The sequence below is a fragment of the Syngnathus scovelli genome, chromosome 3, assembly GCF_024217435.2.
Source record: "Syngnathus scovelli strain Florida chromosome 3, RoL_Ssco_1.2, whole genome shotgun sequence".
Lineage (NCBI taxonomy): Eukaryota > Metazoa > Chordata > Actinopteri > Syngnathiformes > Syngnathidae > Syngnathus > Syngnathus scovelli.
The window spans coordinates 14,560,111-14,621,058 of NC_090849.1; the positions used below are offsets into that span (position 1 = coordinate 14,560,111).

General features: G+C 40.9%; 1 protein-coding gene and 1 long non-coding RNA gene across 6 annotated transcripts; one reads left to right on the plus strand and one right to left on the minus strand.

Moving 5' to 3' along the window:
• Nucleotides 1-4,202: 4,202 nt before the first annotated feature.
• Nucleotides 4,203-59,437, minus strand: pbx3b (pre-B-cell leukemia homeobox 3b). 5 transcript variants are annotated; one of them, XM_049762258.2, is made up of 11 exons: nt 58,082-59,437; nt 57,550-57,623; nt 17,814-18,055; nt 16,331-16,521; nt 14,561-14,696; nt 13,752-13,781; nt 9,988-10,153; nt 9,341-9,418; nt 8,769-8,881; nt 7,579-7,668; nt 4,203-5,748 (listed from the first exon to the last, which is right to left on the minus strand). In XM_049762258.2, exons 1-11 carry the CDS (start codon nt 58,327-58,329, stop codon nt 5,656-5,658), a joined length of 1,461 nt encoding a protein of 486 aa, XP_049618215.1. In that variant the 5' UTR covers nt 58,330-59,437; the 3' UTR covers nt 4,203-5,655. The 5 variants fall into 5 exon arrangements, with proteins under 5 accessions (XP_049618215.1, XP_049618216.1, XP_049618217.1 ...); XM_049762259.2 differs by lacking the exon at nt 13,752-13,781 and having other exon boundaries at nt 58,082-59,436; XM_049762260.2 differs by lacking the exon at nt 8,769-8,881 and having other exon boundaries at nt 58,082-59,436.
• LOC137840156 (uncharacterized) lies at nt 39,305-46,459 on the plus strand. The gene is made up of 3 exons (XR_011086627.1): nt 39,305-39,746; nt 39,807-39,863; nt 45,730-46,459. It is a non-coding gene; the product is annotated as an uncharacterized lncRNA (long non-coding RNA).
• Nucleotides 59,438-60,948: the final 1,511 nt, after the last annotated feature.

Genomic DNA, 60,948 nt, shown 5'->3' on the forward strand with positions numbered 1-60,948 from the left:
AGCTGCAAGATGGACATGGATGACTTGCTCTGTGGTTGGAGGGACAGGACTGGAGAAAGTAGCAGGACTTTATTAGTGTCAGACAAGCAATGATAGTAATGAATTTCAGCAGTTTGGGAGGACTCTGCACCAGTCTTGATATTCATGCAGTCAAGAGCTGTGCGTGCTGATTGCGACATACAGTGCACAACACACTCAGCGTAAGGCATCTTTTAAATGATTCCTAATAAAAAAATCATGTCCCTGTCAATTTTGTAAATGGTTGAAATGCAATCCCTAAGACACCAATTTATTGCCAAGTTATATTTTGTTATAAGGCTGTGAGGAAATAGAGCCTGATCATTTTGTCCATGTACAATAAATGACCTTTTATTGAGAATGTCAATAGAAGGATCTGGTTACCTATGTTGAGTGAGGGGGAGGACCTTAATTGCTCCCAGTGAGTGCAGTCTGAGGACTTGATTAGACCTTGAACCACTTCTCATGTTTTTCATTTGTGTGGTGACGACCTTCCTCCTGACTCAAATCAGCCCGGGCTCATTCCACGTCTAGCGCTCTCTGGAGATTCATGCCCCAGCGAGTCCGACTGCTTCAAGAGCTGACTTCATTCTGGTAACTCTTACTCTTAAAATGCCTGTTAGCTCTATGAATAGCAGATATCCCATTACATTTTCACTGGAGGATTTTTTCAAATTATTATTATGAGTTGCAAGTTGAGGAAACATGAGCATTTAAATGTCAGTCTACTGGTCCATATGAAAATGGAAAACATCAAAATTAATGAGCAAATCATGTAAATGACAATATAAATAATCTAGCTGTATTTGTAAAGTTGTAAGGTATGTGAAGATGCAAAATCATGACGGAGATGCTGGATTTTAATGGGGGTTTGTCTTTTTTTTGTTTATTTGTTTTATTACATCAAGCGGCTGCGACAGAATAAAAAGAGAAGACCATGGAAATCACAATTACAGCACCCCACTGACCCACCTGCCTTTACCAAGATGAATTAGCTCGATCCATGCTCGTGACAACAGCTACAGAAGGGAAAATGATCCTGGTGCCACGAAGACTTGGACTCCCAGACAGCACCAGGAAGCAGACAGGGGCCAATAGACCCCAGGGAAAGGGAGAAAGACATGAATAAGATAAACACCTTCACTAAGGCTGCAATTGTGTAATGATGACATAGCTCGCATGCTATAAAATGAAAAAGAGCAGCAGCGCAACACAGTGCAGTAACCGCACATTCTATTTCTGAGGCACAAATTAATATAGAGAAAAGCGTAATATTTCAGATGAGTTTGGTGAGTGGAAGGACAGTACACACATGCACGCACGCACGCACGCACACACACACACACGTTTATTTATATATATATATATATATATATATATATATATATATATATATATATATATATATATATATATATATATATATATATATATATATATATATATATATATGTCTCTGCAATGGAGGGTGCCAAAAACCACACTCCATTTTCCCTTTTTCAACGAGTGCATTGGCTCCCTGTCTTCCAAAGTTTCCCACCATTTAATTCAGTTCAATAATAAATTACAAAGTTCTGATAGCGTGCTCACACATCCAATGAATATGACTGGAATGCCTGTATTGTAAATACACATGCACATGACTTTCGAATCCTAATGTAATGATCCCTCTGGGTGGCTCGTTTAAGGTGAGACAAAACAATATGAAGGTGCTAGCTAAGGTTGTAGACAAATACTATATGTCCTCCATAGGACTGATCTGTATTTGTTCTGCTCTGAATCATAGGTGGCCCAAAGCTGTCTTGATAAATAGCTTCTCCAAGCAAGTATGGTGTATGCTCTCTGACACTATAGGTCACATAACCTTGTTGTCAGGACTAAGACTAATGCAATGTGAAGTGTCAAGTTATTATACTGAAACTAGACTGTGGAGTGCAACCTGAGCCACTGTGGTGATAGCAAGTGGGAGAACAAGCCAAGGTGAATGTAAAAAGGTCATAAAAGGGGGAGATACAGAGCAAATGAGAGGGTAGCAATGGAAAATCCTCAGTACTAAGTGGCGCTTGTTGGAAGGGGAGAAGCACCATGGGTCTTGGTGGCTGGCGTAAATCATAATTGGCTGCTAGTGCATGCACAGCACAATGCTGACTTTATCGTCACACATCATTCTAGGCAGGCAATGTGTGTGTTTATTTCAGGAAAACTAAATAATGCAGTAATAATCCTCCTCGCCCTGTCTCACGAGCAAATGTCTGTGCACCTGTCAAGAATCTGCAGTGTGCTGTCTATTGAGAGAGTTGCGAGAAGAAAACATGGTATTATTACAGCTCTCTGTACTGTAAATTGTCTGCAGATGGCAAAAACAAGGCGCAGCTGTTAATACAGTGTGAAACACAAAATATGAAATATAAATACGTAGCCAGGGACTGAGAACAAACTGCACTAATCTAATGACTGCTCATTACACTTAGCAAGCGTATACTAACACTACACTAGATGGAAAAGCCGCAAAAGCCTTGTCTAGATTATTTTGTTGTTTCTGGAGAATGTCCAAGTCACCTGAGAGATTACAGATTTGGATCAACATCCACACCTCCACACATCGTATTTCTCACATCTGTTTGAAACCCCTCACAAATGCGACCGAAATATGATGCAATTATATGTTTTGCATTTAAGTATTCACAGCCACTTGAGTGTAATACATTGTAACACAGGGCTCTGAACAATGCACAAGAAGCAATAAATCAAATCATGAAAAATACATATTTTGTCTAATTTAATAACCACTCGAATAGTGTACACTAAATGATATCGTTCTCTAATGTAATCGACACTTGCTTAGTGCATATTGCTAATGTAATTCTACATTTTTATATTTAATGGTGCATGCTTTTCCAAATGCATTTTACTTACTTATATTGTCATCTTTAATGAACCTATGAGACTTCTCTAATAGGTATAATCTTAGAAAATGTATTGTTTTTATCTAAATGGTTGTGGGGCTAATGTTGCTGAGTACAGTGGTTAAAATCCAATGCTTGAAGTTGAGGAAGTAAATCCATCTATTTGAAAAAAAATATTGTGCTAATAGATTCTAATGTAAATGGCCAAGAAGAGCAGTTATGGCCCTTAAACTCCAAATGCTTTCATAATCATTTTTGTATATGAACATGCATATGCACTGTTATTAGAAATCAGCATTCAGCTCGTGCTTAGCAGTTTAGTTTTATGTAGACAAAAAGAAGAGCAGTAGCAAACTACAGTATAAAGACAAAATGTAAAGGGAATGTCCTTATTATATATCAAAATTAATCAATGAAACTTCTTAGTTGGCACCTCCTGAGCTCCGTCCACGTGTAGTGGATGTTATCATATGTCATTCACAAATATGGCAACAGCTCACATGAAATCATGTGAATCACTGTAGAAATTGAACACATTATTTTAATTATTACCATCAGTATTTTTTTTTTAATTCCCCCAACTGGCTGCGGCACATTGAACACATGAGTATGTGCTGAGTCTGATATGCCAGTTGTTCTGAAGTACTTCATTGCAAGCTGTTCTTATTTATGACACAAATGTCATACAGCTGAACAACTCTTTCTTACTATATGGGGGGGGTCCTAGTCACGTAACATCATAAACCAACGACCTACAACAGCAGAGATTTGATTTTCACAGAAAGGTGTTCAACAAAATTCTGTACTGGTTGAATGGACAAATATGCTCTCTTGGGAAACTGTCTGTACATTGCACCTAAATTAGACTCAAACTGTTACATCTCACTTTTCTCCTTCCTGCCCATCGACAATTGGCCTAAGACCAAAGAAAATATTTTATGTGTGAGTGTGAAGTCTGTTGAAAAAAATGATGGTGTTAAGTATCCAAGAGGGTTGAACTGGGCATAATCACAGAGCGAACGAGAGAAAATGAGAATAAATGGACGTCACTTTCAATGTGAAATTGGTACCCGATGATCCATTAACTCTCCGGCGACCATAACTAGACTTCACAAAATTGCACTAATGTCATTACTGACCAGGTTACATCCTGAACTTCAATCCTGCACATTGGATTGCTTCGCAAGATAGGTTCTAGGTCTTTATTTTTTACAGGCCGTTCATGTGTCTTATAATGAGTCATCACACATAAAAAAAAAAAAAAAAAAAAATGCATGCTGTCATCAAAGCAAAAGTTTTATTTGTTTTAAATTACACAACTACCACAAGGAAGACTTTTCAGTCCAGGGCGTCGTTGTTAGAAAGCAACACTAAACATTTTTATTACATTTGAATCACTTCCACAAATCATTTGTCATGACTTCTCAGTTTCAGAATCACATACAATAGAAAAAAGAGAAAAGAAGTTTGAACCCTGTTGAACAGAGCTGGAAATATACAGTTCTGAATACTGAAACTTTCTATGCATTACAGTCTTAAGAGTGATCTTTTTTTATTTGTTTTTTGGGTATGATTTAGTAATAAGATGATCAACATTCAAAATGTTTTTTTTTAAGTATTTACAACAGTTTTACTGTTAACTTAGCGCAATTTTATCGCACTCCCTTCATAAAAGCCACAGACCAACAATGCACTCGCTCTTCTATTTTTCATGGTATTAGTTATCAGATTCACTTTTTTGTCATTTTAAGCTGCAATATAGCAACAGAGTTTTATTAAAAGATTAAAATATACATTACATTACATAGAGAATGAGGAAGTTTAGTGTCGCAAGATGTTATCAAAACAAGTAATAGAATAAAAAATAAGTAGGGCAAAAAATGTGGTCATGATGTTTAGAGGTAGTGTGTGAGCACTCTAAGCTACAGGAATGGTGGACTTTGTTGGTATGAATTGTAATGAGGCAATAAAGCTGTGTATTGATTGTTGGGAAGTTGAAGTACTCTCAAGTTATGTTTTGTACAAGTTTGTGTGTCACTGGGCTTTGCGAGTTATGATCAACTGTGGGGGACTTTCACAAGCAGTACAAAATGTTTACATATGTACATACCAAACGTCATGTGATAAAATATGGGAATGTGTCATGTTGTGGTAACACAATCAATTACACTTCTTTATATTCCAGAGATGAATTATCATTGGCTTGTACTTATGTATACAGTTGTAAATTAAATTTGGGACATAACCACAAAGCTGCCATTGAGCTATCAACAGTAGCATGGTTACTGTCACATTAACGGCCGTTCTAATCACTTTATTAGAAGAAAACAATGAAAAAAAGTATTTTCAAAATAGGATTAAAAGAGTAATCACATACATTTGACATTTTAAATGCCATGTAAATACCCATCCTGTATTTTTAATACAGAGGATAAATTGAACGTTTGACGAATATCAGAGGCTGTTGGATATCTGCGCATGCAGTTTGTGCGCTCACCCTTCAACAAAGTGATTTACAAAGAAAACACTGAGACAATCATGAAAAGTTGACTCTTCATGATAAAGATCCTTACATGTGGCATGTAGTTGTGGGAGATTACACCAATAAAAAAAAAAAAAAAAACATAAAAAAAACTAAATGTGGCATAAAAATGTTTTGGAGGTCCTCTGCAGTTGTGCAGCCAGTTCAGAGTCCTTGCCCATCTTGAGGCTTAAATGCTTGGAGTGTGGATCAATTGGAGGTATCCGAGTGCACACTGCTGGGTCCCTCTGTCGCAGATATTACTGAAGACGGAGTTGTTGCATCTTGCCACCCCCCATTAGTCTGAGACACAAACAGGGGAAGAGTGAAATGACTATCACATTCTCTGCAATATGATTACATGACAGTTTTAATCCTGAAATGGAACCAAACTCTTGCACAAGAAACACTTAACATCCCACGAGTCCTTAACTGGCATCTGATCTGTGTTTTAGGGGAAGATATTGATCAATCTCTCTCTTTCTCACTCTATCTCTCTCTCACTCAGGGCTGGTATCACAAAAGGTAGATTTCAGCCTACACTGTATGTAGACGTGCGTGGAATAAGGTAAAATTCCATGCAAGCATAGAAAGAAGACTTAAATTCCACCCATATATTGCATGTATAATAAAATGAGATTGACTGGTGAGCGGTCCAGGGTGTTTTCTCTTCAACTTGTCCTCATTAGACTTGCAGGAGAAGTAGAGCTTGTCCTAAGCTTGTCCCAAATGACTTTGGGCGATAGGCAGGGTAGACACAGTATACACGTATATGATAAAACTTTAGTAGATCAATAAAATGTACATCAACAGAATTGCTTAGATTGTTTTTCCTTGTCATGTCACCTTTGCATTAGAGATTGCTACCATGGGCTACACTTTAAATGTTCCGTAGGTCAATGATGTAACTGGCAAATTCCAACCTTACTTACTTGAACTACCAAACTCGCTTCCTCTTCTGAGAAAGAGTCATAATGTTTTGCACGAGGTTTTGAGCTGTCAAATCAGCAAAGAGACAAATTTGTGTTGCTTCCCAACCAACAGGAGAGATGCTTCAAATCAGTGTCTAAGCAGAGTTCAGCAGCGTCCGGCAGCTTGTCGCTACATATTCTCCTGCCAGTCAGGAGGAGGGAGGGCTCGGCCTGGCTGAGGTGGGGAGAGCTGAGTGGAAGTGACAAGGCAGGGCCTCGCCAAGAGAGCCAGTCTTAGCCAGCCTGACTTTGCTTCGCTCTAGGCATGACCTAGCCTTTACTGGATCCATCTACGTCACCATCAACAACGCTAAAGGTTAGTCTATGCTAATATGTCCACAAAGCACTTTCTGGATGGAAACAGATGCAGTGCAACAACGACTTATTCAAGAATATTTTTGATTAATTCTCAATTTTTCATTGTATTTCATTTATTTTTTTGTATATCATTTATTTGTGAGGGAGAAGGTGAGGATGACTCAGTAGTGCCCATTGCTATTTTCGTCAGGATTTTGCAAAGCTCCAGTGAGCCACTAGGCACAGGTCTACAGTGCACATGGAAGTGAGAAACCTTGTGAGAAAGTGAAAAACACTTGATCTAGCTGGGGGCTGACATGTCGGAAAAGCTTAGAGTAATAAGGCTTCAGCCGAGACAAAATGACACCGGAAGCTGCCGGTACAGACGATAGTATTTTCTCGCACAGAGACTGTCAACTATTTTCCACGCATGTATATTATGACTCAAATACGTCTTGCGTATTAAATAATATGATGAGGACTGAGCTGATTTCCAGATCACATGTTAATCTAATCACCTTTTTTTAAAAAACAAAACAAAAAATAATACCTCAGGAACTTTTGTAGGCAAATGTTACTTTGATTTTAGGCTAATCACAAGAAGACGCACAAAGTTGCTAAGATATGTAAATAGAGAGATCCATTGATCTTTTTTTCTATCGCACACATCCATTCATTATGGGGTCACGAGTGAGCTGGAAACTATCCGAGCCTATCAAGCGGGGCGAGAGAAGGGGTAGGCCTACACCCTGGGCTATAGTTGCTGACCAATCAGCCAAAATCACGATTCAGTCCATTTTTCGGGGAATGTGAAAGGAAGGAATCAGAAAACCCACAAAGCAGAGGAAAGATAGGAAGCACTCACATTTAAACTGTGTGGACTGTACATCGTGTTTCGGCCGAGAACATCACTGTATCCTGCCGTCTGACTGATAACATGGCGCAGGGTATCCACCTGAAGGAACAGACAAGGTGGACAAGCTGTTCAACTTGGTGTGCGGCAACAAGGCAACACTTACTTTACACATGCTCAGGAACATAGACTAACTTGGCTGAAAGCGTATCACAACTCCAAAGACAGAAAAGCTGCTAAACAGACCCAACAATAAAGCTTTAAGATTTGTTTAAACAAAGAAAGTAAATTACTGGCATGATATTGATATTTGAAATTTAAATTACATTTGAGAACTCACAATAAGTACAAGGAACAAAATCAGTCACTGGTTTAATTGAGCATTTACCATTACACTGTTTTTTTTTGTTTTTAAATCTGAGATGTAAGGAAACCTTTCTAGATTTAATTTTGAATGGAATAATGGAATCCGCCTTTTTTTTCCTCCAGCACATCAGGTTTTTATACCACTACTAAAATTACTACTACTAATAATGACAATAATAATTGTAATATGGTAATATATTTAGTATTATTTATTTATAGCTATAAATTACAAAGTATGGGAAAATTTGTACTGCGCAAGCTTCTATAAGTCATACCTAAAAGCAAAAAATGGAAATATCTCGAAAACCTGATGTGTTAGGAAAAAAGCCAAGGAATTTTTTCTAAAACTTGCTGTAAAAAGACGCTTCGGGACTCACATTCTACATTTACTACAAATTGTATAGCAGAGCTTTATAAGGATAAATCGATATCACAGATGGTTGTTGTAAGCGCACAGTTGTGACCACTGCGCATTGAGATTACAGAATGGTAGACAGCAACAACAAGCAATAACACAATGAGACAAAAGAGGATAGAGGACAGTAACAAAAGAGGAACACATTACCCAAAACCCAATACCAACCCAAGAGGTCAAGTCAAAGCCATATGCATTCACCAAATGTTTACGTAGAAACGATGTCTGAAATCTTAAGTTATATTTTGTCAGCCAAACCTTCCATCCAAAAACATATCAGTAGACCCGTTTGGCGCTATCAGAGAGCCTCACTTTGCTTTAGCGTGCTTCAGACTGCACTGAGGATGGCTCAGTACACAGGCAAGACAAGGACAGCTCTCTGCACCGGCAGTGAGGAACTGTCCCTGATTATTAATCCTACCTGTGACTGTACATTGGCTCCGACTTGTGCCCCTTGGTAAGAATCCCCATTCAGACTCTGCATGCTCAAGTACATGTCCCCAGAGTTTGGGAGGTTAAAAGAACCTGAAGAACCTAGAGAGGGAAAATGTAAGTAGCTGAATAACATGAACGGGCTACTATAATAGGACTGCACATTCACACACAAGTAATGCAGACTCGCACCGCACATACACACACACACAAACACACGCGGGCACACACATACGAACGCACGCAAACATGTCTGAATAAATGAAACCCAACTCAAAGAGACATACAAATATACTTGAGAAAATGCCCATAAAGCAAGCAACTACCAGAGTGATGGAGGAAAGCAACAAAGCAAATAAACAAACGGATGGGGACAATAAGATTTTTACCAACACGATGGACACAAATGGAGTGAGAATCACACAACACAAGGGGCTCTACATGTGGTTGGTCGCTTAAGCTCCCAATTGCTCCACATCATCTACTCCCAATCTAACACTGGCGAAAGGTACCACATGGTAAATGACAAGAACGAGAAGAAGCTTATGAAAAGACCAGTACCAGTAAACATGTTGGTTAAAAGAGTGTTTTTGCTCTCTGCAGAATCCAGCTGAAACTCCTCATCTTTCATCTGGAATCCTGGATGCAAGAAAAAGGGACCACTTCATAAGCTTACCAAATCCCAATGTACGTAGTTCATCCCAGTCCAAACCGATCACATACTACATTTTACTCATTGCACTTCAACGGTCCTTTTGTATTATTTCACAGGAAAATACTGATAATATAAGCATAATCACAATGCTCCTAGCTCCTATGTTTACACTTACATAGCCAAATAATATGCCACATTCCAAGTGACTACATACCATTACATTTAAAATGACAGGAGGCTGACAGAAAAGTCAAGCGAAAACAAATCCCATGGCAGTATTCAGATATGTTTTTTTTTTGTTCTTTTCCAAAAATACATGTATTCTCGGTTCACGAGTCAGGAACGCTCCCTTTATGCATGAGTTTGCTTGGCACCAAGTGTCTTATAGACGGGAGACACTGTGATCCCCAAGCTGGGAGCTGAGCCTGTCACTCTCGCCTGCGTGAATGGTGCATGAGGGAGGGAGGGAGGTAGGCAGCAGGTTAAGGCCTGCGGTGTACGGCAGGTCTTTTTTTCCCCTCATCTTTCTTCTTCATTATGCAGGAGTGCCTACCAGAGTTAGGTGTAGTAGGGGAGTTGGTCTGGCTGTTCTGCACTGCAGCGGCTGCGGCGTGCGCTGCATTGACAGCAGTCTTGGCGGCGTACAGGTTGGCCTCCTCTTGAAACTTGCCAATATTTTTCTTGTAGCGGATGCGTTTGTTGCCGAACCAGTTGGATACCTGCGTGGAAGAGCACAGAGGGGAGGAGCAGAGGAGTCAGACATCAAGCAGCCACAGCAGCGTGCACTGAGCAGTGTGACTGTTTCAAGATGTCATGTTTGGGTCCATCAAGTACCCAATTCCCAGCCCCTGCAGCAATGTCCACTGGGTACACAAGCTAATTAAGCCATAATAAGGAGCCACTTGTGTCTTCTCATGGATGGGAGCCTGACATGCTCTCAGCTCTGTCTCCTGACAAAACCCAAACACGAGGGGCCCCTGCTGCTTCGACATGTCCGTTACTGCGTGGCTGGCTTTTAAGGATACACCCCACCCCTCAATGATATACACAGATGAGTGAGCGATGGGAAAAAAAACTGATGAAATAAAAATGAATATGAATATATGAATGAAAAAAACATAGGCATATGGTTACCCATTTTTGTCTTTTCAAAAGTTATTTTACATGACACTTTTCACATTTTTAACACAGCAAAGTACTTTTGGGAAAGAGGTGAACTACTTTTTGTATACTACTCCCAAGGAATCTTTGTCTATGTCAGGGGTCACCAAGATTTTTGAGCTACTTGGTCACTGATTAATATGACCGGTTACCAATTTGATACACATTTCTGACATATTTGCTCAAATTTTCTTCAATTAAATGATTGATCCTAATGATTTAAATCTATGTGACAATATATTATTATATGTATTTGCAATAATTCATACATTAATAATTTAAAATAAATATCAATAATTATTTTATTAACAAGGTATGAATAAGTATTGGAATATATACATCTCTGCAAGTGTTTATACATATTTGATCACTCCAAAAATATGTAAATAAATATAAATGTCACTATCGGAGAGCTTTTTTAAAAACAAACACTGCTGCAAGTGAGTTTGGGCTGCCCCTCAGGCATCATTCTATAATACATACGTACATAATTAATACACTTTATGAGGTCTAATTACAAATCAAGTGAGCACACCAGCCATTCAGTGAATTACTACTTCTACTGTCAGTATTTTAGTCACTCAACTACTTGTAGTAAATAGTGTGCATATTGTGAGTCTACTTGGACAGTCAGTGTTAAAATGTTTTTTGTTGTTAAAAAAAGATCATACTGGAGAAATTAAAGTCTAAAGAAAGGGACACGTGTTAAGGTAAAGGGAGGAGTTGGGTAAGCAGAGTAGTTTGAAATGCAAATTTCACTCAAGTGAAACATCTAACATTAGTGAGACCCTAAAAAGTTGCATGAATCTTCTGAGTAGATGCTGGCTCTGTGATAAGAGCAGAATAATGATGAGATGATGCATGCTTTTAATGGTTCTATAAATTAGAGTGTCTCATTGCTGTGCTGCCGTAGCCCCCACCTCATCCACTCTATCTCACTGGCCTTGCAGCCCGCCGCTGGACCAGCCAAAGAGCAGCTGCCCCTAATGACGTTTTATTTAATTTCCACCCATGTGCTTAAATTTTAATATCCCCAGCAGCCAGCCAATGTTGTGGCATAAAAAGTGACTGGATTTGCAGGACAACAGATCATTTCTATCCTACACGTCTCTGCGCTCTAAATCTTTAATATCTAAGCAATTAAAATTAATGACCATTCAGGCGAGACCCACTGTCGGCAGCAGGGTTTCCTTGACATCAATTGTTTGATGGCTTTACCTAGAGGTTAAACTAACAAGCAAGGTTTAATTGGAAGCAATGAAAGCCCTGGCTATCATCCTTTTTACTTAACCTGCTTATAGTGGATTGGAATGACGTAATCTACACTCTTTTTTAATAGCCCACAAAGAGGATATCACATATTTTACTGATATTAGAATTCTTGTCTCACTTTTTTTGGGGCATAATTTTAATTAGTGAACACCTTAATCATCAAATGTGACCTTGAACTATTACAATTTGTTCACACCTTAATCACCATGGCAGGAAAGGAAGCAAATCCTTCCGTTTACCAGTCAAAAGGGAATATTAAATATTTACAGTTCATGTATTCATTTACATGTTTTCCCTGTCCTTTGTGATAACATGTAATATGAGTCCACTACTATATAGTATAAGCCTGAAAGGGACATAGTCCGGCAAAGCCTTAAATGTCACACATTTTCTTTTCCTGCCCACTGAATAACGGCTTTAGTGGTTCTCCGGGTCAGCTTACTATCGAGCAATGCAAGGTGTGGATCACAACCTAATCTATAGAACTAATTCGCTTCCATCTTGGAGAAGGCCACGCATCCAGTCGACTCCTAAGTAAGGGCAGAGCCGGGGTGTTAACCACTCGAATACCTGACATCAGCAGCCTTGAAGTCAGCGATCGTGTAATGAGCATGTGGACTGTTGGTGAGAAAACAATAGAGTTGCTCCTCATTGTGAGAGACTGAGAAGCTGTTGTACTCTAATTGAATCAATAATCCTCCCCAATCAATGAAAAGAAATGATAAGTTTATGACTACAGTTTGGAGAACTGAACTTTCAATACAAATTGAATTTTTTTTTTTTTTTACATGATGTCATCCCCAGATAACAAATGAGTACAAATCTTTGTTTCTCTAAAAGCAGTGATGTGGCTCAGGAGAAAAAGAAAGAAATTCTTATTAATTTTCAGATTATATACTACAGCATGGCTCTGGAGTTGCCTAAAAAAAATATGAAACAATTTCAATGTCCACCTTTCCAACAATAATGCTTGGTGTTTCATCAGCAGTGATGTATTAGGCAAAGCTTCCGACTGTTATTGGCAGACCACTCACGATGGATGGTTGTTACTTGATGAACTGTTTGAATAATCAACAAAGCCCACAAAAAGAATGTGGGATTTTGACAAATTACTTAACAAAGCCTACAGAGAAGGCACTGCGATTGGATTGTGAGTGTGTAAAGCTCCGGCACTGTGAGGGATAACACACTTAGGGTGCACGTGACATTAGGGTGAGCCTCGCATTTTGCTACTCACTTAAAATGAGCTAAAGCATTAAGAATAAGTCAATAGTAATGTCTGTTGTGGCCTCTGTTTGTCCAGGAGTGCGCCACTAATGGGGCCTGAGATGAGTTCAAGTGAATTTTTAAAGGCACTCTAATTCTTGCAAGGACTGATTTGTTCTCATGGGGACAGGTACAGTGGCCTGCTTAGCGAGGCACTCGAAAAACTGAACTAAGTTCCACTGGTGCCCATTTCTTGAAGTGTTGCAGCATGATTGTGCAATGGCCAGGGGGGGTAAATAGAACAAAAGGTAGATATTCAGAACATCACACATCCTGTCGATGCCAAACAACAGACAAACAATAGTAAATGCAAAGTAGCATGTGACACATACTGTAGTCTGTACACACAAAATATGATGGGAAAATTAGTGTGCTTGGAAAATATGAGCTGACCAAAATAGTCAATGGAACTGTGCAATTTAAAGGTGGGATGTGGATTGTTCTATTTTAAAAATATCAATTATACTCAATCTTGTTCTTTGAATTCATAATAGCATTAGCAATGATCTAGTTGTGTGAGGAGGGAGGGGGTCTGTGCAGTGAAGTGGCTATTACATACATAAACAAAAGAGGTAACAAAGAAATGAAAACAGTGGATCAGGAGAAGTTATGACATACCTGAGATACCGTGATGGTGCTTCCCACCCCCTGAAGGCAAAAAAGAATGGGCTTTTACAGTATCTGACTCTTCATGACTACACTCAATATACCCCTTAACACTCCCCTCCCCACACAGAACAAAACACTGCAGATGAATCGTTATGTTATAGATTGATGTCTCTCTGATATTGTGCCTCACGAGGACGAGCATAGAACAATATAACGTGTTTGTGTTAAGCGTCTAGATAGTGGGAAATAACAGGGGAGTGTACACAATAATAATTTAGATGTGGGGCGGGAAGTTAGGTGTGAGAGATAGTCCCTTCAGGTTTACACCCAACGAGGAGGCGAAGCCGTTACGTCACATTTGGTAATCTTTAAAAAGATAACAGCATTAGGGGAGTCTTTAAACCATCATCTTACAGTGTTTTGAAGCACAACATTAGGAATCTTATTTTTCTCCAAAATTAATGATTTCTTGCCACTTTATGACCTGAGTGAGTGACAAGCAGGAAAGAGAGCGCATGTGGTGGATGGGAATGAGTGTCGAGAGGGAGTTGGGGGAGGTGGATGGCGGGGGAGAAGGCGTTGGGGCAGTTAAGGAAGGACAGCATAGTGCTTTGATTGAGGCCAAGATGATGGTCCTCCTCCCCTCCCTGTGGCCCTGCTCAGACTGCCTTGACTGAAGCATCATTAGGCAGTCACAATGTCAAGGTTAGCTGAGGACGCTGTGTCTTGGTGCTGTAACCCACGGTAAGGGTCCCTCTAGGCTTTTTCCTTCCCCACCCTGATTAGCCACCAGCTACTGTTGGATGTGCGCTACCCACCTGGGAAACTGTGATGCTGCATTTCTTGGCCAGCTCTTCTTTCGCCTCCTCGCTTGGGTAGGGGTTGCTGAGGTGTGAGTAGAAGTACTCGTTCAAAATTTCTGTCGCCTGCTTGCTGAAGTTTCTCCTTTTCCGCCTGAGTGGGGAGTAAAACCAAAGAAAGGCCGGGCGAGCCTATTAGTGGGACCAGCATTAACTCATCCATTTGGATCACACAAATTGCACAATCAATCTCGCACATAAATGGTGAAAATGATGAGGAATGGGCTCTAAGGGCCCTGAGAAGCAGAACGATGTACTGTGTCCTGCCGCAAGTCTCGTCAAGACAAAGGAGACAGGGGGGGGGGTCTGACCAACACACTGACAAGCAGACACACAAACAAATGCACACACAACCACGAAACACATACAATGTTTAATTTGGTCTGTTGGTCTCTGATTTCCAGTCCAAGCGTGTAATGTGCAGAGTTTAGTGCCGTGGATGGGTGGGCTTCGTGATGGAGCGCGAAGCCCAGTCGGAGTGCATCTCGGTACATTATAGAAATCACGGCATGCACAGTTGAGCATTGTTCCTTAAGTGCCACAGCCCCAGGGATCTCCAGCAGAAACAAGCAAACTCTAACTAGATCTGGGTCCGCTTCCCTCCCAAGGGCACTACTTATCACATTCGTGAGCATTTGCTTATTTGTTGCCGTGTTTACTAGGGCCTAGCACAGGCAGTGGGCAGCAAATGTGCTTCCGCTCGGCTTGTTTGGCATAAACTTGTGGTGAGCCTCACAAAATTGCGCATTTCCACACTCAACATTTGCTTTACACATGACCTGACCCTCAATTCACTTTGTTCTTAGGTAGGCAGGGATAATTGTCCAGAAAACTGCACGGAGCAAAGATATTATTAAAACCTTCTATCTCTGCGATAACAGACTGTTTTGACTAGAAAGTACAAACAATGATTTTGGGAAAAAAAAGGTTGCAAAATAATTAGTATAAACCTTTTCAAACATTTAACAAATATTAAATTTACATATTTGTTTGTTTTTATATTTGTATGAGCCTTTGTATACGCTCTAGAAATAAGAGATTTTGTGCAATACTAGATAATCAAACAACAAAACAATTTCAACAATCAAATAATTTAATTTGAAGTTTTACTTTCAGATCTAATGCTAATGCTTTTAACTTTTTTGAAGTGTGCCACTGTGAGCTGTGCATCCGCATAGAACACGATGCAATAATGCATTTTTTTGTACGACAGTAGTTGAGTTTAAGGCGGCTCGGTGCCGCATTGGGTAGCACGTCCGCCTCACAGTGTGGAGGGTGCGGGTTCAATTCCACCTCTGACCCTCCCTGTGTGGAGTTTGCATGTTCTCCCCAGGCCCGCGTGGGTTTTCTCTGGGCACTCTGGTTTCCTCCCACATCCCCAAAACATGTTTGGTAGGCCGATTGAAGACTCCAAATTGTCCCTAAGTGCGAGTGCAAATGGTTGTTTGTCTCTGTGTACCCTGCGATTGGCTGGCAACCGGTTCGGGGTGTCCCACGCCTACTGCCCGATGACGGCTGGGATAGGCTCCAGCACACCCGCGACCCCCGTGGGGACTAAGCAGTTCAGAAAATGGATGGATGGATAGTTGAGTTTAAAACTAATAATACTCTATACTACTCAAACATTTTTGTCAGATGTTCTTCTATTTTTTTTTTTTTTTTAATTTAGAAATATTTGGCTCCATGGTTCAAAGGGAAGCAATAAACTTGTGAATAACATGGACTAACCTGGCATCAAGGAATCTGGAGCGCAGGATCATGACAGCCTCGCAAGTGCTTTGTTTCAGTTGCATTTGGATGGAGCTGAATTTACGGTGGATGATTCCCACCATGCGCTCAATCTCTTTGGGCGAGATGGGCCGCGTACGAGACTGTTCCCGCAGCAGGTTCATCACATGGGTTGTGAATTCGTTACACGCCTGTCGAGTAGAAACACAGACAAAAGAAGTCAGTCTCTTTTGTAAATGGCACACTCACCAAAAATCCCCCAAATCCCAAAAATCCTCAACAATTGTGCAGATTTTCATATAGTGAATGAGTTTATGAGACTTTCAAATCCGTACAATTGTTTATATATTACTTTGACATAATAGCTGAAGTCATGTATGAATATAAATGTCAATTTGTAATTTGGCTTTGGCCTAATGCAGAGTGAATTTAAACAGCTTTCAGTTAAATCGGTAATTCATACATGATTAATTAGAATAACCCATTTATGTAGTGCATGCTTTAGCTCATTACTCTGAGTAAAATTCGTTAAGTATTTACATTTAGATAATTAAAACCTGGAAATATCCCTAAGAAAGATGCATGCACTTCTGGCAAAGTGGTGCATGCCCCTGCAAAGCTACCTCCACTCACTGAGAGTATATTAAGTCTAATTTACCTCTCTGGCTAGATGAAGCATTACTGCTACATTTTTTTTTTTTTTTTTTTTTTACCATAATGTGTCTGTATTTAATGGAAGGATCAGAGCACCAAGTGAGATAATGATCCATTCACTGGACAAATTTCACTTACAGTTACTGGAACACATTTTCTGTTTCTTGAAAGAAAAAAAAAACAGGTCTCATCCTATAACTTGCTAATTAATTTGCAACCTATAACACAGAGGGTTTTACTTTCCTCGAGAGTGCCTTTTTTGCTCAAGAAAATTAAACTGACAGTCATTTCCAATAATATCAATCTGTTTAATCACTAATTGCTAATTACACGGGGAACGGCACTTTTACATCTGTAAAATCAATATGCCGCCATGTCTTGGTGCGGTATCGTCGACAGAATTGGAGACCAATTCGCTCGCACCATCGGCCCGTGTGGACAGAGCAACGCAAAACTATTATTTTGTCAATGTTCACAGTATTAAATAGGAGTTTAAAGATAATACGCTGGGAGTCAACTGTACAGCACCCGAATCCAGATCTTGTCTCAGCAAATAGGTCAAAAGAACTGGTTTGAAATTAACCATTGGGGGTGCTTCAAGCTAGGAGAGAAGCAGAGCCTTCCTGCTTTGAGTCAGGAGGGCTCGTGTTTGATTTAAAGTTCTAGACAGTAGTTCATCCTCACCAATTCCTTAGGCATAACTTCACGAACCTTGCTTTGCCCACTGTGGCACAGTCATGCTTTGACAGAAAAGGGCTTTCTCAAAACAGTTTTGACAAAGTTGGTGCCGGGGAGCTCTTAACCTCGAGACAATGGAAAACGTGCCTACCTGTTCATATTTCTCCAGCTCTGTGTGGTAGATCTGTCTAATCTGGGTGAGCTTGGCTCTGTAGTCGGAATGTTCAATAGAATTGTCAGCTGCCCCGCCCGAGGCAGCGGCTGCAGCTGCGGCGGCTGCAGATCCGCCACCCTTTTCTGGTCCTGCCACGCCCTCCGCCAGCAGCATGTTGTCCAAACGCATGAGCTGAGGGTCCGGCGGGTCCTCCTCTTGGGCGCCCCGGATGCTGAGACCTGCAGCAGCAAACAGACAAGGAGAGAGAGACTCAGATAAAGCAATGCCGTGACATACACATTACACACACTTCTTCATCCACTTCCATATTGAGAAATGCCCTTTAGATGGAGTTAGCGAAATAATATAACCAAAATATGGATGATGCATCTAGTATATTGCATATCTGCAGTGTTGCAACCACTGTATCCATACATATACGGTATGTATAGAGAATTAAAAGTATTACGACTCCATACTGCTGTTTTCCCCGCAGGTATGAAGTCAGCACTTTCTGTGAATGCGCTGTGTGGCTGCCATCTATGTCTAAGCCTGTTCTTTTATTTACACACAGCAGTGCACACTGTGTACGGTGAGGTTGACACGACAGCAACATCCATAAACTGACAAATTTTCAATTGTGAAGTGGCACTCTTACTTTTTGAAGAGATTCTTACTTTGTGAAGTGATCCTAAACACAAAACTATATCTCCAGTGTCTCATTTTTGACACAGTGACTGTCAGGAACTTGGCAACACACCTGCTATTTGCTTTTTTAGATCTGAATGCGCAGCCCTGATTTGATAGCATTATTTTGTAGTACGACAATGAGAGCCCAATAAATTTCATGTGAAGTGTTTGTTCATTAATTCTACTCATGCAATCAGACCCTGCTGTTCTCTGTCTCGCCAGTCTGTCAGTAAGTGGTAATCACCCAGTAGATAGCATGCATGCACACCTGGACACACCGGCATCGCAGCTTTGATGCCAGACAAAAACAAAACAATACAAAGGGCCAGTAAAAATAACACTTCAATGAGACTCAATGGTTGCTAAGTACAATGAGTGGCTACTCAAACGTTCTGATTGGCAGAGTTGTTTCCATTCAATAATCCCTTTCTCGATTCAAGGATTTTAAACAGATCATTACAGCGACATTACGAAACGTTGGGCTTCTGTATTCCGCTCTTCAGTAACTGAATAAAAAACAAAAAAACAACAGCATCTGTATCCACTTCACTGTTGATTCCCCGTTTTGTTGAGCTGCAATGTCACTGAAAAAGAATTTGCCTCTATTTATGGATTGGCTGACTTTGAGTCTTTGAGGTGTAATGGTGTGAGAGGAGTGGATGAATGCGGCTATTTGTGTTGGAGACATTGAGATGCTGGACAAAGCTCCATCAGGCTCACACAGACAAGCCAACCATGTGGACAATATGCCGCTTGCTTCACTAAGCCTCGTCCACATCGTACAGCATCTGCACAACTCTCTCAGCCAAAGCTCTCATTGTGTGTGTGTGTGTGGGTGTGTAGGGGGGGGGGGGGGGGGGGGGGGGACTACTGTTCCAGGTTATGCACATGCAAAAATGGCACATGATTCAAATGTTGATATATTTCAGCATGCTCTAATAGCTGGTGGTTTGTCTGCCACTGTGGTTCATATTTTCCTAATTCACTATTTACTTGCTCTCAAATTCAAGTCGAGCTCCCGGGCTGTACTTTTTCCTCGGTGTTGCGGCCGGTTGTAGCTCGCCAGGCACGTTTTTCATGTCAGGTATATTAAATATAACTCAGTGTACATTTCCACAGCAAACCCAGTTGTCACTTTTACTCTACTCACGGTGTCCAAGGGAAATGCAGCAGAGGGAATTTACAGGTTTTTTCAACTAAATAGGCATAAATCACTAGTTTCATTCAAACTAAATAATCACAGACCATAAAGAGCTACTTGTCTCTCACCATATATTAACACAAAGTCTATGTGTGCAATAACGTGGCCATTCACAGCAAAGCAAAACAGAGAGCGACATTATTAAGTGACATATAATCCTGTTAGTCCGCTGACATGCGGAGTAGCCGTGACATTTTTATCATACATGTCCATTTCTATTTGGGAAATCAGCAGGATAAAAATGATTACTTTGCTACCCTGTGAAGCCCACGGCCCCGCAGGAGTCCACCAAGGTGTATTTGAGCCACAGTCAGCTACGGCAGGTCATTCATAACGCACACGTTTCAAAGGCTGATGCGTCGGTCTTCCATTCAAGTCAAGATTAGAAAAACATGGGGGGGGATGGCAAAAATGAAAGAATAACAGTGCAATGTGTCTCTGTCTCTGCATCTTTGTTGGGGAAGCATAAGTTTGCAGAATCACTGTCTCAACCCAGCATCATCACCCAGCTCTCTTGAAATAGACTCCAGCCAGATAATATCTTTAATTTGCTGTGTGGTTGACAAATCTCTATAGTAACTTGCAAAGCCGTAGTCACATTTTGAAATGCTGTTTGCCTGCACAAATCTTTATTCCATTTTTTGTCTGATGATATGGGTATTAAAACAAGTTTGGGCATCTGGGTTAATCCACCTCCACATTTAAAGTGGGATTTATCTCAGTGCGAAGGAACGTGCACAAGCCGTGTCACCTTGGTGCACCATCGCAACTTCAGAATTAAAAATCCATAGCTGTTCTGGTTACTTCACAGAATTCCAATGACACTGGCGGTTTTAATTACTAGAACTCATTTAATCATGTAAACAAAAAAAAAAAAAAAAAAAAAAAAATCGGGCTCATTTGTCATTCAAACAACAAAGGTGCAGTATTTCCTCTTCGTGGGTGAGACACAAGGAGAAACCATGATGATCAATCGCTCTCAGTCAGGGGTGGTTCTTTTCTTTTTTTTTTTAGGTTTCATGCATTTGCTGGACAAAGACAATGTATAGGTTCTTAATCCTATTTAACAAATTTATCCGTCTGTTGTCTCGTCCATCACTCCCTGCTTGCATCACTGACAGTGATCCGAGGGTTGCCTCAGGGCATTTTGCTTTCCTCCCACTTCCTCTTCCCTCGTGTCGTCCGTTATTCTGTGGGCTTAGGTGACCTTTGGCCCGTTGCTTGTTTACTCTCATCACCGAAGTGCGAGCAGGAGAGCCATAAAGGCAGAGCCCTGCTGGGTTAATGTGGCTTGCTCAGGAGGGAAGGGGCAGCATCGGGGTCCTCCACCTCATTCTGCTGCAATGACTGCACCGTCAAACAGCAGACAACATATGGGAAGATATGCTGCCACTTGCAGATATCATCTAGATTTGTTGATTTACGGTCCCCAAAAAAATCTAGCAGAATTTGTTGCAACAGACCGGTTTTAGCGGCGTGTTGCTGTTTAATGACACACGCTGTGATTGTGTCCACCACAGGACATTCTTCTCATTACAAGTAACCCTGACCTCCTGCTGCTCCTCTCCCAGCCTGTGCCTTTAGTGCACTGCTCCAGCCACATATCGACACCCTGTTCATCTAATTGCATTGATCCGGAAAGGTCTCCCAAAGCTAACTAATCGAAACAGAATTTATTTTCTGTCAATATTTGCAAAGGTCATCTCTCTTAAAGGTGTGCAGCAGACAGTGGGAGCAGGGAAGCGTCTGGGTGGAGAAAGAGGAGGAGAAAGATGGAGCAAGCCATCTAGCTTGTAACTGGGTCTCGGCCAAGGTGAGCTTTAACTCCAGCTTGGCAGTCAGGGTCCAGGGCTTCTAATCCACCGTTTTATTAAAACTCTCTGCCAAAGCAACACACCAGAGAATACGGAGAGTTTACAGTATTTATTTCACAAAGGAGCCAGTGTCACCATTGCCGTGTTCCTCGTCTCCTTTGACATCACATCATCGTCTTTGTTGAGACGCCTGGATCAGTCACTTACAGCTCCAGAAGATGGGAGCAGGATCAAATTACCACTGAAATTCTTTTGTTCTGACAAATGAAACATAAGGATCCGCTTTCACTGATGTTCTGAAAAGGTTTTCTTCTTTTTCTTTTTTTTTGTTTGAAACCTTGGCCTACATCTACATGGCACAAAGAAACTGAGAGTCTGCCTGCGGGCTCTCTATTGCATGTACAGTAATTAACATTCCATTAACACATTAATACACATTAACTATTCCCAATGTTAATGGCAGAGTAATTACCATACCTGATACCACACTATAGGGAGGCAAAGCACATTAGCAACTTTGTGTGTCATTGTCTCGGGTGAGTGAACTAAAATAGACAGATCTGAAAACTGCTCAAATAGCCTTTGTCTAAACCAGAAATACAATTTGAACATATTCATAGAATCAATGGGGTAGATGTGTATGATGGCACATACCGATTTTTTTATACATCATTAAGGAATGGCTCCCACTTTGCAGAGCTTTCATGACTTCCTAGATTTTGTCCACCAATGTTGGATGACATATAAGATTTATGTGGAACCAAAATGAATTCTTTATTAATTGAGAAGTATGTTTCGAAACTTCTGTCTACCTATATAGTGTATTCAGACTGGTGAAGGGCTTTCCAAAGATAAAGCTTGGCATCACAATGCACCACATAACAAGGATTAAAAATCAATGGCTACATTTTGCGAGCTGGGTGGTTGCAAAGTGGAATGATTCAAGGAAGAACACAACCTAAACAAGGGAATCCCTGTCTAGAATGATGATGTATTTCCCAGCACAGTGAGTGATAAGCTAATCAGCTGTGCTGACAGTGAAATGTTAGAGCCGCTCAGTGTCAGCGCTGGGTCAAGACTTCTCCCATCACACACCCACAGTACACAGAAAACAGGCAGCAAATAGGGTAGTGGTGGGCTGGGCTCGGATGATGAGTGACAAAAAGTGGTCATAAAAGACGATCTCTGTCAGGGCAGGTAGCCTTGATGATAATCCCCTCCCTTTAACCACCCAACAAATGTCTGCCACAGTGGCGGAGGCTTTGGTAAGGTGCTGCTCATGACCTGCTCGTAAAGACGAAAGGAGCTGTGGTGGGCTCAGCATGGGAAACAGCAACCAAAACGAATATCTTGAAGACATTTTGCCAAGCACACTAAAATTAATCACTGTCCTGCACTGGCAGTGACATTTGTGTGAAGTGACACCTTACATGACGAACGAGGATGCGAGGAGTGGGGAGGAGGGCTGCCGAAACAAGAGGCACTGTCACTCTCAGTGATCACGTGCACATGTGCATGTGTGTGTTTATATTTGGACATGTGAGTGGCTGCTTTGTTTCCAGCTCTCGAAGAGTCCATGTGGGCAAATGGCCAAGTGGTACAGTGATGGCTGACCAGGCCTGGTGGTGGCGGCCGCACGCAGCGGTTGGCAAGTCTGGCCAAGTAAGTGGACAAGGACCTTTGCTACAGATCACAAAACACACTGACCCACCAGGATTACAGCACAGGGCTTCAACATGGGGCTTACATAGTTCACAAGGTCTGCTTTACAGATGAATGAGCTCCAATCACAGAGATTCTTGTATAGTAGCACTGAACATCAAGTGTAATGGACTCAAATGGGATGTCTAAGAATAGTTCTGTAATGTGTTTGAGTTAAGAGCTCAACATTCAGACAGCTTGCATTTCATCGTGCTGTTATTTATTTGCTGGCTTTTAAATTGCTTTCTTTTATATTGTATATTTAATGTATTGAGGGTCTTGAGCTGCTCGCCTCAATTTTCTGCAAAGGTGGACTGATTTGTTATTCAGACCCCAAGCAAATAATGCAAATGTGGCACTGAAAGCCACTTATGAAATACCCCAAGGCAACTAATCAGTCCTCCTCTTGTTCCAGCCTTTCTGTAGCCCCCTAATTAGAGGATGAAGATTGCATGAAACCAGGTCACACAGCAGGTCTTGTACACACAGATAACCACACATTTGCAAGACAAACTTTGTCCAGACACCAAGCTTAGCCTTGTTATTAATTATTTTAAACGCTCAAGGTAATTAATCCACTACATTTGACAGTTATTTTCAAGATAAACTGCATTTTATGCAAAGCATTTTCTCAGTGTTATATATATGATATTTTTGTGTGCGTCTGCATGCATACGCAAGTTGGCATGCGTGCGTGTGAAAGCGACATGGACGCATAAACAAAGAAACGGCGTTGGTAGCATACAGCCAAGCATGATCCACTGCCAGAGAGATTATTCTTTGCAGTGGCATTCTTGCAAGAGAGTTGACAGTCCATCATTTAGATTTTGCAGTGTATTCACGAAAAGGCTGCATTGCCTGAAGCAGAAGGAGCTGCTCTTTCCCCCAGTGTCTTTTGTAGGAACGAATCCAACTCTAAATTGTAAAGCCGAGTCCTTTGCTCAGCGTGCTGGCGTGTTAAGGACTCTGCTGTGAGGTAACTGAGGTTACGGCTGAGCTTGATTCTGAGGGAGAACTGCTAAAGCTTACAAAAACACATCCACCTCTTGTGTCTTAGGCTGCACGCACCTTCACAACAGCCTTGTTTCCGGAATCATCCAGAGCCTGATGTTGCAGGTTACAACTAGGTCTGCAGAGTGCAACGCGAGGAGTGGGTGGGCAGATCAGGTCCGGGCCAACAACAGCTTGTGACAGAAGCAGGCCAAAGAGGATGCTGAGACACGCACAGACTTAACAGGCAGCCGGCCTGCCATCCACTCTTTTTCAGCTCGCCTTAAAGTCAACACATCACTTCACATTCATTGCAACTGTCTCTCTGACGGACAAAGTAGAGTTTGGTATTACCATAGGTGGAATACGATTCGAAACAAATAAGAATGTCTTTCGAATGTCTTAGAGAGGATAACCAAAACATTTTGAACACATAGTAGGAGTGTAATGAGCTATACACCACTGCAACCAAATTTTAATAAATGTTTAGTAAACATTATAATCTACCAATCACCTACATAGCCAATTAAAACGAAACGTTTTGCTGTTAAATGTTCAACAAATTCGCTATTGTTTTAGCTGTTATTGGACAGAATATCTTGGAAATGGTTTATACAGATTATAAACCAAGAAAACCAAAGCACCAAATATTGCCAGAATTCTATTTCTACCGACAACGTGAAGTGTTAGAGTGGGCATTGACTGTGACTTGTTCTCTACGTTATCCAAGATGAACTGTGCAGTCCCACTCATGTCACCCTTGTCATCTGTGCCCAATCCCCCTCTGCATCAAATCCCCCGCTTGGACTTCACTGAAGCAGAGATGAGGCGCCGCTGAAGCAACACAACAGCTCCCGTTGCGTCTCTGCACGAGGCGAAGGAGGGGCTGGAGGGGGGTAGAGCTGGGAGCCCGTGCTCATAATTACAATAATTAACAGTTGCAGATTTAATTGGAAGGGAAGGCATTAACAGGGCGAACACTGTGGACGTGCATGCAGGGGGAACCTCTGCTGCAAGACGCCTTTGTCTTCCCGGGCACCTAATGGCGCTTTGACTGCGGTTGGCAAGTGCTGACACGACACAACACAACCTAGTGGAGGGTTCAGATGGCAGGGCTTGTCAGGACTCAGATTGGAGGTAGATAATTAGGTGACAGGTTAATGAGAACGCCAGCTCTTGATGCCATTTGGTTACTGTATGTCAACAATTAATGGCTTTGTTTTTATGTTTTTATCGTTCACTTGAGTGGAAAACAATGACTCACCACAAGCCTGAGTTCTGTTTCATGGGCATAGAAACTTGAACCAGGTTTGTTCTACTGTGTAGGATCTTGCGTTTTTGCTGGGCAGTAATTGCAGATTGAGATTGAGGACTAACAAAACGAACCCTGGATTATCATAACAAATGAACCCATGGTTATGGTAGTGAAACATATTTTATTTGTAATACATTTTTATTGAAACATTAAATAGATCAAGTGATTCTGTAATAACATGTGATCACTGTCATTTACTTGAAAGAAATCTGAAAAGGGGTCTTTTAACATACTCAATGAATTTTTGCAGAGTGTCCTCCGAAAGGGTTAACACACTACAGAGTTAGCAAAATGTAATCTCAGTTGGCTCATGGTGATCACACTGCATGACCTTTTCAGAGTGTATTGCCTCATGTCAAGCTCTGAAGACGTCAAGCTCAAGTGAAGTTGGAGGTCAAGAACAGGACATGGTAACCATGAAAATACACCGGAAAAAGGAAATCGAGCCCCATGGCCCTAAGTGTTCGGTTAATTTGCCGTATTATGTTTCATAACCTTTTTGTGAAATTCTATAATGCTCCCAACCCTTGGAAAAAAAGGCTGTGCTTTCTTTGCAGGCGATTTATTGGCAACAAACCCACTGAGAGGTCTTCAGACATTCGCCCAAGCACTCAACACCTCCTATTTTGCAGTGAGTTGTACCTTGCCTGTGGTGGCCAATTAAAGTGCCATAAGATAAATGGAAACCCACAACTTTGATGTCCATCTTTTTAATAAGCTTTGGTTAAGAAGACATCTCCGTGAAAGGGTTCAATATCTTCACAGTGTGAGAGAAAAGAGGTTTATTCTAAAATGAAATGCCATGTAAATACTGCTGGAGGTTTAGGCTGGGTGGGGGATCACACTGTTGGCTGTGACTTTGGTGTTGGCATTCATTATCTCCTACTGCAGTTGTGCAGATTAGTCAGCGAAAGATGATTTTTAGAGCCTCGTGAAATCAAACCTTTTTACTACTGAATCAGCTTTCGCACTAACAGTGAAGTGTTCTTTTTTTTCCTCACTGTATTACAAAAAAATCTCAATTTATAAAGCGGTTAAAACAAACTGCTGTTTATGTTCCAACGTAAGCAGGAAAGCTGTTTAATTATATGCACAACAACAACAAAAATCCTTCAAGGTTAGCAATGCACGACAGTAACAACGGGTATTGTATAGTGTAACAGTATCGAGAACGGCGCATGGGGTAATAAACTGCATGAATGTGTATGAATGTAAGAGAGGTGGGACTGGAGCATATACGTATCTACGCGGGCCAACGGAAGTGGTCCTTTATAAGTGTGTGTAACTCAGTCAGGAATAATGTAAATGTCTGGAGAGTCTTAAGAGCGAGCAGGCCCGTTTAAAAGCACCCTGTTTCAGCCTAGTAAAACAAGTCAATAAATACAGCGGAGACGCTGCTGCTGTCTTGTGCTCTCTCCTGAATGAAAACAGAGGTGAACCGCTTATTTTCACTCTGGCATCAGAGCTTGACAGCAGCATTAATGTGTGCTCATACATTCTGACTATCGCTCGTCACAAGCTATATCTGTCAACATTACACTCAAGTGCATTTTCAATGCAAAACAAGTGTACCTTGGAACCTGTGTTTATGACTTCTTGCGGTCAGCTGCTGAACGCTTCATAAGACCAGGCTTCTAAATGTTTATACAGGACCCCTCCCACCCACTCACTTCATTTGTTTGTCTTTTTGTTGGTTCTCACAACCAGAACAAACACAGATGGATTACGCACCGAGTCTCGGTAGGCCAGCAGTTAGCAGCTTCTTTTTGCCCGCACTCCAAATGGGAAGCCGATGACACAGACTGAGGCTAAATGGAAACACCATTAGGAAGGCAAACACTTCACCGTGATAACTTGTACCTGATTACCACGGGAAAGCACAGGCTTGGTTCCTGTTTTTTCTTTTTTTTTCTTTGACTGTGTCAACACGTAGGGAAAGCAAATATTTCACAGACTACACTCCCTGCTCTTTAATCCATATGCTGCATTCTGTTTGACACCAAAGACTGCATGGGTTTGCGGACTAGGAAGACCTAGTAGTCTCCATGCTCGGGATCTCTATTACACAATAAATACATAGAGGTCACACACCATATCACACCAGGGCCAGCGCCAATCCTTTATTAAATTACCTTGCTATCTTATATTCTGTCAGCACATTGATAGTGGGGTTATCTTTTTCATTTATGCAGCGGATTTTCAGGGATTATGCATTAAAGATTAAGGGGTGTGTATGTCCGATACCTCAGCGCAACAAAATGCAATATGTGAGGAAATACATGGCTGATATGTGTGCAGAAAGGGAGGCAGTAGAAAACAAATCTTCAGCAGCCAGACCAGGACAGGGTTTCTTCTCCTCAGACAATACAAGCTGTGACTATACAGAATGTTTGCCACCTAAAATACTGTGGTAAGCAATACAAATCCCTCGGACAAAATGAAATGTATTAAACATGTGGATTTCATAAATCTCCCTTCCCTCTGTCTAGGTCAGAGGTATATTCACTGTAGAGCTCAGCAGGAACATTGTTACTTGGAGTCGCAAGTGCTCCGAGTGGCTTCTAAATGAATGTCAGCAAAAGCTGCATGTGTATGGATCTTCACAGCAACACAATTCAAATCATTTACCCCTGCTACTTTGAAAGAGTATTACAGTGGTGGAGGGATTTAAAGGTCTGCTGTTGAAATATAACAGCTGGAATACTCAACCTGATAGGCAGCAGGACCTATGAAATGGATAGTCACTTCTGAAGGTTACCAATTCAACAACACCTTAGTTATTGGGGCTCACACTATGCATTGCAAACAGTGGCAACACACTAGCGTGTACTATTTATCTATTTGAAAGCGACGAGGGACCACAGTTAAACACTGATTTGGGATTCTTTTCACCTTGAGCGAAATACAAAAGGTAGAGACAATCTTAGCTGTATAGCACAAAACTGCCATTGCCATGCTGACAGAACATCGCCAGTTTGCTAGGATGCATTTGTTTGTTACGTATCCCTCTTCAAGAAATATAACAGCTTATCTGAATAATTTGATGACTTCTCTTTTTGTAATTGGCTGAGCCAACAAATTCTCTTGAACTTGATTGTAATTAGCACAGTAAAATAAAAGTAAGTTCTACCTCAAAACTGTAGGGGGTGACCTGAAGCATACAAATGAAGTTTATATCGTGTTATATCATATATTTGTTGTTCTGCTGATGTGGACTGTTCAAGTTTGAATGTGATCATACCCAGAAATGGTCAAGATCGTTTGAAGGGGTGGGTTTCGGCTTTAACTCCGGTGTGGTTTGCTTCAATAAAGCTCAAATGCGGAAGCTGCACAGACCTACGACATGACCGGCTGGGAGAAGAGATGAAAAGAATATGACGGAAGGCTTTACATGTGAAAGGAATACCCTTGCCCCGGAGCTCACGTTATGGCTGAAGCTAAACAAATAATGTAATTCACCCTACCACATCCAAGCCACTTTGGTGCTATTGTATAATTCAATCATTATTGTGACAGCTAACAATTACTTCATCATCACATAAAGACAGATTTAAAAGTTGTCAAATTAAATATTAAAAAGGGGCTGCAGGCTGTGCGGATTTATTTAAAGGAATAACACCGATCGGTGATGAAATGAGGCACCTATATGCATATTTAATGCCATAGGGAACAAATGCATATATTATTCCTCTAGGCCACCTACTTTGTAATAAGGAATAGCGAGTACATAGATGTGGTAATGCAGCCCAGTGGAAATATGAAAGAGAAATTGGTTTTACATAATGATGTCAAAAGGAATATGGCTCTGCATGGTCATGCGGAACAAAGATAAGATTCTCTTTCTCAGCCAGTGAATATTGTGCTAATGGTTTCTTCATTTCCTTAAAGCACGAAGAAGCCAGCTTTATGTGAACCTCAGATGAGCTTCTATTGAATGAAGGTAGCGTTTATCTTTCAATAGCAGACAAGATCTGTTGAAAATGCCCGTGTGGTGCAGCGTGCTGAATGTAAAAGCTTTGTCGCGTGTTGAAATAAAGAGAAAGTGACAAGTGACAGTAATGTTATCACATTTTCGACACAAGGAGGTTTGAAGTGGAGAACAAAGCAACCAAAGGCAAAGCAAGAGGGTTAAATCTCTATAAGGAACAGAGAGAAGGCTGCAATCCACATAGTCAGCATCCCCTGGCGTAAACAATCGCTGATCAATACGCACATAAAAGGCTCATTCTAGCTAAAATTCACAAGTAAATTTCATACATTTTGTCGAACAGGCACAAAGTGCGCTACATGGAGGATTTTCTTTGACTGAAGATCACCTTTTTTTTTTTTTTTTCTAATTATCCTTTTGTTGAATGTTCTGGTGCACAGTTCCGCTCATCCTCATGCAATAAGCGCCATTGTCTCCGATCCTCCCCTTCTAAATGGTTCGGCCTCCACCATCTGCAGGCGTTCCCAGACACTGCCATAATGATGCATGACTAAGTACAGTTAAAGTGTTGCAGTCTGTTGGCAAAAAGCAGTCAAGCACCTTGCTATAGTGTCACTACAGATAAACCATACAGCTGAAGGTTGACGTTGGATAAAAGGCAGTGACGGGCCAGCTGATGTGTGTTTGTGCATGTGTGCCTAAGTGTGGTCGCATGTGTACGTGAGCCGAGAAACCGTGGCACAGCAGATTTGGAAGTTACACTTAACGAGGATGTGAAATACGGTTGGGCACGGTGAAATGAAACGCTATGCTGCAGTCTGTTGAAAGTAGGACACTTTTTCAAAGTTATTCTTTCTGCCGTGGAGCGGCCATTGTGCTGCACTGCTCTGGTTTTAAGGCACGTCGCAAATTGTGTTTGTCACACACACTTCGGCAAATGGTTGTTGGATAGAAGAAAAAAACATCTTCAGATGCCTTCCTTGTGCATCCCTCCAACAAACACGTCAATGTATTCGCAATGTTTTGAACAAGAAGGCAACCCAGTAATGGTAAAACTAGGTCAGCTGCCATTTTTTTTTTATTTTAATCACAGCCAGATTTACACAGATACCTACCTAGTCTAATTATTTTCGAATGTTTTAAACCTATTTTTTTCTCTCCTTTTGTTTTAAATACTTTTAAAGTTTTCTGTTGATGCTCTTTAAATGTTGTCAATGTTCATTCTTTTAATAATTATGGAAAACTATTTTTGTTTTCTCTGCTTTGCTTCTGAATGTCGCTACTGTTTGTAAATGTTTTTCGGCGTCGTGTATTTGTGTGTGCGAATGCATAGGCCTGCATTTTGACAGTTGAGATGCATTGTTCATTTTACGGTATCTTAGCCTGTCCCTCGTGCCAACCTTCCATAAATTGCGTGGAAATCATTTAAATAGTTTTTAATAAATAAATAAATAAATAAATAAATAAATAAATAAATAAATACTCATAGGCTGAATTAAAAATGTAGATTTTTGTCTAGACTTCACAGAGGCTGTTTAGTTTGCTAATTTGTGATTACTTCATTCCTTTGTGACATTCACAAACCTGCTCTCGGGCTAGTTTTTAACATCTTCTTGGTAGATAATCAACATTTACTGTCGTTGAGTACAGCAGAGACAAGGAAGAGTTCAATATACTGTACTCTATTTGGCAAAGTCTTTCATGTCAAAACGCTCCGTTGACTGTTGCCGCCTCAGTCGGGTTCACTGCCGCGGCTGCTTTCATGTAAATGGTCTTGAATGTTATTTTTTAAAGACTGCATTTTAAAGAGAAAATCTCAAATTCTGCCACCACATCTTGTCACAAACCCTTTTCTTTACTATCGGCCCCCCTTTCTCTCACCCGCTTGGTGCTGCTGCAGCCGCAAACTGCATAATTGATGCAAATACTGTCACATGTGTCAAGAGTGGAGACTCTTCTAGTTTACTTGTGTGGAACATTTTAACGGAGGACATTAAGTGGAGAAAGCGGCCTCATGCTAGGGGTGGAAAATCATCTTGTCAGTGGTCTCATTCACATAGCCTTCAGGATTGTTTCATCAAGGTGATTGAGAACAAATAGCAGGAGAGATTATTCCAGCCGTGATCTTCCATCCACCATTCGAATGTTAGATTCCAACTGTTCTCTTATTTGTCATTTACCCATTTTTCACCAAAACATCCCAAACAAAGAACACATTTTGTATATGACACGGATCTGACAATTATAGACCAATGCTTTTAAGGAGCACTGATGGGCCAGCTGGAATGAAGACTAGGGTGCAGAAACAGGATTCATTTACCATGACAATACATGAAGAGTTATGTAGAATTGTAACATTCCTAGTCATTTAATGAACCATTTTCACTAATGTCTAATTTTACGGTCTATAGTGGTAATAAAACACACCGCCTGCTGCACTGTTTCTGTCTATTTTGAGCTTTGTCTGAAACAATGGTGCATAACAGAACAGGCAGGCAGACGTGCACGACTTTCCCGTGCACGCAGACATGGAGAAGCGCTTGTCTGCTGTCCTTCCCCCCTCCCCCTACCCCCTTGCTTTCCCTGTCCTCTTTTTTTGAGCTCCAGTCTGTGCTGGAGATTAAGTGACTTGATCCTGCAAACATCTGAAGAATTCAGCTCCACAAAAGGGGTCAGACAAAGGCCAGGGGATAGCCTTGCAGGTCCACCTCCATTAGCGGATCCACAGATTTGTCACCGGGAGCACTAAACAAAGACGCCTCAAAAAGAGTCGGTTCACCTCTAGATGCAAGATCAACATCGATACTAAAATATGTCGAAGAATAATGGCCATGAGTTACTTCACCCTGCGCAAGTGCACTCTTGCAAACTATTTTTCCAAGTTTAGTGAGAGCTGAAATACTTAAGCCAAGTGCTGACTGTCTCTTTGTTTACATGTCTCTTGATATAGACTACAAAAAATACCCCGAATTTTCCAGGCGATAGCATTCACAAAGAATCTGGGGGCCGCGAGAAAAACATTTCAGCTGTAATAAGCCTCCTCCATGAGAGCCTGAAACATTTCAGAGAGCTCCTTTGAAGCTCTCACTATGTTGACTGTTCATTTATGGACTGTGCTTGGAAAGCTTAAGCGCCATATCACTATAACCTCGCAGTGCATGTGCATTAATAATTGATTGGCAGTGCAAGTAAACACCAGTATAAATATAAGAATGCTCCAATCAAAACAAACTCGGCTACAGCCAACCTTAAGTTGTATTTTGGAGAAATGCAAGTATACCGTATCGTATTTGCTTGTGCCATGCCTGTTATTTGGAATGCTGCAGCATTTTTTGATGTAAAGATACAATTTACGCAGGCAGCTCCATCTTTCATCCTGCAGACAGACATTTTTAGTTGAACCTGCTCAAGAAGAGATTTGGAGGTGTTGCTCTTGTGTAGTTACCCTTTAGCTTGCAGGCAACATACTGTGAGTTTACGACTAACACAAGCTCATTTATATTACTTATGGTGAGGAATGTATATGCCGGGCCTGCGGAACATGCTGACCTTGTCATTGTAGCAGCATCCAGCCCTGCTAGTGAGGAGCCCGCTGGTGTTCAGGTACCAAACGGCGCGCTGCTCATGTTATACATAAAAGAAAAACTAAGGGTCTCTTGAATATGACAGCAGAGACATTGCTTACTTAATATCCAAGCGATGTAGTATGCTTATTGAGCTCTGATTGAAATGCTTCATTGCATATATGTAAACATAAAAAGAGGTCCAATCTTCCATTCGGCCAACCTGCTTGTAATTGACGAGAAGAAAAAATAGTGAGGAGTACAATGCCATGAATACTCACACTTATGCTATTTATGGAGCATCTCTGCTAAGTTTTATTTAGGAGGATGTGGACTGCAATTCAAAATTCCGGAGCAAGTCGCACGTCCTGTTTTTTTCTTCCTATAAATCTTCGTTATTTCTAATGGCACTTGTGAAAGCTAAAGAGTTGAGCAGAGCATGTTCTCTTTATAACTGCAGTCACTAACAGACATGGCCAAGCACTATGGGTTAATGTAATATCACAGTTGGATGCCTCCTCAACTCACTTACATTCCCTGTTAGCTGCAGAGCCATTCTGTGGGAGGGAAAAATGCATCGTATGAAAGGTGCTGTAGCGAATGTAATCACTTATGTATAGTCATATAAGCTGTACAGCCACAACATTAGATACGTCTCCAACATCAAGCATGTCCCGGTACAACTGTATTGAAATTCTGCTATCATACTTATTGTTATTTTCTTTTATTGCTATGTGAGTCACTGATTTTTAGAATGCATGTCTAGCTGTAATTTGTGATGGAGCAAAATTGTACATCATCATTATTACTTTTAAATGATCACGCTAAAAAAATAAAAAAATAAATACATTGCATTATAACACATCTCATTGGATTGTGCCGGTGAACGAAATTTTGCAGTCCCTGAGTATATAAAACAACGATGACTTTACACAAGCGTTGCACAAGCTCTAAAATGTTCATATCTCCATAGCTCCACTTTGCCAAGGCGAAAACGTTGGTCTAAGAATAGAAATATGGACTGTAAAAAGTCCATGGTTCATCTACCGAGACTGGCATAGCAATTAGGAATGTGAATAAGAGTGTAATTGAAAGCAACAGGAGCAGAAAGAAGCGGAAATTCATCAAGGCAAGCATGGAGAAGCACAAATGAGCTCAGAGCGAGACACAGAGAGCCTCTTCCCTATTCTTCTTCTCATTCTTTGCCTTGTGAGACACACCTAATCTCTCCGGCCATTACCAAACAATGAAATCAGTAAGCAAACAACTCTGCTGACTATAGTTTTCCTTGAATAATTCTAAAGAGGCTAATTGTTTTATTAGAGGTACACATAAATATCTGCTGGACTGTCCCTCCTTCCAGGCACTGCAGATTCATAAAGTTAGTGTTAAAAGCACACCGGTGTTAAAGTGTACAGCCGCAGGGACTCAATAAACAGCGGGACGAGATTTATAAAAGAGAGAAAAGCGGAGCTGGATGTGTAACATTAACCAATTAATGTTTGCTCACCAGTCACAACCTCTGGAATTGGATCGGCTCTTCTTAACATTTGGAGGCACTGAAGAACTTTAAACGGTGAGAAGGTCAAATGTCAGGGTAATGTGACTTTTATCAGCGGGCTTTATTGGATGTGTTGTTGCTCGGTGTGTGTTTTTCTGTTGCCTGTGCTGGCAAGTGAACACAACGGTGCAGGCCCGCCATGCAACAGCACCGCAGGTCCACTGTCACTAAATGCATCCCCAGTTCTCCCCTTCCTAGACATGGGCTTCTCCAGCTGCAGCCTAATTTCCTGTGACTTGCCTAATTACTGTAATTAAGGATTAATTGCCATTAATTATTCACACATAAGCTCATCGCAAATCATGGGGTAAATGTCTTATGAAAGCTGCCATACAAGCCATGTATAAACACACTAGGATGCTCCAAGCTGCCGGATCGATCAGTCAGCCCTCCACAGTAAATATTCAAGCCACACTTTGGGAAACATTTGAAGTTTTTCTGTCTTCAAAGCTTCAAGTCACGTCAATTCTGCAAAACCTCACAGACAACTTAGTCATGACACATCACACGCTAAGAAATGTAATTAACATTTTAAAATGTATGCTTAGATGCTGTGGGGGAAAAGGTAAATTTGGAGCAAATGCTCCATGAGCCATTTGAAGCTTTTTAATACTGCAGATTATTTTCGCAAGATGGCTTTTTGCAAGTTCATCATTGGGCCATGCTGCTAAATACATGCTGCACCAGCATGGGGTAACACATTTTAGATCAAGACAGTGGGATAACAAGAATTCAGACCTTTAGTCAGTGGCGGGAGAATTTGCTCGGATCAGCATTATCGCTGCCATTTCATTTACTGAGCTGAGCAAGGCCTGTTTTATATGTTTGTTAGATTAATGAGCAGAGCAATATTTGATTTAACTGCTGTGGTCTTGGATCATGTTTGGTTTATTGAGATTAATTTAAGATTTGAGTCCAAGTTATGACAAGGAACCTCTATATCCCCTTATTCAGTTTCAGTCCTTGACTTTAGAGTATTAAATATGTGCTCAATTTAGAGTTGCTCACATAAAACCATCCATTTCTGTTTTAGTTATATGGCATTTTAACTTGAAGCTTACACTTTTAAGTATCACATGTAATTTTGAGTTTACAAGAACATCAATGTGATAAGTGCTAATTTTATTGACAAACACAAACGTGCTTCATTGTGCTCAGGTGTCACAAAGGAGCTAAATTGTACAGGGGGACCAAATCATGCCTAGCGCATCACCACGTGAGAGCCCACCGTTTCTAACGGAGCGGAACCTGCAGCCCCCATGCATTTCATAATCCAGCATGTAATGCATCATTGCATCACTGACGTCTAATTGATACGTCCATATTTATTGTCCGCTTCCCTCAGCCAGCATCCTACTCTTTGTGACATTGTGTTTATAGACTTCCAAACAGGTTGATCCTGCTGATTGGAGTTCACATGCTAATTGGTGTAAATACAAAGATGGGAATTGTAGACACTCACTTCGCACCACCGCTATAAATTGTGGCTCTGATGAGTGTGTGTTTGTGGCAGAAACGCTGCCAGCTGGAAACCAATATTTCTGCCGCCAGACTCCTCCTTTGTTATATATTCAAAGTTTACAACAGCTTGAAAATTTTAGACAGTCTTGAACGTTTATGTGGAATACATTTACTTTTAGATGTCAACCTTTAAAGTTTTCATCTTGTTAGGAAATATAATATTACCTGAAAAGATATTGTTTCTCTGGTACAGGGTTTGTGAAAAGTGCAAGGCATTAGACACTGCTTATAATTTTTTTAGCATCCCTGAGGTCAATACAAAGACTTTTTTTTAATAGACAACACTAATAGGGATTTCTTATTATCTTTTACTATTTTTTATAGCCTTATTATTGCCTTATTTTCCAGATGTCAAGTGACTTAACTGTTTGTTGGTTTGTTGTTGATGATGCCACCAATGTTTATGTTGAAATATGCAGATTTACATTCCTTTTTACAATTAATAAATAATGTATCTTTTCAGCCTAGATATTTGAAAAAGGAATATGGCCATAATATATTTTTAATGTCTTGTTACGTCTCATCCACCTTGTATATGATCAAATATTATATTTGACGATAGTAAAAATGCATGCGGATGATTTGCAGATAACTTGACAATAAAGTATGAGAGTGAATTACCTGGAAGGAAGGAAGGAAGGAAGGAAAAAAGGAAGGAAGGAAACTAATGGTGTTATTTTGATCTGTTCGTAAAGCCCCATTGATTGATTAGTTATTTGACAGCCAGAATAGCATCAGAAAACAGTCTGCGCGACTCCTATTTTTGTGCAATGTTTCTTATCTGCTCCAAATGGCTTCATTTCTCTGAAATATGAGACACAATTATGCAGATATGAAATAGCGAAGTTTTTCGCTGATTAAAATCATGTTTCACGCGTAGGGTTTTACGACGTAAACACGGCATGTATGTTTTGATCTTGCCTTTTCATTTTCAACTTGGTTCTTTTTCAACTATGTGCTGTCAGCAGATGTCCTTCTAACGGAGACAAAGAAAATGAGAGGGGGCTGGATATCATCAGCATAGAAATGAGCCTCCTCTCGATGCTCCTTCTAAGGCACAGCCACAGCACCGCTTCAGCCACTGCACTACCTTTTCAACTTGCAAATGACAGTGTCACCAAATGCTATCCTTCCATCAATCAAGTCGGGGGGGTCATGAATATACAAAAGGCAAAGCGGAGCCTGGCTGCCTCCCGCAGCTTTACTTGGCCCAATTATACAGGCTCTGCTTTCTCCTCTGAGCCTCCACTTTTTGTTTCAGTCTAAAGGGTACAGTCCTCGCAGCCCCGGGCTTAATCAAGGTAGGTCACGCATACTGGACCTCTCAAGTGGACTGCAAATGCAAGTTAAATGTGGACACCAAATGTCATCTTTCTTTTATATCATTTCTGCTAGGGGGGGCAAAGACAGCATGGGGTCAGTTGTGCACCCCCCTTTTTTCTCTGCACCCACCACCATGAAATCCCCCTCATTACCAAAAACACAAGCCCAAAGCACTCAGCCGCCATGCTCCCCTACGCTAGGCCCTTTCTTTACCCCAGCTGTCAGATCATAGTAGAGAATTAGCATTCTAACGGCTACGCCTCCACACAGGAATGAATTAGCACACGGGAGCAACTAATGGCCGCCCTTCTGAACATGGACCTTATTGCCCACGGCACAGTTGATCAATAACACTGTTTACGAACAGTTCACATTCTCATTTGTATTTTCGGGTTATGAAAAATGTGTAAAAAATTTATAGAACATTTATAGAATTACAAATCACAGCAAGGGTTGTCTCGAGATCTATTTCATATAGAGCATCAAAATCATGTGTTGCCCGTCATCTACTAAGATTGCTATCTCATAAATAGCAGACACTAAATTGTATGATCACTCAAACAGATTACGCATGCTGCTGAAGACATGGAAGGGTTTGGCACTTTCGGTAGCGATGGTGGTTTTTAGGGGAGAACACCGCAAAGTGCAAAATAAAGTTTGAAGTGGTAGAATTGGAAGTGCTGGTGGGAATGGGAGTATTTAGTAAATCACATCTGAAGTATAGGCAGAAATATACTTTGTAATCTACTTTTTCTTATGAATATCACTTGTAATGCTACTAATATAGACACATTGTCTATCGTTTGGTTTCTGTGATCAGCTCACGTAATAAAAGACAGAGTCAAATTGTCAGGTCAGAATAAATCAATGTGAAAGTCATGCTACCAAACAATAGTTGTCATTCATTGAATGTATTCTTGTGTATACACATTGTTAGGTACAAAAAGTGACTGGCAATACGTATATGGATTCAAACTGCTAGTAAAGGTGTAAAGGTGAAGCTTGTTGTTGTTTGTTTTTTTGATCTGCCAGAAGCCCTGCTATCAAAATGACACTATTAAAATGTGACAGAAATAAAGACAGAAAGTACTGGCTCTCATCTCACAGAACTTTTAATATAACACTCTTGCATTTGCCCGAAGAGAAGTAGATTGATAAAAGTCTGTCTTTATTTAAGACCAAGTGTCTGAAATGTTGCGTCGCAAAAAGAAAGGGACACGTATGTTGAAACTTAATTTTCATCTGTCAGAGGAGACTGAGCAGTCAAGCCAATACATATGTCTTAGAGGAGTGTGGGAAACCAGAGGGTTAATGCGGGCCTACGGCTGAGAAAATAAATTACTCTAAATATGTAAGCGGACATCGGAATGGTCTCGGTAAGAGCAGACTGGGTTTGGGTAAACCAACAGTGTGTCTGCAGTAATTTATAGACCGCCACGATAAATACTATTTGTCCATGACAGTCACATGAAATAATAAACCATCGCTGGCTATAAACATTGCTAAATCCTGACACTATTGATTTATAATGTCTAGCAGTGACATCAAACCTAACCAGTGACAGAAACAATGCCGAGGCTTTAGGAGTGGTTTGTCAACTATTAATTCTGTCAAAGAGGGTTTCGCTCTAAGCAGAGAGCACTTGTCTTGCACTTGTCAATTCCTGCGCTGGGAAATGACTGCAGCACGTCCGCGGGTAACGGGCCCTTGGCACTGCTCTGTTAGCCCTAATTACCTCCATCCTTGCTTTGGCAATGACAAGACCAGCCGCTGTTTAAAATGCATGTTAATTATGCTAATTATTAATTGGGCTGGTGCTTGAGGATTTGTGTTTATGCCTGGATTAGGGTTAATAACTATCAAGCTACGTTTTAAGCCTGCCCTATGACAAGTAATACTGAGGTGCCGAAAGGGATATTTTCCAATACATTACCCTCTCCTTTCTTCCAAATCCATTTCCTACTACAGCGTGCTGCTAAATAAATGACATACTGATTCTCCAGCCTCATAATGACACACAGACACTTTGGATCAAGCCCACGTAGTGTATACCATCTTGCTGTACCAAGCGTGCACAATGTGAGGCCACACAGAAGTCTATACACGTGGGTGACTATGAGGCGCACATACATAGGCAAAGGCAGATGCTTAAATGCACACACATAAACACTAGAGACTTCTATTTCATCGAAGTCCAGGACTAGCTGTCAGGCTAATTGCACACACCTGTGATGGGGACCACACACGCTGCTTCACCACCTGCCATCAACAAGAGTCCACAACTCCCTGCATTGCATGCGACTAACTATATGTGCATTTGAAGGTATAAGGAGAATGTTTGCATATGTTCGTAAAAACTAACGTAATTTGTTTTCCTTTGCAGCCCTTTCAAGTACATCAGATGATCTTAAAGACCTGCAAAAATGACTTTGACACACTGGTATGTGCATGTTGTTGTCCCTTATTTGACCAGCATGAAACAGCTTTGTGAGTCACTATTGTTGTGTTGGTGATGAAGTGGATTGCACCATTAAGTAATTCATGCAATTCTACAAAAATGGGTAAGACACACTTTTAATTAGGAAGTTAGAGAGGCTGTAACAGATTAATGGTGTTTACATTCATTTTAATGAGGGAAAAAATGTTTTGGAATGTAGGTGCTTAGAAGTTACAAGCGTGGATACCAAACAAATTTTACTTATATTTCAAGGCTCCTCTATATATGTACAAACATCAATTTGCATTTGATAGGGCTTCATGTTTGGCCTTAGAAAAACCCATATAGTCAACAAGATAAATACATAATGCAACAATTATTTAAAGTAAATATACTCTGTCTTGGACAACAACATTAAACTAAACTACAGAGCATTTGATCCCTGGTGTCAGTCAGTCAGCAGTCTACACTTTCCGCCATGGACCGAAATGGTTAAGGTTGCATTAAGCTGTTTTGTTCAATGGCCCTTGACCAATATTCAGCAATAGTGAGATAGCATGCTGAGATTTATGTGCTGTGAAGACATTACGAAAGCACATCCATATGACAACGCATAAGCTAGGATGGATCGACGGCTACAAGGATAGACAGAGGCCGACACATAGAACAACAAAGACAGACATACAAAGGTGTGAATGAATAGTTTAGTTTGGTTGTATCTAAATTACACCTAGATTAAAGTCTAACAGAGGGCTACAGTAAATCTAATGTGAACGTTTGCTGCAGTTCCTCTAAAATGGGAAATATTGATCACCATGATTTCCCTGGGTAGTAGGGAGCTACAGGAAGAGTGAGAGACGTTATTTAAGGGACCTGGAGCCTCGGTTAAAAACAGGGAAGGAAAAAAAACGCGTCATTATGGATCATTCCTTGAAACATGGCTTAGTCTGAGTGGCCTTTGATGGTAAGGCAAAAAGGTAGTTTATCATTGGCTGCATGAGAACCAGGGGAGTGGTTGTCTTGTGTTGGTTTTACATTATTAATACGAGACACAGAAGGTCATTGAGGCTGCTATAACCGTGCGAACCAGTTGTTATCTTAACACAGCTGTCGAGCTGGATCTGGATTGACTGATTATACCATTGATTGGTACCACCATGAGAAGGGAGCCTTTTGCAATCGTTCTAGATTCAGTGCTTTTTCAATTCCATGATTGCATTTTGTCACTTAAAAAAGGGGGGAAAGCATTATTGTTTTTGAATACATTCTCTGCTGGAGCAAGCAGGCTCGTTGGAATATTTGATGACCGGCTATGTCATCATCATCTGAGAGACTTTCAATCTTCTGCAAGCAAATCAAATGTAAATGTCAAATTGTTGCAAACACATGCTAATGCCGAGGAAACCTGTGGGGGAGTCATGGGACAGGGCGGGGATGAATTGAAAATAAACATTACAAAAACTGTGAAATCTGAAACAAAGGGGTTGAATCCTGAGCAGCTGGCAAGGAATGAACTCTTCTGGAGAGGGAATGCCAGTTTCAGAGCGCCCCAAGCATCGATTTGGAGCCAAGGCAGTAAACAGCTTTTATCAGCAATAATGATGGCATAATCCCAGCTAAAGAGGAAAGTAGCATATGGTGCAAAGCTTACAACTGCAATCCCAACAAAGTGTGCGTGTGGGGGGGTTGCTGGTGGGGGGGAATTCATCACTTTGGCCATTTGCAAGACCCTCTGCCAATTACCTCCCCCCCCTCCTCATTCAAGAGTAAATATGTATTTATGGAATAGTGGGCTTAAGTTGTATTTGTAAATCAGATACATATCAGTTGATTGAACAATGTGATACAACCGCAATACTTCAACTAAAATAAATTCAGTCACGCTCTCATCGTAAGAGGCTTTGCGAAATGCTGCCTAGCAAGCAACCATCGGGTCATTCTGATGCAACGCAGACACATGAGGTGGGAGTGTTGCCTACTCAAACCTCAGTAGCAAATTTAAATGAAGTTCAGGCCGTCGAGTTGAGCTGCCACTTAAAGCGACACAAGCATTCCTGCTGCCGTGTCTATATTTCACATGTCACTTTTATTGTATCCGCCTTCATTAAAGCGATCAAGTTTTGCTTTTGATCAACACGGCAATGCCAGAAGACAGCTCTTTTCCACAACCGGTGTAAAATTGCCAAGTAGCACGCGAGACTGACTTCAACCTCTGTCATTGATTTTCCTCAGAGCTGTGACCATTCATTGTTTGTGACATTCTCCTGCCGTCTCCTTAACACCCTTCAACTAAATCAATCACATATGTCTTTCAATGCCTTATGACTGCAGGAGGCAGATAGAAACGGGCATCACATAATTATAGATTGGTCAAGACTTTGGCAACAATATTAGTTGTAGTTTTGCAATTATATGGCCAACTAAGAATGACTCTTATCAGATCGCCTCCACAGTTATTTTATGTTTTTCACGATGGCAATGGTTTGACTCGGGATAAGATAAATTCTCATGGGGAAAATTGTTACTAGTTTAGCAGCTCCCCAAATGCAATTTCCCACAGACCACATTGTTTGCCCTCTATTATACACTTGAGATCACGTACCAAGAGCGACAACAATTATAGCGCAAGTGACCTTGACTTCCTGTCTGGACTCTAAGAATGAAATTTGATATCAATAATATTAAGTGCACCAATAATGAGATGAATATTCCCTATTTAGTCTGGCAGCTTCAGGACATATTCTGAAGGGAGAAGTGTGTGCAGCTACACGCTGGTCACTCTTAGTTGTCAGGCCTGATTTATTGCCTCCTAGCTGTTCAATTTCACATTTTGTCCTCGTCATATCCCCGACTCATGATCATTCTGCACTGACCCTTGTAGGGCAGGCAGGGAATATTGATAAAACAATTATCTGCTCTCCGTTCATTTGATTTTCCATTTCAATTACGGATTGGAGGAGGCAAAAAGAAAAGATTACAGCATTGATTTTCTTTTCATACCTTCCAACAGGAAGACGGCCAGACTTGATGGGATGCTTTGGTGACATGGATGAGGGCTCAAAATATTTACTAGCTTGAGGTGCAATGTTTCTTGTTTATGGATATGAAGTTTTTGCTTCACGTACTTCAAAATGACCCAAACCTCTCAATGATACGAGACACAAAAATACGTCTAATTTAAGGAAATTTTATTTGAATTAAATGATCAGTGAATGAGTATGATGGGTGTAATAGCTGAAGGTTTTCTCCAAAGGGTAAAGGGGGATCACCGGACAGCATGTTCACACTGCAGCTGACCGGAGGTAAACACTGTATGTGCCGTATACTCTGGAGGCCAAAGGGCCTAAAGGACAGAGCAGTTTGTCAGTGACACCATTTCACTCTTCCCCCTTTCTGATGGTCTGCCACTGTCTATTTGTCACTCTAAAATGACAACAGAGCTGCATCATCCTTTTTTCCTCCCTGCAGCACTGACAATGCTCTACCACCTCTATATTGTAAAGTATTGTAGTCTAAAATAATGTGTAGAGAAAAGTCACTGTTGCATTGAAAACGACAACCCATAAAAACAAATTAAGTGGAAGTTTGACCTGTGGGTGTCGGCTGTTCGGTTCCAGTAAAGCAACTTGTGAATCCATTATCATATAAAGCAAATAGATGCTTCTGCAAATGATTTGGAACATTACTAATGGGTTAAGACCAAATGGGAATCCTGGTAAAATAGCCTTTGGGGAGCCTGGGAAAATTTGCCTTAGAGTAGTGCCCGGCTCGTGGCCAAAAGCCTATGCTGAGAGGCAGGGAGGGGAGACAGCAGCACACACGGGAGGAGATTGGAGGAATAGGGCAAGTGGACTTGCAAATAATCTACACTCACCGATGACGTTCAATTTGGTTCTTGAACATTATTGTGTAAAAACGCTTAAGATTTGAAAAGGCTTATGATAAATCAACTCTTTTGCATTGATCCAACACGGTCGCAGGCAGCAGCAGCAGACGCGGCAGCCGTAGCGGCACTACTACTTCCTATGCTTCAGCACACATAGCAGCTCTCAGGGGATTTCGCATGGCTCAACTTAAGTAAACTTGGCTTTGATCAAAGTTTGGCTTTAGCATGATTGGTCTGCTTGCTACAAATCAGGGGATCAGGGAGATGAGACCAGGGCCAGGGGGTCCTGGCAAAGAATCCTTCCCAAAGCTCTAGTGCTGCCTTCCAGCACCAGATTATGTTGGGCAATTAAGGTAATGAACTGGATAACGCAACAGTGTATAATGAACCTTTTAAACCATTCTCTAAGGTGTCTCTTATAACTTCTCAGCTGTATCAATTATAACACGGTCTTCTGTAATATTTGCAGGAAACTAATACAAAAGTAAACAACAACTGCAGTAAATTGTGAGTAGGATGGAGAAGTAAAAAGGTGTAGGCAGTGTTAATGGTTCAAAGGAATTGGTTAGGCAAAAACACATCCTATGCAAGCAGGTGTGCTTTTGCCTAAGTGGTATATATGTTCTGTGTATGAGCAAGCATCAGCACCTCTCCGCGTTCAAGTTCCCCCAGTACACCATTGTGTGATTGGTCCGCTTGCTCCCTTTTCATTTGAACACATTTTCAAACCCAAAATTTTACTTCAATCTCACCTCATCTCTCCATACTACATTAACCCCTGGCAATTGCCTTCCAAATGACCCCATTAAGCTGTAATTGCCTCAGCAGGCCTGCTCCCTCGCTTGTAATTCTGTGCAGCGAACCCACCAGACGTTCCCCCAGCATTGTTTCATGTTCTGGCTCCCATCATCCAGTTCAGATGCTGACCCCCCCCCCCCCCCACCCCCAACTACCACCACGCCCACCGCGTCTCCTCTACCATCTTACGCCCCTCTCTGTCATGGCTAGCGTTGGTGCTGTTTGTTACGATCGGTGACAATACTGATCTCTGAAGACATCACTTATTTAACATTAAAATTAGAGTGCCTAGCTTCAGTCATATCTTACGGGTTTCGCTTCATAATCAAAATGACAAAAAAGTCTACAACCTGGTGATGCCACACAACAAAACAGAACGACTTCCGTTTTCGAGAGCCCATGCCTAGACTACTTCATTTTTTGACAGAGGCCTCCATGGATAACTAACGGTCAAATGCGGAAAGGCGGGGAAAACGATTCTGACAGTGATGTATTGCAACTAGTTGCAGATGCCAAAAACAAGATGCTCTTTCCAACAATTGTGTGTATTCACATTGTATAGCATATGCACATATGCACATGGCCGCCCCCCTCACATGAGCATGTTTGTCTGAAGATCACGGCCGTGTATGTATACATGGGGATGCTCATGTTGCCTCCAAGCCGTTACAAGTGACATGGTATGAGCAGGGACCAGGACTAATAATCCATTCAGCACTCACTCCATTTCAAGCAGCACATCCTCCCAGAACAGATTGGTTAGCTCATAAAATCCTTCACACGACACATACACAAGCATGCATGTACGCACACGCACACGCACGCACACACACACATACAAAACTACATTAGTCGTATCTTTAAACCTCCTGTTACCTTATGTTATTTTTGTTTTTAAGAGCTCTTTATATACAAACGCTGTGTGGAGATTTCAGAGTTCAATTTTCCCTTTCACAGTGCAGCTATTTACTGTTATATGAAACATGAATTGCAAATTAATTCTAAGCTTGAGCTACGCTATCTCTCTTTTTCTGAACACATAGACCTTCAGAAATGCTTTAGATCATTGCGTTCTCTGGTTGCCTGTTTATTTAAATTCACCCTTTTCCAAAGCAAATGTTCCCGGGAATCAAGGTGTTTTTGTTGCAAAGCTCTAACTGATCCAGTGGGATTTGCTTCCAACAGCCTGTCTCTCCCCCTCGCCTTTCAACACCAAACTCTGTGCTCCAATCAAAATGAACCACCAGGGACCCCCTCTTCCCTCCCCCGTGAGCTACGCCTGCTCCAAGTGCTGTGATAGCAGCCTCCCTGCCATTGATCGCAGAGTTTAGCACAGCGCGTGCATGCCACCGTTAGCAGAAAACAAAGACCTCGCTGCCTTTAATAGCGGCTCACACCATTAATGCAGCTAATGTCTTGTGTTTGTTTCTGCCCTGAAGAATGAATGAAAGAAAAGCAGACGGCAATTAAAAAGGTTAACGAGGATCATCTTCTTCACACAAATCTTTTAACCTCATAAACAGGCTGATATTGTTTGAGGCATGCATTTACAGGCCACAAGTGATTAAAAAAAAAAAAAAAACACCATGTCATAATTTCATATTGCAAATCAAATTGTAGATGTTGAATTTGAAAAGGCAAACACGGCACCATTGATCCCACCAACGCTGACCAGGAGGATCTCATGAATTAAGAACGAGATAAATCACCATTAACCCCAGACATCCCAGCTTGCGGTCGACTATGACACACCGCAAGCATCCGTAATTTTGTTTTTCTAATATTAAGTATATCTTGGGATTTAATATATATAACTCCTCAATGAATACTACCTGCACTTGTCTGTTTATTTAATCATGGTCTGATTTAATTGTGACAGAGATTTTTTTTTCTATTTTCAGTGAGCCTCTATAAAATTGCCATCATTTTTAATTAATTCTTAATTAAAATATATTACACCACAGCTTCTACCCATCTCTCTTGATATTGTAACATAATCAATTCAGAACCATTTACATATCATTAATTAAAAGCTTTCCTCTCTCATCCTTAAAATCATAATGAGGGCCGAATCCTCATTAGGAACCTATAAGAGAGAATGTAACAATACAGTAGAGAATAGATGGTGCATCCTGCAGTGACTCCTTTGTATCACAGTATTTGAAAGAATTTTAAGCAATGAGGATCATTTTAATTCCAAGTGTTTACTCAGTGGATATCATTATCCATTATATTTACATCAGGGAAACTGTTTAGCTTAGTCAAATGAATAAAAATGAAAGACAGTTCAGTCATGACAGACAAAAACTAAAATAACTATTTATGATGTACATATACAGTACCTCTGTGTCCTTGCATGATCCACCTGTGGATAATGCTTCCAGCCCGGACTTTAGCAAAGTCCTAACCTTGGAATTAGCTTACACTGAGCATGCAAACAAAGCAAGGCCCTTTGCTCTGAGCAATAAATAATTCCGTACGAATATAAAACAGCGTTCTATTCTCTTTGATAGGGACCCATAATTCAGTTGAACTGTACATTTCCACTGAAGCTATGCTAATAAGAACCCAGGATCATTTATTATCAAGACCTAAAACACACACATGCAAATCTTCCTATCTTGGCCTGGCTCTCAAAGGAAGGCGTAATAAGATCAAATAATGATGGCCATTGTTATTCAGAGGATTGGGCATATCCTGATTTTTATCACTCGTCTTTCAAAGGTGTTGCGGCAATACATGTCAGTGTTGCATGTCTGGGGCTTCCACACGTCAGATAAAAATCGCTGCACTTGCTGTTACGACAGCCTGACAGCAATTTGTTTCAATGTTTTGTCACACCGCTGTTGGTGCATTTTGTGTGGGCTGCTCGGCGCGATGGGAACAGCTTGCAGTATCCTTTCGATCGTGAGCACACACTCTTGCAGCGCACGCTCTCAGATTAGCAACACATCACGGACGCACGCTGCATTTGCTGCATGTCTACTACTCGAGCATGTAAAAATATATTCCAAATAGAATGTGTTGATTACCTTGCACCTGAAATGGCTGGTGTCACTAGATCATTAACACTTTGTTTACTCCAAAATATACTTGTCATTCACACAGCCATGCCTATATTTATTCTAGAAAAACACACACATAAAATACTCACTCTATGTCTCTGTAAAACCTTTGCCCCTGTACAAAAAATGTAGAAATATTTTAGTATATTAGTATGTGTATATTTTAGCACTATTTTAAACCTACCTAAAGCAATGTACAATTTGAACCTGCTGCTTTACAAAAAAAGTTTGACTTTGACATGGAGTACTGAGTGAGTTAATGAAATTCTATCAAAGACAGGAACTCTATTTTTACACCGTGATAATTAAAGTACGACACAGTTATAATTTACAGCTCGAGCTTAATTGCATATGAAAAGTAAAATGGGGAAGTTCTTTGAAAGATGATTAAAAGTGTGTGTGTGTGTGTGCGTGTGTGTGTGTGTGCGTGCGTGCGCGTGCGTGCGTGCGTGCGTGCGTGCGTGCGAGCGTGTGTGTGTATGTGTGTGTGCGTACGTGTGTGCACGTGTATGTGTGTACGTGCGTTTGTGCCAATGTCTGTGTGTATGCACCTGAATCAAGAAGAGTGACGATAAAAGCGCGTCCAAACAACAGGACGGTATCGTTCAGCATCACGGAACGTATCAAAGATTAGGTAATGAAATATGCATTGTCCTATTTCTCTGCTCGCAGGCCCTTTGACAAATCGAGTACAATCCAAAATCTCCATAAATCACTATTGAAGACAAGTATATCATCACCAGCGCATATATCTTCCCCGGCCTGACCTGTAGACTAATGAGAAAAGGCCCAGACTATCTTGTCTGATTAATTAATTCAAAATGTCGGCTGTTATTCAAATGCGAGGCTGGTGTTATTTGAATAACACTTGACAGCAACGCCTGAAGAAATAATTTCTGCTTTGTGAGGCTGCTGCGACATTACCGATGATAGCTTGTGGAAAAAGAAGAAGCCGGGAAGTTCTTTCCCCTTCTTTCCCTCCGTCCATTTGCTTCCACAGCCTCACCTTCGCTTTCATGATCACACCAAGAAGTATTTCATTATATCGTCACCCACACCCAGTCACAATTATGGTTCTGACTATTTTTCCCCCCGCTGTTTGTATTCCCTCCCACCGCCAGCACAGGGCAGAGGATTGGCTCTGCGAGCGACATGCTGGCAAAGAGGAAGGTCATGATTTTTACAACTGCAGCCCTCCCATAGCTGACAGCCTGTGCTGCCAAAGTGACACACTCTGTTTGGCTTTCCCACGTTCATAGAGTGCACCAGAGCTTTGTCTTTATCGCCGAACTCACCACACGCAAACACAATTTCGCACTTACAATGAAACAAACGCATTATTGTTCGATGTTCACGCAAATAAGGTGTGAAAAGAAAAAGTTCACACTGACGGAATGAAATAAAATCTATAAGGCCTTAACAGAAAGGGTGCTTTAACCAGTCTTGGAGAAAGTTATTTTTGGGAAAGTAACAGAAACAATGTTTGCAAAAGGAGAAACTCAGAATTATGGATGTGGACTTAATTGTCATACTGTCATAGGAAGTTGACAAAGAAGTTAAACCTAAAAGTTGTGTCCAAGACTTTGCTGATGGCCCGCGACCAAAATGAGGATATCTGATTGAGAAAATCGATGGCTGCACATGACCAATGACCTTTTTCTTACTATTTGCTTTTTCTTTGTCTTTTTTTACATCATAACATTTATTCATATACTTGATCTTAACTGACATGGCTAAATCCTAACTTGCTAGACATAATTCAGGATAACACTTCAAGAATAATACATAATAATAATATTCTGGGCATGTAAATATTGGTAATGAAAACATTAATTTTGTGGGTAAATAAGTCTTATCAGATGAATGATATTCATGCATAAAATACAAATCTACTTTGACTAAAAGTCTGTTCAGAATATATATAATTTTGCACTCACTTAAAAAAGGCCCAGCATTTTCGTCTCATCTGAACATAAAAATTTTAAAATGTGGGTTAAAATATTTTTTTTTCAAAACCGAAATCAGTGTCGCTGATTGCATAAGTTCAAAGCACCACAACACCCCCAAAATATATGCAAGGTTTTAAAAGTACCTGCATTTGTGTGGATAGACTCCTAACCATAGCCCCAAAGTTGCCAACCATTTGGAACTAGTCCCGCTTTCTTTCTTTGTATATACATATAAAAGTCTACAGAGGCAGTAGGGTGGATTAAAAAAAAAAAAAAAACGCAAAGCAAGAATGTACGTGCAAGGGCCTGGGGGCAATGCAAAGCCTTCTATCGCTTCCCTCATCAAGCATGGATTCTAATCAGGGCTTGGGAGATATAAGACGCTCAGTCATTAAATAAATTAACTCTGCCACTCCATGCTCTCCTTCAGCACCCGGGAGACGCTTGCCGTGCTTTGCATACTTATACAGGCATCTCCAAGCATCACGCACTTCACCTTCACACTGCAGCCTATCAGGCCTGCCAACACACTCACACCCACACGCACACACACACACACATGCGTGCACAAACGCACACACAAAAACACACACAAAATTTAACAACTAATTCAGAATATTTAGAGGAGAGGAACCACACCTCCTGTCCCTCAACAACTGACTGTGTTTGTAAGGAGAGCTTTTACTTAATTGCATTATGGGCACAAAACGAACTTAAGTACGAGGGTCTCTGTCCCTTTCCTGAAAATGCAAGATGACAAGGTGCTGCGGACCAACATTGAGGTTCTTTGATCAAGCAAATGCACCCACAATGAGGACGAGAGCTCACTGTCACTCTTCACGGAGCACCCGCACTACAAATGGATCAATAAAATAGGAGACTCATTCACTGTTTAACTCATATCCTTGCGCCCACATCATCTTCCGGAACGGCGTGATGTAAAAAGTGCACGCTTAATGCACATCAATCATTCTGACAGAGGGAGTGCTTATTTCAAGAAGCCAGCATGAGGCGCACGCACCAAGTCAGCAGAATGGCGGTTGACAAAACTTGCCATTTGAATTTCAAACTGCATTTTGCAGAGATAAACGTCCTGAGAAAGCCCTTACGTTGCAATTTATATCATTTTAATTCACCATTACTTAGTGAGGAACTACCTGGGAGGGAAGGGGGACCCATTACAGTATAAGAAGTAAGAAATGAACAGAACGGTCTAGGGATTTTCTCTTGCAGACACAATTAAATATTCATGTGTCTCCACCTAGGACACAACAGATACAGATCATTATCATGGCAACATTGCACCACCATTTTGTTCACACATTTTGTGCTGGCTCAATATGTGTGTGTCTGTGTGCACAATTTCAATGGAATGACGGCATTTAAAATTAGAAGCAATGAGTCATAAGAGCTTTAAAAGAAGTATGGATTTTGATTATTAGCGTGTCGCAAAAAAATAAAATCATCATTGATTTTTCACAAAAAGTTGCTAAGAAAAGAAGGTTTGGCCAAAGAAGGTTCGCCAATTGATGATGCAGGTAACGATGCGGATTTCTGTTTTGGTTTGTTTCTGATATAAGCAAGCACTGTTAGACATTTTGCTTAATTTCTCACTGAATAATGCATGAACCTTGATGACAAAATGCAGACATATGCATGATGTGGCTATCCATGAAGGCCAACAATTTGGTGCTGATCCAAATTAGGATTGTTTGGTCTTGGCACGGTTGGCGCTGCACTGAGTGCCAATTCAGCCATATTATCACTTTAAATCATCTTGCGGTATGTTATGAAAAATACTATCAGTATGACACTCAGGATATTTAAAATGCTCTCAGTTGTAATTATAAACATGTCCAAGTTTGGATGTTCCTTTGTGATGCTCAGTGCCAAGTTTAGTACGTTTCTGTATCCTTGATGACCTCCACTTTGGAACGAGAGTAGACCCTTGTATCTGTGTCTTTTGTTTTGTTTTTCAAAGCCTATCAAAGAGGAGCAAAGAGAGGAACGGCATTCCCCCGCTCGCTGTCATTAATCATAGCTTTCTGGGAGCAAGCGCATATTAATTTCTGTCATCCCAAACATCATTTGGTATTGTTAAGCCACGGCTTAGTGCTCGTTCACCAGCAGACGCCGGGCACTGCTGCTGGTTGAGCGAAGACAGGGCCTGTGTGGCTGTGTTTCAGAGCAAGAAGCCTTTATCCCCGGGGCTCTGACACCAATTAAGCCATTTCACCGAGAGACGAAAACAGGGCCCGCTCTTTCAGTGTAACATGAGCCAGCACCTAGCCTGCTGGCCCATTGCCATCTTTCCATTACTTCAGACACAAAAATGCACTTCAAGGACTTAGAATAATAATAATAAAAAAAAAAACTAAAAAAAAAACTAAAAAAAAAAACGGTATGCTCAGCCAATGGCCATTCATACCTTACTGACAGCTGGCTAAATTACATAGGCAGGAGAGTCCGTGTTTATGCACACTGATCGGCGGCTGGGGTCATTGCAGTCTCCCAGTACAATAGTTAATTAAAGGTATTATACATGCATATTTTATTTCAGAGACAACATCAAAACAATTTAATAGTAGTGTGCCGCAACTCATAGAAAAAGGCATAGTGTGCACTTCATCATCCCCGCAGCAGTGTGAAGCTTAACTCAAGGCGTACACAGAATAATGCAAGCTTTGTTATGAATTAAATATTAGAAATTTTAACACAACAGCCAATAAGAATTATTTGCCTTATTAAAGCGGCAGAAGACACTGATTAAAATTTCATTGCATTGACGTCTTTTTCCTATTTCTGCCTTCAATACATCATTCTAATGCAGGCTCACGCTGAACGGTGGAGAATTGTGGAGGTCTTTATTTTCTGGCTTGTAAATGAGAGAAATAACATATAAGTCCCTTTTTTTCTTTTGAGGAAAATGTCTAAAGGGTAATGTATTTTCATCGGAGAATGATATCATAAATATATGCGATACGAATGCATTTTGAATTGGAGTCTTTATTGCTCACCCTACAAAGATGTAAAATGCGCAGGTAACAACAACAATGTCAACAAAGCAACACGCATTCGACTCCTTATAAGATACACACCTCCAACGCAAGTTAGGAGCACGACAGCAAAGGACAGCCGGACTCTTTGCAACATGCCTGCACTTGCAAATGATCGGTCATTTAGTTGTCCGCATGTAATGTGTACAGAGTAAATGAACATCATGGTGTCTATTGTCCCAGGAGGAAATGCTCGAGCTAATGAAATAGGGACCTATAAATAGCAGAGTCATTACTGAGAGAGGACTTGCTTTGCACCAGTCTCACTCAAGCTCTCTTTCTATGGTAGTAATAACTGGCTTTGTGACCTTACATATGCTGCATAGCAGCTCGCAGATCGAGAGACAAGCAAGATGACACAGGAGAGTAAAGAGTAAAGTTACAAAGATATTCAGGAAAAAGGGCAGCGCTTGTAGCCAGTGGAACATCTGCAAGCCGTATTGTGGCTCCTCATTCACTTACTGCAGTTTCCCATTTTCGTTGAAATAGTTTTTTTTTTCCCCTTGCAGAGCAAATATTTCTGCAAGCCCAAATTATAGAAGGGTCATTTATTATAAACTCTGAACAATGCAATTGTGACATGAACAAAAGCAACCTTAGATTTAAAGTCTGATTTAAAGTATTGTCTGTACATTTTATATCAAGTCAGCAGCAGCAGTCTATTTCTACTCGGGTCAACCTTTGAGAGCCTCTTTTGTTGTATTTCATGTTTGCATTTTGTTTTTTTTTACTTTAGTAAGAGAGCGCGAGGAGGAACAAATCGGCAGCAGCCACGCGCTGTAAACTCATTTCAATCAATCCTTCCTGTTTGCATCCCAAGCAGCCTCTGCTGGCTGCCACCGCCTGAAGATAACTATTTCACCACCTCTGTCATGCCTAATTAACAGCTCAGACGTACAATTCAGAAATTTTGCAATTAACCTACTAAAATATTGTTGGAGGATGCTAATTGTTATGCCAGTTGCCATAAAGACTCATTTGCATAACGTATGTGGAAAAAAAACATTATGAGCTGTTGATCGCACAGAAGCCCGCGAAAAACGCTTCCAGCGACAGAGGAGGAGGGTGAGAAAGCGAACAAGAGAGAGAGAGAGAGAGACGTGCAAGATGGGTGCAGATGGAGAGACACCACTGGATCATTGTGCAAAAGCCTGATAGTAGCAATGCAAAGACATCTATAGCCACAGGACAAAGACATTTAGCCTTCCAAATGAAACTGATACATATTCTTTGTTTTGTTTTGTTTTGTTTTGTTTTTGGTCCCCTTTCTCTTTGTTTGGGTCGCCTACATCTCGTCTTTGCTGATGGGGAATCGGAGGGTGTTTGGGAGCTGTGCAGATAATAGCTATATCTTCCCGTGTCCCCGTCGTGCTTTAGCAGAGGAAGCACATGCAGCCCCGCTATTGAAGCCAGTCAGGAACCCAGCTGTGCGCGAGCCATTGGGCACAACACTATCTAGTCACTGCAGCCGCATCGCTGGGCTCCCTGAGACAAAAAGCAGCCAAAGTCAATTGTCTTTGCTGCTGAATAGCTTGCTGTTCTCTCCTGTGAGCACGCTGGAGCTTTTTCAACACCAGTCAAATCACAAAAGCAAAAATGAGCAAATTATAAAACCCCATTATTGTGTATATATTTTTGCTGTGTGGCTTTAAGCAGAAAAAATATATAGTGCTTAACAATTGTATTAAACCACCACCTAATGTAAGGTTTATGCCAAACATACCCAATTGTTAATCACATTTTATTATTTCTGTTTTGGTTAAAACACACGTACTGTATGTAAAATATCTTAAATCAAAATACATGTAATTTTAACTATCCCAAAATGTTCAAATTAAATATATTATTTGAAAATTAAAAAAGCAAAGCACATAATTACTTTTGGAAAAAAAATATATAGTGGCATTTCTGAACAGCACAGTTTTGTTTTAGTGGTTCAATATTGTCATTTCTGACTTCTCAGAGATTAAAAAAAAAAAAAACTGCTCCAATGTGCGCATTTAACGGTAAATTTCTAATTTCTGTTCAAAATAGTAACATGTGAAGAGTTCACTGAAAATAAGCTATTTTAAGTAAGCTATATGGTGTGAGTGCAAATAACAGTAGCATCAATGGGCTAATAAATATTTTAAGCAGCGTACATACAATAAAATAATAACCAAGCATGCATTGATCATGCCGATACAGCAATCGAAATGAGCTGCCTCATTATGTTCGTCGAGTAACATTGAATTAAACATTCCCAATAGATTTCAGAAATGCTTAACTCTATTTACTGCAGGTAATGCTTTTAGTCTGCCTTGCTTGTGGTTAATTACAGTCTCATCTTGGCCTGTATTTAGTTAACACCGTCTCCCCTGCTCAGCATCACATGTAACATGTAAGATCTGATAAGCATCTTGAGCTTTTCATACATAGTGCAGGATTCATGTGAATGCGGTCTCCCCTTATTGGCAGTACTACGTTTTGAGAAGCCCACCCCCTGTTTTGGAACCTGATGAGTCAAAGGTCAGCAAAACAACAAGTCAATACGTAGCCAAAGGAGCGCGATGCAGCTGAGAGAGCTGTGGAGAGGACTAAGCCTCTCAGTGGCGCTCCGTGATTTAGCCTGTAATAGTTCTCGGTAATCTCTTTCTATTGATTAAACCTCACTTCAGAGAGGAGTCCTGCAACAGAACCTCTCTCTTCCTGGTCAGAAATACCATATGGAGGTAATCTTTCACCTTTGTTATTCTTGCCTCTCCCGCTGCTGCTGCCGCTGTGAGCCACTCTTCCAAGCATGAAAGCAAGACAGGGGAGTCGCCAGCAGGTTAAAATAAACCCGGCGCACGGGAATAACTGCAAAACTCATCTGAACGGCAGGCAATTTTCGGTGAATGCATTCACTGTACACAGCTTGCAGCCAAAAGGTACAACGTGAAGGTGCCCTTTGTTCCAAAATGATTGAGAATCAATTATTATTGTTTGTATTTGGCCTCACATTTTTCGACGGCAAAGAAAATAAAGGACCTGTCACATGTGTGTATCAAAAAGCACACCAAAGGAACCTGTACGTGAAGGCGAGAAGGGGGTGAAATGCCTGCTAAAAACACAAAATTTAGTGACAGGCAAATGAGTTCATGCTGCCACTTAATCGCATTTCTTGTATAATGCTTGATTAGCATATCAAAGTGAATTAATACTTCCAGGGCATTAGTAATGCAGAAATATGCTGGCGCTCCACAAAAACGAAAGTGTCCGAAAGTTTTAAAAAGTCCTGAAAACCTCTCGCTTTGCTTGACTTTGCCCTCCTCTCAAATGCAACATCCAAATATTTTACATTGCCGAATATTTAACCTTTACATGCACTTCGGCTTTTATCTATACCAAAGGATGGCCGTCTATACGCTTTCAGCAAATGACATGGCTTTTGGGTTTCATTTCCATAGCAAACCCTATCCCCCTCCCCGTGTGCCATTTGAGGAGACATGAAAAGGGCCAAGGAATCCCTCTGAGCAATGCTACATGGGCCAGTGAAAGGTGCACTGTGTGCTGCAATAACAAGGCGGTCAGCAAGGCCACCACACCAGCTGAGCTCTCTGTCAGTGACTCCAAACCACAGGTTACCTTACATGCACATCCACAGTCCATTATGTATATAGCGGTGTACACCTTTCTCATTCAGCTTTTGTCATTTTTGCCTATTTTTATATTTGCAGCTGCTTAAAGCTGTGGCACTTATTTGAAAGCAGAAACATTCCGAATAAGCCCACGGCGTAGCGCTTCAACAAATCAGTAATCTAATTTTACCTGATTACTCAGTGTCATAACATGAGATGAGATTGTGGGAATATAAGATATAATTCTAAAAAGTCTGCAGTTCACCGGGAGGTTTCTTGCAAAATAAAAACTGACATACTACGTGAGCGACATCCTACTGTTTTCTCCTTCTGTTTCTTGCTTTGTCTTAACAGGCGACAAAAAGCTGAGCACCTCGGCTCGAACGCAGACCCTCTGTCTGCCTCTGTGACCGGCACCTGAGTAGGGGGGGAGTTCATAAACTTTTATGATCTCCCCCGAGCCAATTTCCTCATAAACCGCACAAAGGTCACAAATCTGACAAGTTATCAGGGGTGCTAAAATTACTCCGAACCCACAACATTGTTTCCTTCTTATTCCTATTTGTTTACTACTTGTTTTAGCATTGTATGACAAATGTACTTATGTGAAATGCAATAGTCTGAAAGTCATTTTTGTAGGGGCGGTTTCAATAACCATTCTAATTGGTGATGCAATGCTCCATGCAAGAACCATTTTTGTATTTTATTTTATCTCTATAAAATGAAGTATTTTGGTTTATTTTACCACATGCATTTTTAGAATTTTTCTTCAAAAAGTGACACCTTTAAAGTTTCTCATACTGTAAATAATCAGTGACAATATCAGTCTTGGATGTTTCATTACATTGACACACATGATGTTCATAGAAATCAGAAATTTGTGCAGACTAATTCTCCCAGATTAACATGCATAGTCCAATTGGAAAATGTGTAATTTGTATTTTTCAAAAAGTCTTTAAAAAAAAATGTCTGCGTGAAGTTAAAAATACACAAATTTACTGAGTGTGATTGCTATTATTTGTACACTGAGCATACAGTCAGCTATATAAGCCACGTGTGTGTAATTTAAAAGCTGAAATGCATAGGATTTTTTTTTTCTACAAGCAGCCAGTGTTTGGATAGATAAAGCAACAAAGGATGACTAATATACTGTATGTATATACCTCCACTGTTTGCTGCTAATTTTAAATGGGTGATTGATTAAAATGGACAAAGGTCCCCTGCTTAACCTGGATGGCAGACATTGGAACGCTGACAGGAAAAAGTGTATGATTGTTCTGCTGTTCAACTATTAAATATTTAATTACTTTCTTAAATAGACTTAGGAAAGGCTTACCTGTCTTTTCTTTGATTTCACAGAGAACGCTGAAGAGGGCTGGTTTCATTCTGTGACAGTTGAGTCCATGTTTCCTGTTTCAGTATAAGACAAGAGAAAATATTGATATAAGTTCACTGATAAGTCATACCTGTTCTATTAATTATCATTACTTTCTCCAACACGATTTCTAAGGTAACAAATCAATGCAGCCAATATTGGGTCAAACTAAACGATCACGTCAATAATTATTTTACTACACTTTAGCAAATACAAGATGTGTGCACGTAAACTTTTTGAACAACATTAAATGGGCTGTTTTGCGTTGACAGTCATGTCAATTAAAAAAATGTTGTCTTCACAGTGACAACGCGTGCTTAAGCTTTATGAGGCACTAAATGCACCTGATCATTGTCAGTGTCATTAAACGCGCCCCAGCCTGCTCTTATGCCCGGTGGGGAATATGTTTTAATAATAATAATAATAATAGCAATAATAATAATAATAACGCGTGTTGTCAAAGAGGGGTTCCAAGTCACAAAAAACAACCAACTTTGCTTGCGCCTCGTCCAGACTTTGATCAGTTATGGTCATTATTTGATGAAGAATGTCGCCAATGTCTTGTTTGCGTCCGTCCCCGTCCGTGCCGTCGTGTCCATGTGGAGGCGGCAGGGCCATGCCACCTTGTACCGAGTGGCCGGCCAAACTGACGCCGCCGATCGACTGCATGATCCGGGCTTGATCATCCATCGGAACCGCTAAAGAGTCCGTGCACTGAGCCACACAAATTGAAAAACTCATATACGAAATGGGCTAGAACATGTGCCGAAGATAATCAGGGTACACGGCAGCGTGGCCCAAAACACAGACGTTTTGTTTAAAGAAAACAAAACAAAAATAAATGAGGAAAAATAACTGCGCTGTGGTGGCGTAAATGTGTCCAAGTTGACGCGTCTCTTTACGCGCGGTCCAAGGTGCCAAAACGGGGATCGACTGATGAAGAATAATGCCTTAATAAGAGTATTTAAAAATGTCAAAATTGTCGAAGGTTGTCCATCTTATCCTCCGCGAATCTTCACGCCAATGTATCTTCTCTCTGTCAGTGGGATTTGACGGCTTTGGAAACAATTGCTCCTTTGGTGATCTCTCATTTATTGGCGCTCTTCGTGGGGTTTCCGGTGCATCTCCTCTCAAAAATCCTCATCGGGAGGCAAAAATATCCAACGTTGCAAACAATTCTTTGTAAAATAAAAATAAAAAACCTTAGTGCAGGAATGAAGTCCATGTATTGAGAAAATACAGTAGTGTCCGAATAGTTTTAAATTAAAAAAAAATGCACAAAAAGTTGCGAGATGCTGTTTAGAAAAAAAGCAACAAGGATCGGAAATTAATAAGGATGCAGCGCTGTATAATAAAGCGATGCGCCAAAAATAAACTAAAATAAAAAAAGACCATGCCTTGCTAAAATTTATGAGGTGCAGCTTGTGTGCCTGTGTGTGTTTTATGTTGTTTGATAGTGAGCGATTGACAGTGTGCCAATGCCACTCACTCAGTGCAGACGTGTCAGAGCAGGCAACACGAGGGGGGAGAGAAAAAAAAATACACACACAAAATACAAAATGAAATGCACGCCCCGCCCAACAGAGGAGTGGTCTACACTCCTGTCACTTCTCACCCGAGCAGCGAAAAAGCCAAAAATGTTACGAGCGAGTAGTTAGGCAGCTGATTATAGTGATGAAAGCACAGTCTTTGCGGGAAGGCGTCCTCGCGCAGCTCTGTGCATATTCCCGTGCAGTAATCAAGATTTACTCCTGCAAGCAAGGCAGGAAAATACATAACGAGACTTTTATGCTGTTTGATGTAGAGCAGCGCGCTCTCCTGCTAAGGCTTTGGCTCACACTCTGCGCGAGCGGCAGACATGTTTATATGATTGCAAAATGAAGCTGGCTCCACCAATCCACGTCTAGAAGAAGCAAGAGTGACGACGCGTGCGTCCTATTGCTTGGCAGATGCATGACGGCCAAAGCCCACCCACTCAATCCCTCCATCTTCACACTGCCCCTGCACAAGAAAAAAAAGAAAAGAAAAGAATGGCAACTTGTGATTGGTCGTTGCTAAGAGCGACATCCATTGCACAAAGCAGGCGGCGCTGCTCTGTGCTCCTCCGCAGTTGCTATGGCAGCAGACACGTTGTTGGGCTGCAGGAAGCAAGGCACCACGTATACTGTACTATACATTCATTGAGGGGGCTTTTTAGAGATAAACATTTAGAAGAAAAGTTGGTAAGGGGGCGGGTAGAAAAGTTGACTTGAGTTTATCATCTAAAAACAAATGCTGCTTCATGCGGCCAATGAATGCAATAAAAAAAAACTAATGGGATTTTTTTCAAATAAAACACTACAATTTTAATATATTAAACAACCAGCATAAGAAGTAACTTAAAAATAGCAATATAAATATATTTTTACATACAATACAATAAACCTTATTTATATAGTGCACTTCACAACAGCCACAACTTTAATAAACCACTTTGTATAGCACATAAAAAAGTAAATGTATACACAAATGAAAGCAATAGAACAATGTCAGCCTTATGTTGGATCAAAAGCCAAAGAATGGGTCTCCAAACGAGTTTCAAAAATGGACAGAGAGGGCTTGCCTAACATTTAAGGGGCAGACATTTCAGAGGGAAGGACAAGCAACAGAAAAGGCCCAATCCCCTCTGAGGCTCCCCTCAGTCCTCAGCACTTTCAGTAGCATCTGGTCCATAGACCCGAGGCACCGCACCGGGCAGGTACGTAGGGGTGGAGGAGCACAGAGTGATAAGATGGGATAAGGAGGCCATTTAGAAAATTGAAAACAAATAGAATAATTAACTCGAAAAGGCAAAAATTGGGGTTATGTGCACCATCTTACGACTTCATGTAGGAGGTAAACAACAGTATTTTGGACTAACTGCATTCAGGTCATAAATGGTGACTTGCCAAACTTGGTAGAGGCAGCACATTGTAGATTCAATTGTCACTCAATCATGATGAAGGTGATTGGGAATAGTACGAATATGTGTCCTGTATTTGCCTGACAACCAGTCTATCTTGTCATCTGTCTTTTGTCTGAGGTCAACTGAGCTCTGTTCCTGATTTTTGTGACCCTGAACAGGACAAGCGGTGTAGAAACTGCAATGGGACTCACATTGTTCTACTTTTACAAATAGGTGGTCCTCCAACAATAGCTGCAGCATCAAGTGAACATGGGTGATGTGAACCTTGAAGGACTATAATAAAAGTCATACCAAGTTAAAAAAAAAAACTAGCATGCTGAGATATCATTCTGAATGTCGTTGACCAGGTTATAGGAGTCAGCGAAGCATTTTTAAGTCAAATGGGCCCAAGAAAAATAGCCATAAAGACCAATAGG

Excerpts from the sequence above, each read along its gene's own strand:
- pbx3b (XM_049762258.2), bottom strand. The coding sequence starts at position 58,329 with ATGAGTTTTTCAATTTGTGTGGCTCAGTGCACGGACTCTTTAGCGGTT. Across the intron at positions 57,624-58,081 it reads CTGGACGAGGCGCAAGCAAA|GAAACATGGACTCAACTGTC; the intron begins GTTGGTTGTTTT and ends ATACTGAAACAG. Across the intron at positions 13,782-14,560 it reads GCAGCATCACAGTTTCCCAG|GGGGTGGGAAGCACCATCAC; the intron begins GTGGGTAGCGCA and ends TTTTGCCTTCAG.